This window comes from Chiloscyllium plagiosum, unplaced genomic scaffold (assembly GCF_037043375.1).
Source record: "Chiloscyllium plagiosum isolate Xiang-an unplaced genomic scaffold, Cpla_swu_hap1 HiC_scaffold_22, whole genome shotgun sequence".
Classification (NCBI taxonomy): Eukaryota; Metazoa; Chordata; class Chondrichthyes; order Orectolobiformes; family Hemiscylliidae; genus Chiloscyllium; species Chiloscyllium plagiosum.
In genome coordinates, this window is record NW_028270160.1 from 25,748,248 (window position 1) to 25,804,511 (window position 56,264).

At 41.2% G+C, this 56,264-nt stretch overlaps 1 protein-coding gene across 2 annotated transcripts; it reads right to left on the reverse strand.

Annotated features, from left to right (window-relative positions):
* Window positions 1-2,202: 2,202 nt before the first annotated feature.
* LOC122561200 (factor VII-activating protease-like) lies at window positions 2,203-52,823 on the reverse strand. 2 transcript variants are annotated; one of them, XM_043712775.2, is made up of 13 exons: window positions 52,652-52,823; window positions 52,380-52,404; window positions 36,023-36,121; window positions 31,953-32,060; window positions 23,819-23,935; window positions 22,235-22,354; window positions 21,681-21,852; window positions 17,230-17,324; window positions 13,102-13,360; window positions 7,504-7,646; window positions 6,438-6,572; window positions 6,201-6,343; window positions 2,203-2,749 (listed from the first exon to the last, which is right to left on the reverse strand). In XM_043712775.2, the coding sequence occupies exons 1-13, from the start codon at window positions 52,712-52,714 to the stop codon at window positions 2,594-2,596; spliced, it is 1,635 nt and encodes a 544-aa protein (XP_043568710.1). In that variant the 5' UTR covers window positions 52,715-52,823; the 3' UTR covers window positions 2,203-2,593. The 2 variants fall into 2 exon arrangements, with proteins under 2 accessions (XP_043568710.1, XP_043568709.1); XM_043712774.2 differs by having other exon boundaries at window positions 36,023-36,127.
* Between the last annotated feature and the right edge of the window lie 3,441 nt (window positions 52,824-56,264).

A 56,264-nucleotide genomic window follows, 5' to 3' on the forward strand; every position in this document is an offset into this window, starting at 1 on the left:
TCTTTTGAGTACAGTAATGGTAAGTGACAGTTTCGATGCCCTCTGAGTTCACTGCTGAGAAAATGTAAGAACTTTTCACGAGTCTGTTGAAAGACAATTTAGTCTCAGTAGTTGGAGTCTTGAAGCATCTAACAAAGCAATACACACAGTCAGTATCTCAACCTTCACTCATATCATCCTTTGACACCAAGTTAAACATTAATAATCCCTATTGTGCAGGGCTGACTTGTCATTTCTGATTCTCAGGCAGCAAGACAAGAGAAACATGAAAGAAATCAGAAGTGATGTGGTTATCAAAATAAATGATCAAAATTTTGGTAACTAGAAAAGATGACTATTATAATTGTGTAGCTAGATCAAATCTTAAATTACCACTGCTGACACCAAGTCACAAGTGAGCATGTGATGCCAACCAGTGCCAACATGTGCTTGGGTAGTTTGCTGCCACCATCCCCTGTCCTCATTGGTACCAAGGCATACTTGGTCTAAAGTGGAAAGAGAGAACCAACAGGTAGCTTAATGAGAAAGAACTCTTGTCTGAAACAAAGTGTAGTTTATTGTATAATAGCAATCAGGTACAAGTTATATTAGTAAGAGAGCTATTGGACAAAGAGCACTGGCAGCACTACAATAAGAGGTCTACCCTTCTCAAGATTCTAAAATATTCTGCCTTTCACTCTCCCCAAACCCCTATGGTGTCATCATTTTGAGTGGAGCTTAATGTCAATCTCTAGCATTAATCATTTCAGAACTATTACTTCATACAACATTAACTAGAGACTATTGTAGTCATCTGGATACATAAGGGGTAATACTGTAATCACAGCTGGAAATGACTTCAGCAACACTTTGGAGCTGTTTCAGACCAACATGTGCATTTCACTTACATTGATTTAATCATATAAATTCCTTTTATTTAAATAAGAAGTTATGTCTTATATAATTAATTAAAAGTATTATGGATGGGATTTTAGTCAATAGAGAAGACATAGCACAAACTGTTTTAAAAAAAAAACTGTCTACTGATTTTAACCAGATCTACAGCCTCAACTTCCTCATTGCTGTGTATCTTTACATTTATCATCATCTACGGGGAATGCACAATGAAGACATGAAGTAGATTGATCAGCGAACCACTTGAATAATTTTCATTGATAACAAATATGGAACTAAAAAACATGGATTACAATTTTGTTTTTTTAATAATTTTATGGAAAATTGAGCAACACATAGGATTAAGCTAGCAGCTGAACATTATTAAGGAACTTCTAAAAAGGATACTACAGTTAGTTCTTCTATAAAGAGATGGTTGTGTTCTTGTGCAACCCTACATTATAGAAAAATCACACTTTGCTAACACTTTAAGCATTGTTTCTAATGTAATTGCATTACAGCCAATGCACATTTTAAAAATTTGCATTGTAGAAGCAGTATCCCCAATTCTTCAATCATGGTAGAGTGAATTCGCATTGATGAAACGCGCATTATAACAGAATGTCTTCATGTCATTCAGAGGCAATGACAATCTATACTTGTAAAATCAATTTTTCAGGGCTGGAGAGGTTGTTCAACAATAGTTATGGCTTAGCACATCATTAATAACTCAGTTACACCCTATTCAACAAGCCTTGAATTTTTCAAGGGTATTTACTGTGGCCAAAGTGCATAAAAATCAAACTTCACATTAAATCACTGATTTTGTGATTATTGCATTGGCATAGACTGACAACAAAATACTTAATGGGTGAGCAGTTCATTACTGACAGAATGTCTATATTTCCATGCTATGCAATTGTGGATTCCAAAAGTTGCTGTCAATTTTAACAGCAGTCTCTCTACCATTACATCAACGTATTTCAGTTCAGAACCTGTGAAACTAAAGCTGCAAGTTGATCATTCTCAAAAATAATGGTGAGATTATACTTCATGATTGTTATATGAGTACTTAGTAAACTTTTGTTACAAAATCCACTCCCCATTATTTTGGTGGGCATGCATTGTTCACCTCAATAATTAACAGCAATGTTGAAATAGCTGAAAGGGGGATTTGTTATGAGCATTCTGTATATAAAATAACATTACAGTAGTAATTTAAACTTTTTTATGGATTCTCCTGTAGTAAATTGTTTACAAGTGTTGAATTGAGAAGCGCAAGTTGAAATTATGTTCTGTATGCTGTAGGACACAAAGAATAAATGGAAAGACAATTAATGCACTTCAGTTTATTAAAAATATAACAACCAACTTCTTTGCCCTTTCAAAATTAGCATGGAGTAAAGTGTACATTTTTCTTTTATCTCATCCTCTGTCTTATGTAAGTGGGAAGTTTTATTATTTTCACTTTTGAATTATTATCACCAATTACCTACTGAGATGCTTTTATGTCATACCTCCCTGCTTATGAACAATGTTTTGTGAGATATACAATGCATTTAATGTACTTAAGCAATAGTAAGTTTTAAACAATTAAAATCCAGGTTAAGTAACACAACCTGTAGACATTTTACTTGAGAATTATATAAGTCCTTCCTCTGAATTGTGTGGATGAATGTTAAGCACGTTGAACTTAAGTTTCACATTGTAAAATTAGTCATTAGTATATTATTCCTTGAATCCAGCTGAGGAAGTTGATGACACGGGCGTAAACACCTGGTTTATTTTTCACCCCACAGCGATCTCCCCAGCTCACTACGCCATAGATCTGGTAAAGTCCATCTTTCACACAAGTCAGTGGTCCTCCAGAATCACCCTGTAACAAAATTGACAGCATTGGGTTAAATTGTTTCATTTGTTGCTTCCTGTTTCCCCCCTCCCTCTGCTATTGTTGCCTCTGAGTCCTGCTGGGATGCAGTTCCACTGGAGCCAGCAACTATCTGCTTTCTTGCTCAAATGGCCATTTTTCCTGTATTTGTCTCGGAATTGGGTGTCAGCAGGTACAAAAAAACTTTTAATCAACCTGTCCAGCCAAAACTCTAGAGTAGGTGAGACTTGAACCTAGGCCTCCTACCTCAGAAGTAGGGACATTACACTGTGCCACAAGACCACTAGTTGAGCAAACAGCAACAATATGCTACATATCACATTGCACGGCAGCTATGTTGATGTGAATGTGAAAGGCTGAAACTTTGCATTTGTCCACTAATACGCACAGAGAGACACTGGGAAATAATTCAGGGGGCACCTTGTGTAATGGAGTCTTAAATATCAACTAGTAATGGTGAGGCAGGGAGAGTCGCTCAAGCACTTTTGCTGGGACCTCCAGCAGCAGGGGGTGATAGTGAAGGAGGGTCCTGGCACAAATACAGAGAATGTTGGAGAAATTCAGCAGGCCCAGCAGCCTCGGTGGAAAGACAATCAGAGTTAATGATTCAAGTCTTGTATAATTTGTCTTCAAAAAAGTTGTCATTCCGAAAAAAAGTCATACCAACCTTGAACCATGAGCTCTGTTTTGTTCTCAGTAGATGCTGCCAGACCTGCTGAGTTTCTCCAGTGTTTGTTGCAGAGTTGCAATATGTGCATATTGTGCCTTTATTTGAGGACACTGGTATGACAACTGGGACAGCTGAACAGACTTCCCGTGGAGGAATGGGTGGCTCAGTGGTTAGCACTGCTGCCTCACAGCACCAGGCACCCAGGTTCAATTCCGGCCTTGCACAACTATCTGTGTGGAGTTTGCACATTCTCCCCATGTCTGCGTGGGTTTCCTCAGGGTGCTCTGGTTTCCTCCCACAATCCAAAGTTGTGCAGGTTAGGTAAATTGGCCATAGTGTTCAGGGACGTATAGGTTAGGTGCATTAGTCGGTGTAAATGTAGAGTAATAGTGTAGAGCAATGGATCTGGGTGGGTTACTCTTCGGAGGGTCAGTGTGGACTTGTTGGGCCGAAGGGCCTGTTTCCACACTGTAGGGATTATATGATTCTTTGGGTGAAAGAAGCCTTACGGGATGGAGGAGACAAAGACTTTTCTCAACCAAATGTAAACCATAGGCTTGTGCCGTGTAAATACTGCCTCTTTTGTGCTAACCTAATTTTTCCTTCATGTTTGTAATAACCTGCTGTCAGTGGAATAAGAACCTTTTGTTTCATGATCAATGGACTGTCCATGTGATTAAATCTCATGTTATGTTTGAATTCTCCAACCCCATTTCCTGGCCCAGGGGCACTGAGACTTGCTTCCACACTTCAAAATCCTTTGGCTGAAAACAGATTACTCAAGGCAGATTTGGGATTTATGAATCCTTTAATCTTCCGATTGAACTACAATGCATACAGTACTGAGATAGAAAAGAAAAGAGACATCATTAAGGAGGTCAACTAAAAAGTGACAATAGCAGTGTATAGAAGAGCTGCAGTGTTCTCAGTGAAAGGAGTCTGTCTCTGAAATCAAAGACATGTATCAAATTGGTCAGAAGCAGAGACATTTATTCAACAGCTGGCTTTCTCTTCCAACATTCTCAATTTAACGTGTTTCCGAATTAGGTCTAGAATATTTGACCTTTAGAAATTAGTTTTATTAGTCATATTTGCACCAATCACCTATGGGAACTTCAACATCAGTGGGTCAATGTCAGACACAGAAGGGTGGCTAAAATTGCATCAAGGCAGCCAGAGAAGGTTTCAGAACATGCACAAAAGCCGTGTTGAATTTCGTGTTGGAGGTTAATCAACCACTAAAATTGTGCTGCTCAAGGAGGTTAGAAGGGCAGATTTGGGAGCTGAGAAAATGTCCTGTCGAAAATGAAATGAAAATAATGCTAAAAATCAAATAGAAAGAAACGTGGTCAATTGAAGTACACAACAAAGTGAGAGGAAGAGCCAAATGATGTTGTAATGTATAAAAGGAACCATACATAACCTAGAGATGGAGTTCATAAGTTAGGTTGAACCTAACAATCACACAGGTTTACTTTAATACAAATCAAATACACACGATAAACACAAAAGCATCCAAGGGAAGCAGAAGAAAGTATGAGAAAGTGTAAGAAAAAGGAAAACACAAATGTGAGTCCAGCCAGAGCCACTCAAAAAATGTTCTTTAACTATGTTAGTAGCAGAGAGAAGGTCAGAGAACAGATATGTCCATTAAAAGATAAATTAGCTAAAAGTATTAGAGATGATTAGGATGTGGAAACATATTGAATGGATTGTTCACATCAATTTTCACAAATGAGTACTGTAAGCAAATTGCAGATTGAATGAAAGGGGCCCAGCGAAGTTAGTAAAGATCCATTACAGAGAAATTGGAAGAATGAAATATCCATAAAGCCCCTGGGTGAAATAGCATATATCCTGAAATCTACAAGGAATTGAAAGCAGAAATCACAGACATTTTTTTTCCGATAATCTTTGGAGGCTCAAGTCTGTTGGGTAATTGGAAGATGGTGAATATCATTCCAGTACTCTGACAAGGAATTAGTCACAAACCTGGAGCTCCAGTTGCATTTCATCATTTAGGGTCATAACACCATGAAGATGATGATACAACAGTTATTCCTGCTAATGTCTGGATCAGAACTACTTTGGTGGCAGACTTGAACTGGGCATTCTAGGTTCCTGTTAGAAACAGGAAAGCCATATATTGCCCAGCACTCTGAACTGCCTCATATAATTTAGAACTGTCAGAATAAAGCTAGTGATGCATTGACAAGTGCTGATATTCTATTACGTTATTAAGTCTTAGAAATGTAGAAATGTAAATACAGCACGACACATATCTAGCTGATTATCATAAATAAAACTGGGATAAAAGTGTCATCCAGCACCAGAATGTGCGATGAAATTATAAATAGTTGGAACACAGTAAAACTAGGGTTTAGATACAAAGGCATTTGCCTTCAGAATGAGATCAGAAGCTGGATACACACTAGATTTGCAATACCTTCCACTTTATGGAGCAGGTACTGGTAACCAATCTATACCCTCACAGTGTGAGCAATAATTTTGCAAACATTAGTCTCTATCAAGGTGAAGATTTTATTCAAGTTTTTGTTTTCAGAATATGGCTTATTGAAAATGAAAGAATGCTAGTATGGTGGCGATGTTGAACTCTGTGCTGTCCATTCTAGAGTGTAGATTTCACATTGGGAAGCCAAGTTTCCAAGTGCTTTCATTATCAACAATGTGGAAAACATACCCCTTAATAATGAGAATTCCTTAACAATTATTAGAGCAATCATCTCAGGAATTAAGTATGAGACCAACCTGGCAACTATCTACTCCTCCTTCTAGATTTCCTGCACAGATCATGGTGTTATCAATGACACCATCATAAGATGTTGGTCTATTGCAAATTCGTTGAGAGATTAGTTTCACAGATGCATCCAATAAATATTTTGATCCGTTCCCTGAAAAGAACAAAATGCATGAGTATTAAGTTCTTATCACAGAAATTTAACTTTTCAATAAAAAAAATAAAATTAACATAATGCATTTGCTAACCTGCTTTAGTTACACCCCATCCTGAAATATAGCATTCTGAGTTGAGAGGTAACTCAACATCTGGCAAACATGCTGCTCGGACATATTTTGTTTCCTTGCTGCACTCTCCTCCAACTCTTTGTAATTTCATTAAGGCTGAAATACAAGTAATGAATTATTTTAAGATTTCCATGCATAAAGTCATAAATAACTTAGGATAGGTTTGCTCTTTTTAGCAAAAAGTCTTTCAAATGCATTACACAACATCCAGAGAAACTGGGATATTATCGTTGATCTTAATTTTGAAATTATATTTTGAAACCAAAAATTCCTTAGAGACCTTGATAGAATGGCTAAAGGGCAGATGTTTCCTCTTGTGGAGGATTCTAGAACTAGTGGATACAATTTAAGAATAAGTGGTCTCCTTTTTAAAATGAAGATAATACTTGCATCTCTGAGACTTTGTGAATTCTGTTCTCCAGAAAATAGTGAAGGTGTATCATTGAATTTATTCTAGGCAGACTTAACTGAATGTTTGATAGACAAGGGAGTCAAAGACTGTGTGTGCAAACAGAAGGTGTGATTGTGAACTTAAACCAGCTCCAAGGTTTATGTTCCTTTGTTCTGAAACAGGCAAAATGATTTTAAAGGTAGTAAATCAAAGCAGATTCATGAAAATAACCAAACAACTATTGTGGAGATCACTAATAACATCGAGAATTGTTTAGTGAACCTATCTCCCTGACTGGAACTTTGCTTTCTGAGGTAATCAACTTGGGAATTAAGTTTGTCTCAAATGGAAAATTAGAAGGAGTATATGCCTGACTTTCAAAATTTGGCAGCAGGATTACAAATTTGCAATATAACAAATTTGCAAGATAAAGCTGCTACTCATTTCTTCAAAGTGTGAGCTTCTGCACATGGTATTATCCATGGAGTTACTTTGGCATTGCATTAAACAAGTAGAGAAAGAAAACTCCATTATTTCTCTGGAAGTCTTTCTTACCAATATGGAACCAGTCAACCAGTAATCGCTGTGATTTTAAACTTGCAACTTACTAGCTGATTAAGCAAATAGTTTCCTCACCAATGTCACTGTACAAGGCATTTTCAGTTTCTTCATAGTTTGGATGCACAATTATTTGCTCAACGTTGAACTTTTGTTCATTTAGTTCTGTTTGATCTATATTGTGTTTCCCAAGTAGTACCTGATAGTGCTTGGCTTGAGTGCTACAAGTCATTGGAGTGATAAAAATAATTAGATTCTGATAAAAAGTCAACATAGTGATTAAATCCCACTGTACAGTCATATGCAGAGCTACCGATAATAAACACAGGTTTGTACTGGCAGATAATTAACAAATCTTAATGCCTTTAACAAGTAAAATGGATACTTTTAAAACAATAGTACTATTGCAATATTAAAAAGTCAATTTTTACACTTACTATCTATGTTACTTAATTTTTATATATTTTATTTCGTATCACTTTTTAAAAAAATTATTTCTTATTTATTTTAGTAGAAAATGATTTTTAATAACCATATGGAACATAACTTGGAAGTTCCAGTGTTGGACTGGGTTGACAAAGTTAAAAATCACACAATACCAGGTTACAGTCCAACAGGTTTATTTGGAAAGCACAAGCTTTTGGAGCGCTGCTCCTTCATCGGGTGATTGTGAAGATTAAGATCATGCTGACAGAATGTATAGCCAAAGGAGTCCATTTTCATGGAGATGTGCTATGGAACATAGAACATGGAACAGTACAGTACAGGCCCTTTGGCCCTCGATGCTGTGCCAACCTTTTAACCTATTCTAAGATCAGACTAACCTACATACCCTTCATTGTACTATCATCCATGTGCCTATCCAAGAATTGCTTAAACGTCCCTAATGTATTTGACTCTACCACCACTGTAGACACTCATCATCCTCTGTAGAAAGAACCTACCTCTGACATTTCCCCTAAACCTTCCTCCGATCACCTTACAATTATGCCCCCTTGGTGATAGCCATTTTGACCCTGGGAAAAGGTCTCTAGCTATCCAGTCTATCTATGCCTTTTATCATCTTGTAAACCTCCATCAAGATACCTCTCATCCTTCTTCACTCCAATAAGAAAAGCCCTAGCTCCCTCAATCTTTCTTCATAAGACATGTCCTCTAGTTCAGGTAGCATCCTGGTAAATTTCTTCTGCACCCTCAGGGCTTTATAGCGCTGCAGCATAATCTTGCAGCTCTTAAAGTAAATTCCCCCACTAATGAAAGCAAACATACCATATGGCTTCTTAACAACCCTATCAACATGGGTGGCAACTTTGAGGGATTTATGGATATGGACTGCAAGATCCCTCTATTCTTCCACACTGCCAAGAATCCTGCCTTTAACCCTGTAATCTAAATTCAAATTCAACCTTCTAAAATGAATCACTTCTAATTTTCTCTGGTTGAACTTCATCTGCCACTTCTCAGCCCAGCTGTGCATCCTGTCAATGTCCTAATGTCAGTGCAACCTACAACAGCCCTCCATACTATCCACAACTCCACCAACCTTCATGTCATTGGCAAACTTACTAACCCACTCTTCCACTTCCTCATCCAAGTCATTTGTAAAAATCACAAAGAGCAGAGGGTCGAGAACACCACTGGTGTTCCATAAATTGTAAGTTCAACAGGCCAGAGTACAGTTCAGATCATGGCTAATGGTGCAGATTTGAATCCTGTTCTGGTTGAGGTGGATCTTGACCCTGCCTGCATTTCTTGGCTCTGAGAGTGGAAGGCAACAACAAGCCCCAAGACCATAAGAAATAGGAACCAGAGTAGGTTGTTTGTCCCCTCAAGCCTGCTGTGTATTCAATAGGTTCATGTCTGATTACACATTCCTCACATCCACTTTCCACATTTTCCCTGTAACTCTTGATTTAGCTACTAGTCAAGAATCTATCTATCTCAGCCATAAATATACACAAGGACTGTGTCCCCACAGCTCTCTGTGGCAAGAAGTTCTAAAGACTCTCAACCCTCTGAGAGAAGAAATTCCTTCTCAACTCAGTCTTAAATTGGCGCCCCTTTATTCTGAGACTATGGCCTCTGGTCCTAGGCTCTCCCGTGAGGGGGAACATCCTCTCAGCATTTACCCCGTCAAGCCTCTTTATGTTTCAATGGGATCACCTATCATTCTTCTAGACTTCAGTGAGTAGAGTCCCAACCTGTTTAGCCTTTGCTCGTAAGACAATCCCTCAATACGGGAGGTCATCCTAGCAATCCTTCCCTGAACTGTCTTCAATGAAACAATGTTTTTCCTTAAGTAAGGGGACCAAAACTCTAGTGTTCTAGATATTGTCTCACCAGCACCTTATACAGTTGCAGTAAAATGTCCCTACTCTTATACTGTGACCCACTTGAAATAAGGGTCAACATTTCATTAGACTTCCTGACTACCTGCTGCGCCTGTCTGCTAGCTTTCTGTGATTTGTGCACAAGAACCCCCTTTGTGTTTTCCTCCATTTAAATAACACTCTGTTCTCCCTTACAAAACAAACAACTTTACATTTTCTTACACTATACTCCATTTGCCAACTTTTAACAAAACCATTAACAAAAAAACTGCTGAGAAAACATTTCATTATGAAGCATCAAAAGAGAATGAGCCAATGATCTGTTTCGGGGAGAGCACGTAAGGAATAACATTAACATAATATTCTATGCCTTATCCAGTCAACTGCTCACTTTTGAGCTCAGACTCATTTAATATTATCTGATAAGGTTGATAAGCAACTCGAGAGGTTAGCATTTGCAAACGTTACATAAAAAGAAGCTGAAAGTAATGCAACATACCTATTACTGCAGACTTTATTAACCAAATGAAATGAACTCATGTATGGCCTTATTCAAGCCTTGGCATTGCTGAATCAGCAAATAAAGTACCATGGCAATTTTCAGAAAACAATGTATAATAATTGTTAATGTTTAAGGAATGAATGAATACATTGCAACAGGTTTACCTTTCTATCAGGCAGAAGAATCCAACAGGAAATATGGCTCAACCGTGGTTAACAGAACAAATAATGTATTATATTAGGTCCAAAGAGAAACCAAGAAAAGTTGATAGAAAAGGGAGCTAGCCTGAGAATTGGCAGCAGTTTAGAATGAATCAAAGGATGTCCAAGACATTGATTGAGAAAGGTAGAGTATGAGAGTAGTTGAAACTTTATTGCTGTAACAGCACAGCAGGTCAGGCAGCATCCAGGGCTGCCTGACCTGCTGTGCTGTTCCAGCAATAAAGTTTCAACTTTGATCTCCAGCATCTGCAGACCTCACTTTCTCCTCGAAGAGTATGAGAGTAAACTTGCAAGCAATGTAAGAGTTTGCGAGAGTTTCTGCAAAAATTTAAACAGAACAATATTATTGAAGACAAATGTGGGACCCTTATTGTCTGAACAGAAGTAGTAATGATGAACAGGGAAAAGTGCTATAATTTATTAAAACGGGTGTGATAACAGGGCACTTAGAAAGTACCAGCAGGATTACACAAAGTCAACATGGATTTATGAAAGGGAAAACAAGTCTGATAAACCTATTGGATTATTTTAGTGATGTAACAACTAGAAACGATGAGGGAAAATCAATGAATGTGATATATTTGAATTTTCAGAAAGCATTTGGTGAAGTCCCAAATTAGAGGTTATTATGCAAAATAAAAGCACATTGGATTTAATGGTAATTTATTGACATGGATTGAGAATTGGTTGCAAATAGAAAAGCGAGAGTAGGACTAAATGGTTTATTTTGGAGTGGAAGATGGTGGTAAATTGGACAATACCAGGATTAGTGCATGGGTCACAGCTATTCACAATGTATATCAATCCCCTTATTTAGGGAAAACATTGTTTCATTGAAGGCAGTTCAGGGAAGGATTGCTAGGATGAACTCCACACAATCAAATATAATATTTTCGAGGTTGCTGATGTCACAACTAGGGCCTGTATGAGTAGTGAGGAAGACACAAAGAGACTTCAGGACAATTAAGACAAGTTGAGTTCATAGGCAAATGGATGGCAGATACTGAACAACCTAGATAAATGTGAAGTTACTGACTTTGGAAAAACAGAATGGATATTGTGAAGCTTGTGAAGGGTTCAGAAAAGATTTGCAAGGATGTTGCCAGGGTTGGAGGATTTGAGCTATAGGGAGAGGTTGAATAGGCTGGGGCTACTCTCCCTGGAGCGTCGGAGGCTGAGGGGTGACCTTATAGAGGTTTATAAAATCATGAGGGGCAGAGATAGGATAAATAGGCAAGTTTTTTTTTCCCTGGGCTGGGGGAGTCCAGAACTGGAGGGCATAGGTTGAGGGTGAGTGGGGAAAGATATGAGACCTAAGGAGCAACTTTTTAACACAGAGGGTGGTGCATGTTTGGAATGTGCTGCCAGAGGAAATGGTGGAGGCTGGTACAATTACAGCATTTAAAAGGCATCTGGATGGGTACATGAATAGGAAGGGTTTGGAGAGATATGGGCCAAGTGCTGGCAAATGGGACTAGATTAATTAGTATATTTGGTTGGCATGGACGTGTTGGACCGAAAGACGTGTTTCCTTGCTGTGCATCTCTATGATTCTATGGCAGAGTATTACTTAAATGGTGATAGATTGGAAAATGTTGATATGCACAAGGACCTTTGTGTCTTTGTACACTGATCATTAAAAGAAAGCACACATGCAACAAACAGTTAGGAAGGTAAGTAACATGTCAGCTTTCATTGCAAGAGGGTTCGAGTACTGGACAAGGACAATTTATGTAGCTGTACAGGTTGATGAGATCACAGCAGGAATATTGTGTGGAGTTTAGGCCTTTTGCCGAGGGAGAATTATACTGGATGTGGAGGTAGTGAAGGTTCACAACATTGATTCTTGCAGAGGCAGATTTGTCATTCGAAAAGAGATCGGGTCTGCATTTACTAGAGTTTAGAAGAATGAGGGATTTCATTGAAATATGAAAACTTCTGACAAGGCTGGACAGTCTGGATGTAGGGATGATGTTTCTCTGGACTGGAGGTACTAGAACAAGGAATTGTGGTCACAGAAAATGTCATTTCAGACCGAGATAAGGAGAAAGTTCTTCCCTCAGAGAGTGGTGGTCCTGTGAAGTTCAATACCACAGAGAACTTTGGATGTGAAGTCACTGAACACATTCAAGAAATAAACAGATAAATTTCTAGAAGCCAAGGGTATCAAGGGGTTCTGGGAGAGTGCGCTAGTATAGTATTGAGATAGATGATCAGCCATGATCATGTTGAATCTATTTTCTATGTCTTTTTGTTTCATAATTCAGTATCAGATAATGATTGCTTCTTCATTTCAGATAGCTTCACCAAATTTGTTCTCCTACACTTTATTACACTTTCATATTGAACAGTGACTTTCAAAATTGCTTATGCATTCACAGTTGCAGAAGTTTTCATGATGATCCAATTGTTTTTGCCTCAAACTGGAAATAAAAATTGCTAAGCCATGGTGATGGAAAGGATCGCATCCTTTGAAGTCTGGAAGTGTTCAAAAACTCTTTATTAATGCATTTTATCCAAATAATAATATTTTCAATAGTTAACCATAATCCATCTTATTTCCATCAAAATCTATCTCTTCCAGGTTAGACTAAAGTAATGTTGTTTGTTCCTAAGTTCATACCTTGCTTCTAAGCAGTGAGCTGCAGTAAGAACCCAACAGGGCGCAATTAAGGTTCCTCCACATTGGTGTCCTGCATCATAAATACTTAGTGCAATTTTTAGTTGCACAGATGCCTGCCAAGGGTGCCTGCCACGAGCTGTCTTCTGCCCACCATAGATGCGGCTTAAATTTCTTCTCAATCCTACTTTTCCACAACTTTCAAAAGAAGTCGGGATCATAGATGTTGGCTCAGCCTCTGGTTCAGGTGCTGCAGTGGTTCCTACAACAGAACACAAAATACTTTAGGTTATTGTCTAAGAGGTTCCGTTCCTATACCATACCATAACCTGAAAAATAAAAGGACATGGAATAAAAATTATTGTTTCTGTCAGCAAAGAACATCACCTGAGCAAATCACTGCGGAGAAGTTTGCATTCATTTCAAGACATTTGTCTGAAGCAGTATAATAGAATTAGAATTTGGGTGAGTTACACCAAAACTGTTAAATGTTGGATATGATCAGGAACTTTTTAGGTTGATTAATTGGTACCAAGCCTTTTTGGTGATATTAGTCTTGACTATGGTATCAGGTGAAGAAGAATGTCTATAGGGTGTACCAGGCAGATTTGGCTCAACCTTTTTAATCAGGAAGTAGTTTTATTCACATTACTTCATAGTTGGTTACATTGCGTCTAAGATACACGAGTGTCTTTTGTACTGCACCATGCTCAACTTTAGTGTAAGCACACTTAGTACTTTAGCTGATTTATGTTTCAATGTGTCTGAATTAAGGCCTACCCAAAAAAATGACTGCAAATCCCCAATTACTAAAAGGCTATTCAAACTGCATTCATTTTCTTAGCTGCACAGGAGCTGGTATTTATGCTTTCAAAAATCTTTCTTAGCATTAAAATTTTGGTTTACTGAGAAATCGTTTCTTCAAGATGGCGACAGAGCAAGGGGAGGAGCTGAGCTTGGGACTTGTCCACTTGTGTTGGCTTTCTTCCTTTTTTAAGATTCTTTTTAACTTTGCTCTTTTCTTTATCTCTTCTGTTCGTTTTCTTTTTTCTTAAGCCTGGAAGGTGTTGGGTGAAGGAGGAGGCCTCCGGCAGCAGCAGTGCCAGGACGAGCCAGCCTGAGGTCTCCCAGTGAGTGAGGAACAGGTCCAGGGCTGACTCACCCAGCCCGGGCTCACAGGCTTCCAAGGCTCCAGGTCCACAGCTAGGCCCGGGCGCCGGAAGGAGGAGAAAGGCTGTCTTGGCTCGGCATGGTGTTCTGCTAGTGTGACAATCTCATCCCAGTGTGGCAGTCTCATTCTGGCATGGAGGTCTCATTCCTGTATGGAGGCCTTCTTCATCTTTTGCACCTAGGTAGTCCAATGGCCAGGCAGGCAGCCTCGTCCAGCAGAGGCAGTTTTGACCCAGTATAGTAGGCTTCTTCGGTGGAGGCTTCTGGCCTAGTATTCCAGAGGCCAGTGAGGTGGTCACGTCTGGCTGCATCTTCAGGTTATTCCATCATTCCTTAACTGGCTTTCCCTAACCGCAGGAGCCATTAACTGAACAGTGATGAACTTTGCCTTAATTTTTTTTATTATTATGTATGACTTCTGTTACTGATCTACGTGCCATTGTGGGGTGTACACCAAGTATATTGGTAAGAGTTTTGGTATAGTCCCCTTAAAGTCATTGTCATTAGAACTGCATCCCTTTATGAACTATACTTATTTTTGAAGTTAAGAACATTAATAAAATTGCACCAAGTTACCAGTCTGAAGCACATGAAAAATAACTAAGAATGGAAAGAAAAAAATTGTGTTCTCTTATGCTGTCTGTGTTGGGTTATGGATAATTTTACACTTGTATTTATGCAAATTAACATGAACCAACAAACTTCAACCACCCATTGGATGTTCTTCTGATTGAGTCTAGTGCAGAAGCTTTACCTGACAATTTTCATGTTGTCTTTCCTGGAGGATTTTGGACCATTGGAAAGCTATGTAAGGGCTGCTTGCTATGAAGAAGGACCAAAGGAAAATTGGGGTTCTTTTCATTAAAACTGAGAAATTTAAGAGGAGAGTTTGAGAAAGGCATTCCAAACAAAGTTAAGATGATGCGGGAAGAAAGAAGCCTTAATTACTTTTTTCCAAAAACTTAAAATTTTGAAATTTAAAAATGTGAAATTTTTTAAAAACTCCACATTTTCTCCACACATTTGAGGTTAAACTGACTGCAGACAAAATCTTAGAAGGTAGAAATTCCAAGCCCCACATAGTCAGACTTTCAAAATCAGAAGCAATGGAATTTGTGAGGATTCCTCCCAGATCCAAGAATGTGAAGGCAGCTCACGCAAAGTGACTTGGTAATGGAATGGACACAAGAAAACACCAGACTACTGCTGACAATCTGTCAGTGGTTCAGGTGAAGTAGGCAAACAATTGTCCAAGAACTCAACGTATTTAAGGCACTATCTGTTTGCTTATTTATGAGGCATAGTGAAGAAATTGCAGCAATTTTGTTAGGTTCAATTATGTGATGAAGAATGTGCACAGATCTGTATGTTCTGCCTTGATGACTGGCTCAAGTATATCCTTAACGGTTTTGCTCTATGAAGTGTTTTAAACAGCGCTGTACATTAATGTAGCCAATGTCCTTTTGGTCTATATAAACATTTGGTGATCCTACAACCTTTCATATGGACATCTAGCAAAAGACCCACTAGGGAATTCTGAGTACTTCCACATGTCAGGCAGGGTCAGATCAATCTGTTTGGGGCCATGCTCTCTAACTCACCTGCACTTTTCATATGAGAGACTGTTCCATTACCATCCTTTGAAGCTCAACTGTGGAAATGCTTTAGCATGGATACCTTTCAGCTTCTGGAGTGGTTTTTCTCATTTTAATCAACTATTATTCCTGGATTGAAATCTAGAAACTCAGCTGATCCATCTCAGGGGCTAGGATAATCTCTTTTAGGAAATTGTTTTCCATGCATGGAATCCTGGACATGATTATCTCTAACAATTCCAAATCTTAGAATTTTCTTGATGAGTGTTTCCAATCCTTTGCAGCCTCACTTGGGTTTGCTTATGTCACAAGCTCACTGAGTTACCCTAAAGACAATGACATGGCTGAGGGACCTCATCATAAGTACTTCTGTGAAAGAAGATTTCCATTTAGTCCTACTCAACTCTAGCTATACACAGGTACACGTCTTCTCCCGATGCCAACTTTTGAAGTGTGGAAGACTGCAAATCCACATCCCTCATTTTCTTAGGCAGTAATGCAAAGTGTCACAATGCAGGACCATGAATAAGTACTACAGAAAAAAAAGAATGTCATACAAGATGCTTCACACCTTCAACTAGAGACATAAGGTTCATGACTTGCTATATCCCCAGAATGCACATGAGGACTGGGCTCTTCATTGGCTGACTATTTTCAGAAGGCAAGACTTCCATCTCCAAAGTCTTGATTTTAAGAGGTCTATTGGAGACCTCACTAATGCCTGATGGGAAAGTAGTTTGGTCAACCAGCCAGTTTAAAAAAAAGCAGCACCAGTCTCTTTCTGGCTCTACAATCCATGGCTCAGATCCTGTACAAAATTTGCCTCAAGTCTGTAACTTTCATGCTGCTGGTTAGCATGATTGTCATCTATTTTGGTTGTAATGACCAAATAAGACTATGCATACAGAAGTGGTCTTACATAATCGGTGATGTAGTGGTATTGTCACTAGATGTTATAAAGCTACATGGAGACTTTATGTAGACTAGCAATTCAGAATCAGGTAACATTCTGGGGACATGTATTCAAATCCTGTCATGACAGATGGTGAAATTTGAATTCGATAAAAATCTGATGATGTCCAGATAACCATTGCCATAAGATGTCCTCTATATTAAGGAAATCTGTAATTCATACCTAATCTGCCTTACATGTGATTCCAGATGCACAGCAAAGTAACTGCTCTCTGAAATGGTCAGAGAGCCAATCAGTTCACAGACAACAAATGTCATCCTTGCCATTGACACCCACCTCTCATCCAAGTATGAAATCTTTAACAAAATGGTATCCTTGAAAAGCCAGATAATGCAATATGATGATGCTGTGGTCAATCATAAACAACAGCACAAATATTTTAGCTGTACGCACCAGGGTCACATTGAGAGATTGCACAAAAGTCCCATTTCAGTTTTCCATTTGGTTCTTTAAAAAAGCACCAAGGCTTATCGTCATCATCTGGATTTCTGGTTGAAAAGAATGTTTAAAATGCAAGGTCAGATTTAGTTACTAGATATCGTTTTGAAAGTATACATCATTTCTATACATTATTGCAGCCATTTCCTTTTTTCCGTTGTTTCCTCTCAACACTAACTTGAATTTTAAAATTCCTTTTTCACTTCAGAAAAATGAGATGCATTTCAACAAGACTATATCCATTTGTTTTGTTCTCTTCTGTATAGCTGATGCTGAATGTCCTATCGACTATAAACTGGACATCTTTCTTAAAATTCTTGAGCTGAAATCCCTTTAAGAATAAAGAGCCAACTTGAAGGGGTTTGTACGACACATCCATTTGCTGAGCTATAGTGAAGCACTGAGAAGCCATGACTTAAACAGCATTTCTTACAATAATAAGCATGTCGGCCTATAATGTCACCATCAGCACAGCTCCCTGTATTATTAATACAAGTTGAACACACCCAATATACTCAGTCATAGTGTCTGGTATTATGGGTTTCGAAATGCCAGTGAGCTGCTAATGCAGCCCAATATGTTACTGGTCCTAGTATAATCCAGATTAGGGGTTGGATGGGAATCGGGCTCATCCAGGTCCAAACTCTGAACGTTTTAGAAGGAATACAGCTCCCAGTGGTGGGACTGGAAGCGGGTGCTGCCTCTGCTCATTTGTCAGGAGTTGCAATGCCCACAGTGTAAACTGGAAGTGTGTGCAGAGGACAATCGCGCTGTGGGGCAGGAGTGAATTATAGCTCTGTTGGACTATCAGAGGCATCCTTCTTAACGACAGGTTCTCCAGATGGACCCCAAAACATTCAGAGCATTTTGGGCTGAGTTAGCCTCTGTCTCCCTTGAAACCTCCCATCAGTTGTCCCCCATCCTTTGTCACTTTCATCTGGAACTTCACCTTCTTGAACCCATATTGTTATCACCCAACACACCCCTCATTCATCAAGATGCCTTCAGACAGACAAAGAGCAGCCCCATAGTTCAGTTTTACTTCCCTGCAGGTTCTCCACCAGGTCATCAGGAAACACTGGGAACTGTTCTTCCCCAGGGATGACAGCAGGAGACCCTCTTGGTTATCTCAGAGATCACATGGGGGAAGTGAGCAGTGTCAGGTCCATACATGAAGCTGGATGCAATGCCACAGAAGGATGAACCACTTCCCTGGATCAACCAGGAAATGTGATGTTGCATCAATGGCCTCTGATACCAAACAAAGAGACTTTGCAAATGGGAAGAGAAGCCAGTCTTGGAAATGTGTTCTATGATCAGTGTCACATGGTAGTAGAGACCGGACTAAGTGAGAGTTGTGTAGAATAGAGCAACTGAGTATCAGTTAAAATGTATGCATCAGGTCAAAGGAGTTAGCTGTCACTTGAAATGTTTCTAAGTCTCCAAACTCGTTTTCTTGCAGGATGAGGAAACATTCGATGTCGAGGGAGGGCAAAGAATGGAAGAGGAGTGGGTGAACTCAAAGTGATAATATTTTTGAGTAGGGATATGTTGGAGATTACAGGTGAGCAGGAAGGCTGGACTAGCCAACAGAATGAGAATGTCTTCGAGATACAGTTGAGATATTAACATATTAGAAAAATGTGCAAAGCTGACTTCCTAATAGTCTGAGCTGTTCCTTAATGTCTTTCTTGTTATTCTTTACTGCAGATTGTTGCCATGAGCACAAAATGCAAAAATTAATTGTGCAAAGATATATTTTCACTTCTGACTGAGACCTACAACACCCAGAGAATGACTGTCATCTCTCTCCCTCTTGTCCTCCACCATAACAGTTACATTACACTTACACAGGTTTCAAAAGCATTGCCCAGAGGATCAGAAGCAGATCTTGCTGCTCACTTTATAGACACATGCCAGTGGCTGAGGCAGACTGGCTCAGCCTAACCCCCTGAGAGCGGGAGGATGTTTGTGGGTGAGGCCCATGTAGAGCCCTGGGCTAATGATGGGTCTCTAGCCCTGAATCATAACATGTTTCAGTTGCAGAGGTACACAGGGATACATAGGAACATAGGGCAGTGGAGTCAGAGACTATCTAGATCAGAGCATGGACTGTGCAGAAAACTATCCATTTGTTGAATTCTGTCATGGTTCCCATCTGGTGAGTGTATGTTTTCTTATGTCGGGAGGCTGTTGACTATCATGGGGATGAAGATCTAAAATGTACGCACTTTCATTTTGCCACTCTGGCCTTGGGCTCAGCATAGCAATGTCTGAATCAGAGGAGAGTGAGGCTTGTGAACCCCTCAGAAACACAGAGCACTTCCAAGGTAAGTTGACATTTCTCATTCCCTCTTGCTGCTGATTCCAGAGCATCGAGTGGGAGAGGTCCTGGAAGATGCCCCCTACTATTCCAGAGGTCCCCCAGTAGGCCCAGGCCCCAGGGCTGCCAGACAGAGTGCATCGATCGCAGGTAGAGTGGTATCAGGTTGTCTGCTCTGGTGTTAGAGTGACACCAAGGCATAACCATTGCATGGGAAACAATGCAACATATTGAGGGGACAGACACATACACATATCTGTATAGATAAAAAAGATTGTTTACTTGATGTTGTGCACATTATTAAAATTTGATGGGACATTTTCCTTTGGAGGGCATAATGCATGGTCTTCATGTCTGGCAGTTGTTACTTGAATGAAGCGATTCAGAGATATCTCACTTGTGTAGGGAATAATGGGTGGAATTTTTAGGTATTGGTCTTTATGATTCATATTTTCAAGGCAATGCTACCTGCAGCATCTGCTGGCCTTCGACAAGTCACTTGCTAAGATCACTTAAGAGCATGGAAAGTAATTTGCTGCTCAAACAGTCCCTGCCAATGTATGCCAGCAGCAGAATGATGGCTCAGCAACATATCAGTGAGTTATGTGCCAGTATGAAGCACATAATCTCAGGGGCTGTCAACCAGCTTCATCTGATGTGATGAAGATCCACTCTCCCTGGTCTTGTTAAGGATAAAGGATGTGGTTAGTGACTTTTAGAAAGCTTCATTCATGGAATGTTGACATTGCTGGATAGGCCATTATTTATTGCTAATTGCCATCGAGAAGGTGATGCGACACTACCTTCTTGAACTTTGCAGTCCATAGGGTGTTGGTACACCACTGTGTTGTTAGAAAAGGAGTTCTAGGGCTTTGACATAGTGATAGTGAATGAATGGCAACATAGTTCCAGATCAGGATGAGGTGTGGCTTGGAGGGGAACTTACAGATGCTTGTGTTCCCATGTATCTGTCGCCCTTGTCCTTTAAAGTGATAGAATTCACAGATTTGGAAGGAGCTGTTCAAGGAGCCATCGTGAGTTCATCTTTATCCTTTGGAGCGTATATACTACTCCCATGATGAATCAGCAGTGGAAGGAGTGAATGCTAATCAAGCGGGTGTTTTGTCCTGGGTTGTGTTGAGCTTCTCGAGTGTGTTTGGAGCTGCACCAATCCAGGCAAGTGGAGAATATTCCATCATACTCCTGATTTGTGCCCTGCAGTTGGTGGACAGGTTTTGGAGAGACAGGAGGTGAATTACTTGCCACAAATTCCTCTAATATGACCTGTTCTCGTGGCTGTAGTAGTATATGGCTGGTCCAGTTCAGTTTCATGATAAGTCCCTGGATGTTGCTTGCGTGTGCAATAGTGGAAATGCCATTGAATGTCAATGGAGAAGCATTACGATCTTCTCTTGTTGGAACTGGTCATTACCTGGCACTTGTGTGATGTGCATATTACTTGTCATTTGGGAGGGGTTGCTTAACACAGTTGGCTGGATAGCCACTTTGTGATGTAGTGATGCCAACAGTATGGGTCCAATTTCTGCACCAGCTGAGGTTACCATGAAGAACTCTTCTTCTTAATCTCATGCTGCACCTGAGGTGTGGTGACCTACAAGTTATATCACTACCAGTCATCTCTCTCTAATGAGGGATCAGCCCTGGGGTCTGGTAAGATAATGGTGACTTTACTTTTACTTGTCACTTATCGGCACAAGTCTGAATATTGACCAGGACTTTTAACATATGGACATGGACTACTTCAGCATCCAAGAAGTTACAAATGGTGCTGGACATTGTGTGATCATCAGGGAACAACTCCCATTCTGATGGAGGGAGGGTCAATGATGAAGCAGATGAAGATGAATGTTTTGCAGTGATAGCCTTGGACTGAGATAATTGCCACTGGGCATTGATTGCCACTCCACCATTGATGTGCCACCAATTTTAACAACTCCAACTGATGTTGCAAAACTACGATTTTGGATCTCACCCATTAATAAATAAATGTCTCACCTTCCTTTTCTCCCACCTTTACTGTCACATTAAAGTCTACCCTATGTATTTACATAATATTTTTTACCTGCAAAATCTGTGATCTCCAATGCCAGTTTCTTCAGCTTGAGGCTGAAATATATTGATGTGTTTCTTTAGAAGCAAGTGTGAGCTCCAGTATAAACACTCCTTCCCCTGTTGTGTTACAGCAACATTGCCTCTGTAATCTTCACCATTTCCCTCATAACAGTCATTAGAATCTGTAGAATGTTGAAGCCGAGAGTTACATGCAGGTTAATGAAAATTGAGCAATATCAGATATTTACCTTGGGGATGAGAACTATCCCGGCTTAAAAGTTCATTCTATGTTTACCTGGTATTAAACCAAAGAATCATAGAAGATTATGTTACCTTCAATGAAAGGAAACATAATTATAGAATTTTAGCTGCCTTCTGAAATCATTTCAACATTGCAGAGGTTTTATTTACAACAGTTAAAGCTGACTTAATGGAAGTCTATTTGTAACAAATAATAAAAGCTAGCTCCAAATTATTGACTTAAAAGTTGTAATTAAGCATCTGAGTTGATTTTATGCATATGTATGCGGAAATAAATATAACACAAATAGAAAGCATTAATACCTGTTTCACAATATCGACCTCTGAAGGATTTTGGACAGATGCAAACAAAAGATCTTCTTGTCAGGCCCCTTCTACAAGTTCCACCATTTTTACAAGGATTTCTTGAACAGGTGTGAATTGCTAAGAGGAAGAGTTTGGGAAACATTGTTTAAACTTCATTATGTCACCAAAGAAATATTCATTTCAGACTGTCACATTTTCTTTAGGTATTATGGTTCTTTTTCTACCTTGAAACTGTTTGAATTTCAGTAAAAACAAACTAAACACTCAGAAAAAATCATTACAAGGAATAGGCCCCCACTGTGCCTGATTTTTGGAACCAATTTCCAGTCATGTTCTCTCACAACTTGCTTCCCCTGGAAGTGTGCGACCTAATGATTTGTCATCTGGAGGTATCTGTGTTATCTATTAAAAACAGCCATTAGACCCATTGAATATGCTAATCAGGGATGTAATGCCTGGTTAATTGTATGTAATAACTGCAGCTCAATGTCAGACTAAAGGTCAGATTTTCTTCAGAACTTCAAATCAACCTTATCTTTTTCACGGAGTCACATCAAGCCTGGATAAAACTCATTTACTCCCCACCCATCTTCTAAGGAAGATCGTCATTAGTTATTCTTTAGGGGACTGACAGCATGGGCTCGAGTCTCTGATTGGTAGTAGGAATCAGGAGCTCCACATGAGTTCCATTTCCCACCCTTCCTGGTTCACAGGGCTCTTCTTGCTACTACATTATCTTCAAATTTTTACTGTAGGTTTTCAGATATTGCAAAATCAAATGTAGTTGCTTGGAGCTGATATGAGTGATGGTGTTCCAATATAGGCTCATTTTGGACCCGGTCAGTTTGAGACCCAGTTCCCTCACAACCATAACTTACTTTTGTAAAAGAATAAGTTTCCTCAGGAAACTTACCAAAAAACCTGTGAGAGTTTCGTTATGTCATACCTTTTTATTTATCATCCCTATCCTTTCAAATTTCTTTTGATTCCCTGACTCTTTTATCTTCCCTGTTTATTAACCTTTTTGATGGTATTCTTTTAAGAAACATTAGAATTTTACAGTTGATGTAACATTTATTTCTGTTTCATTTTGCCTTCCTTAATTGTTTTTATTTTGACTTATGTGCGCTTTGGATAACACACGATTCTATCTCTCTTCCCTTTAAAACTTTGCAAAGATTTTCCACTGTATCTTTTCACTGATACCATTTTGGAGCACATTTATTCACGTTTCTTTCACATGCTTCAATGCAAAGGGTGATTCCATGATCCAACACTGCCAGTGAGGAGTGAAATGATCTGTGGAAGGATCACTGGATCACGGAATTTCCTGTATCAGTTTAGATTAGATTAGATTACTTTCAGTGTGGAAACAGGCCCTTCGGCCCAACAAGTCCACACTGACCCGCTGAAGCGCAACCCACCCAGACCCATTCCCCTACATTTACCCCTTCACCTAACACTTCCTCGATTGTAATGGTTTTAAAAATGCCCTTTTGACTTTGACAGATTTCTTGACCACATTTCACAAAGTACTGTAAAAGGGTACATCATATTGATAAGTAGGAATGGTTACCATACGTTTTTTACAGTCTGGTGGTTTGAATGGATAGTTGCACTTGCACTTGTAGTATGGTGGATTAAAGGTTAGAACACACTCTCCATGCTTGCATGTACTCCTCCGACAGGGATTGTTTACTGCAATTTAAAGAACATAGTTTTGCAATGTATGTAGTTGTTAGGAGTTACAAACCAGAAAGAATTTGAATTTATGTACTACCTTTCCCATCCCCATATTGCCCTACAGTTCCCAAAATAGAAACAGTGAAAAAAATCACCACTGACATAGTCATCTCTGGATTGTATTTTTTAGAATTCATTCATGGAATGTGGGCATCACAGGAGAGGCCAGCATTTAATGTCCATCCCTAATTGCCCAGAGGGCAGTTAAGAATCAACCACATTGCTGTGGGTGAAGAGTTACACATAGGCCAGGCCAGATGTGGATGGCAGTTTCCTTCTCTAAAGGCATTAATGAACCAGGTGAGTTTTTCCAACAATCGGCAATGGCTTCATGGTCATCATTAGATTCTTAATTCCAGATTTTTTTGTTGTAGATTGAATTCAAATTCCACCATCTGCTGTTGCGGGATATAAACCCAGGTCCCCAGAACATTACTCAAATCCCTGGATTTACAGACCAGCGATTATACCACTAGGCCATCGCCTCTCACTATGGAATTAGTGAAAGTCAATGTAGGAATCCATGAATATTGTAGCAACTGAGAAATGTTTCCCTACCACTTTAAAGATTGTAAAACAATTTTTAAAATTTTAAAGCTTTGAAAGCAAAGCAAATCATCGAAAACATAATTTCCTTGTTGTGGTGGGATTGTGGTAAAATAGAGTGACAAATCCAGATTGGCCAATCTTAATATGAGGATGAAAATTGCTCCACCTTTTAAGCTTTTGCACACGGACAATGTGGCAAGATTCTGACCAGGCAGTAGCAAGATGTCAGTTGATGCTCATTATTGCTGGTTAAATGCTTTGTTGTTGCGTCACTAATTCAGAGACTCTCATCTTACCAAACTCGTCAAACAAGTTCAATGTCAGGATTTAGCTTACCACCAGCTCTGAATGCTCTCTATGTTGGACATTCAGCAGCAACAATTCAAGGCACACTCCACGGGCATCAGCCACATGCAACCCTGATCCACAAATATTGGCAGCTGCCATACATTAGCCTTTAAGAACTCTCATGACCAATATCCAATCCACTTGTAGGATGTTTCCACAATTCAGTGTTGTACCTTGGGGTGCACCAGCAATTGTCATTGTAATGCTGCAGCAGCTGAGGACTCTTTGCTCACTGACATAGTGCTCACCCACTCTGAACCTAGCCAGATACTCACAGCAACCATACCTTACATTGCCTTTGCGCACTTTGCCCTTCAGCTAGAGCTACCTGCCTCGTAATACTGCTGTCTCACTGTGCCATTTAGTACACACACAAAACCTTGTCGTAGTTGTCAGCTGGCCTCAGTCGTGTTTTGCAGTTAGGTTTTGCTCAAGGGCTCCCAGCACAGTAAGTCAAAGGCAACCTCGGTACCAGTTCAGGGTCTGCTCGGGGTGGTCATGGTCAGGATCCTGTCCTCATAAGGGATGGGGAACTGAATCACCCCCCTTGATTGTTTCTGCCCTATTGTGGGCTGTTTTCCTCCTGACAGGAGATGAAAGTAGGTGATACAGCTATTACCTTTGGCACAGAGGGGGAAGTATCCCAAGTGAGTGAGTGGATATTACAGATAACATGCAGGGTTAGTGGTGTCAGGGGTCCAGGATGGGTGAGAATCAGTGTGGAAGTTGTTACAGGTAATAGTGACAGTGGTAGGACACGAGCCTAGGTGGCAGGTGGGTACAGCAGCAGAACTAGTGAGTATGAGGCATCAAAAAGAAGATGGTGCCACATACATTGTCCGAGTGGTGAAGGATATTGACCTTCCTACAGTGCTGGGCATTTCTTTAGAAAACTGAGTCAACTTTAACCCAGATGGTGACATCGGTCCAGTCAGGCATGAGGGAGGAGGGAATCCTGTGTCTCACCACTCCATTCAGCAGGACCTCTAGGAAACTGACCACAAAGTGGGGCAATAATATCCTTCAGTCCGTCATGTGTGAAGCAAATCTCAGGAACCATGCAGAGCTGCTTCGGACTGACAGTGTTTGTCCAAGTGCACCACAGGCTTCTGATGTGAGAACAAGGATCGATAATCTTTAGGTGGATGCCGCAGAGTTGATGAATGTTTGGAGGAACTGTGTGTGGTAAGATGGGGCCAGGATGAGCTCTTGATGAGCACCATAGGAGTCCGGTAGATAAAAAATGAGGCATAAAGTGTGGTGCTGGAAAAGCACAGCTGGTCAGGCAGCAACCAAGGAGCAGGAGAGTTGACGTTTTGAGCAGAAGCTCTTCATCAAGACCCTCTACAACCCTCTACAAGAAATTAATGAGGCATGTTTGGTAAGATATGGTCAGATATCTGCTAGGCCTCGTGCCAACAAACCCTCCAAAAAAATCTGACTCAACTCAGACCTAGCTTGAAAGAAAGATTCCGCCCGTAGTCTTATTTTTTTATACATGCTGAATGAAGCCTTGCAAAACAATATCTTCTAAAAACATCTGAAAGACTGTGGAGTTGCCTGCACAAGGTACAAAAGGGATTGCTGTTGACTGAGGTCAGGACGTCAAATGAAAATTGGTAAGATCAGATTTGGTTACTTGCAGCTTCAATAACATACTAGCAAGGAGCAAGTTATTGGAGATCCGGGAAAATAAACTAAATAAATAAAATAACCTTGAACATTGTTTCACAAATTTATTTTTGTATTGCATGGGGCAAAGTTTGAACTACTGCTGCCTACGTTTTTTTGTACAAAGAAAGTCAAAAAACACAAACCCAATCATCAATGTTATGCAATAAAATCAATACCATTTGTTTAAGATGTGTTGAGGAGAATCAGGAATAATGTTGTCCTCTAAATTCAAAAGTGGGAGAACTGCCTGACTTCCATTATAATTTGTGACTTTATAGCAAAATCATAGGCTCTTGCAGTTTTAAAATCGGGAACTTCTGAAAATTTGATTGATGAAGTACTACTGTTAATGAAGTAATTAGTCTTAATTTACTCTCCAATATATACTGTATACTTACAGTACAGAGTGTCTGTTGCCTAAAAGACAAACTGCTTGAATACAGTAAAGTTTCAAGGGAATGTCTGGAAACTTGTGGGACAGTAGCTCAGTGGTTAGTACTGCTGCCTCACAGCCCTAGGGTCCCAGGTTCAATTCCAGCCTCAGGCAACTGTCTGTGTGGAGCTTGCATATTCTTCCTGTGTCTGCATGGGTTTCCTCCCTCAGTCCAAAGATGTGCAGGCCAGGTGAATTGGCCCATAATGTTAGGTGCATTAGTCAGAGGGAAATGGGTCTGGGTGGGTTACTCTTTGGAGGATCACTGTGGACTTGTTGGGCCGAAGGGCCTGTTTCCACACTGTAGGGAATCTAATCTAATCTAAATATAGGAGGCTGACGATCTTCATTGTCATGTGGAGATGCTGGTGTTGGACTGGGGTGTTCATAGTTAGAAGTCCCACAACACGAGGTTATGGCCCAACAGGTATATTTGAAATCACAAGTTTTCGAAGCTCAGTCAGGTGAAATGGCCTGACGAAGGAGCAGTGTTCTGAAAGTTTGTAAGTTCAAATAAATCTTTTCTTCTATATCCTGATATCGTGTGATTTCTGACTTTGATCTTCACTGTGACAGGAAGTGCAAAGCTGTTTTGCTGATGACCCTCATTGGTTGTTGTGGTGCAAGTCACACATCTTATCCACAAATTCTGATGAAATTTTGAGATCCATGAGCAGCACATGTCCAAGGAGTTGACTCTCTGGTGGCAGATTCTATGGAGTAGTGAATCAAGCATCTTCAGTGCCTTCTGTAGTTACTTGTCTCATGTAGCTCCATAGTGATATCCCCAGTATTTGCCATGACACCCAGGAATTTGGCAGGATATTTCAATGCAGCTTTTTTAGCAATGTCTGATATTTCAATATCTTCCCCCTTTCAAACTGAGAAATGCCCGGGGTAAAGTAATGATTGACTACTAAATAAAAAAACTGAAAGAACTGCGGATGCTCTAAATCAGAAACAAAAACAGACGTTGTTGGAAAAGCTCATCAGGTCTGTGAAATCAGTTAAAGTTTTAGGCCACTGCACCCGAAATGTTAACTCTGATTTCTCTTCACAGAAACTGCCAAACCTGCCAAAAGCTGCAGCTTTTCCAGCAATTTTTAGGCTTTTGTTTCTAATTATTGATTTCATTGTCCATCTTAAGAATGGTGACAATATTTCACATGATGATATCTATAAGGCTTTAACATACAAAATGGGTGGACTACTTTTTCATTAATATTTATTAATCCACTTTTGAAAGAATCAGAATCCTCAGATCATAGGCAAATACCTTTGGACTATGTTCCTTTGTGAGCATATAGCTTATTTTCCTCAAATTGGTAAAGTGAGAAAGAAATAATGCCTATTTCATGAAGGATAATTTTAGACTCATAGAACAATACAGTTTGAAGGGTCATTCATCCAATCATTTGTAGTTTCTCCCTTCTCAAGACCATTACATTTTATCCCACTCTACCAACGATTCCCAAGTTTCTGTTTCTCTTTTCTTTTCATGTATTTGTCATACTGTTTTTAAAATTAAGATTAAATCCAATACTCTATGATTCCAAATGTTAACCATGCATCACACAAAGCTATGTTTCCTCATGTTTTGAGAATTTCGGAAAAAGGAGTGGAATCAGACTATTTGGCCCCTTAAACTTGCCCTGCCATTCAGTAAGTTCATGGCTGATGTGTTTTGATTTTGAATTCCACATTCTTATCAATTCCCAGTAATCTATGATTCTCTTGCCTAACAAAATATGTCTACCTCTGCCTTAAAATTATTCAATTACATGACTTCTGAGCTAGAGTTCCCAAGTTACAGAGTTGTCTGAGAGAGAGCAATAGTCTCCTTCTTTCCATCCTAAAAGAACAGCCCTCTATTTTAAAACAGTGCCCTAGTTCTTGACTCACCCAGAAGAGGAAGCATCCTTTCAATGTTCACCGTTAAGATCTTATGCACTTCAATCAAGTTGCCCTTCACTTTTCTAAACTCAACTGGAAATAAACCTAGCCTGACCACCTGCTCATTCCATGTAACAATTTGGTATTTCTCCTCTGAATTACTTCCAATGTACTCATATTCTTCTTCAAATAAGGAGGCCAAAGCAGCACACAGCATTCAAGACTAATGTATAACTAATGTATAACATTCACACTTTAATGTTCTATTCTGCTTTGCAATAGCAAATGTCCATTCATTAGCTTTCTGGATTACCTAGCTCTCCTAGACATAAGATAATTAATATTCTGATCTTCATTCTTCCCACCAAAGTGGCCAATTTCTAATTTTCTCACATTATACATCACCTGTTCAATTTTGGTCCACTCTCACAAGCTATTCAAATCAGTCTTCAATATCAATGCATCCTCTTCAGAACATATGTTCCTACTTATCTTTGTGTCATGTATAAATTTGGCTATCACATCTTTGATCTCCTCATCTAAAGTCATTGATATGAATTGTAAAATGTTAAAGTCCCAGCACAGAACCTTTCAAGAACCCACTTGCCACATCCTGCCAATCAAAAAAAGATCAATTTATGAATACTCTCTGTTTTCTGACATCCAACCAATCCTCTATACATATTAATATAGCACCCTCTTATACCATGAGCTTCTACTCTGTGTGATGATATTTTATGTTATATTGTGTGACATGTCTTCTGGAGATCCAAGTATAGTCCATTCACACAATCCCTAAATCCACAGCATATGTTGTTCCTTCAGAGAATTCCAATAAATTAGTTACTGATTTCCTTTTCACACAACAATGCTGACTCTTCCTGGTTACTTTGTGTGTTTCCAAGTGCCTAGTTATAATGATTGATTTTGACATCTTCCCCATGATACACATCCAGCTAACTGGCTTATAGACTTCTGTTTTTTTTGGCCTCTTTCCCTTTTTGAACAGACTTTTATATTGTTTCAGTCTAGTCTGTTGGAACCTTTCTAGAATCTAGTGAATTTTGGAAATTTAACACCAAAGCATTTGCCATCAGTTTTGGAAAATTACTGCCAATGCATTTAATTGGCACCACTTTTAAGATTCTAGGATGAAATACACCAGGACCCAGAGATTTATCAGTCTGCATCTCCAACAGTTTGTTCAGTACTGCTTTCTGTGATTATAATTTCTCAAAGCTCCTTTCTTCCTTCACTCTCCTGAATTACAATTATTCCTGGGAATTTTTTTGTATACTCTATACTGAAGACAAAAGCAAAATATTTGTTCACATCATCTGTAATTTCCTTATTATCCGCTATTAGCTCCCTTTGGCCTTCTCAGGAGCAGCAACATTCACTTGTCTTACTCTTCTTTTTTTAGTACCTATAGAAAGTATTACAATGCAATCTTACAGTGAAGCTACCAAGCTTCCCCTCATACTCTCATTTATTTCTGTTGATTAATCTTTTAAGTATTCTCTGCTTTTTTTATATTTTGCTTAATCTATTGATCTGTCACTCACTTTTGCACAATTATATTATTTTTCCTTACATTTAATACTTTCCTTAATTAATTTAGTTGACCATAGATGATAGGTCCTCCCATTGGTCCTTTCTTGGAATTTTTGAAGTTGAAATATATTTACGCTGAGTGTTCTAAAATATTCCCTTAAATATTTGCTACTGGCTTTCTACTGATTTATGTCCTAGACTAGAATACTAGTTTACTTCAACTTTCATGTCGACATTGCTTTTCTTGTTAAAGTTTAAAATATTGGTCATGGACCCTCTCTTCTCCTGTTCAAACTGGATGTAAAATTCAATCATACTGTAGTTACTACTACCTAGAGGTGTCTTTACACTGAGATCATGAATTCATCCTGATTACACAATGTCACTTTAATATAACCTATTCTCTGGTTGGTTCCAGAATGTGCTGCTTTAAGAAGCTATCTTGAAAGTGTTCCTTGAACCCTCCACCTAAACTCTTATAACCAGTATGATTTTTCCAGTTTATATGTGATTATTGTCCTCCCTTTATCACAAGTAGCCAATATTTTCTTTTCATACTTCACCCTACATTGGGTGAATGTCAACATCCGATAGACCTTTCTCACTGATGATACTTTGCCCAATTATTTCTCTTTATTTATTCACTCTATCTAAACCTGTCATAATTTCAAATGCCTTTATCAAATTTCCTCTTGTTCTTTTCTGCTCTCAGGAGTGTAATCTTAACTTCTCTATGTAACTCTAAGTGTCATCCCCAGAAATGACTTGTAAAATCTTTCTGTGCCCATTTCAAAGCTTACACATCATTCCTATAGTTTAGTGCCCAGAATATGGCATAGCAATCCAGCTGGAGACAAACTATGGTGTTATACAAGTTTAGCTTCACTTCCTGGTTTTGGTACTCTATGTTTCTACTTATAAAGCATGGGCTTTTTGCCGAAATAGCTGATATGCTAATATGTTACACTAAATGCTTTGGTGATCTGTCCTATCACCTTCAAAGATCTGTGCACAAAACCCCTCTAATCATTTATATTATAAGGCTTCTAAAAGTTGCCATTACAATTAATGAGAAAGGTATTTCTTTACATTTATACTTGGCAATATACACAGCACATGCACAATTTGTTTGCAACTTATAAAAATTGATTTGACTTCATTAAAATATATTTTAAATATAATATTCAGTATGTTAAGCATCTTCAGATATTTTGCCCTTCAGGAAGAAAGAAACAAAGAGGAAAACACCAAGGATTCATGTTACCCAATGTGATTTGAGCTACAATATAGGAAAAATACATTATTGAATGATATTCAAACCAATAGCAATAAAAATTGGAGAAAGATGAAGTATTCTGGGCTGAACCAAATCATGGATTTCATTTCAGTCAATTTATGCTTAGTCTATTATCTTAAACTTAATAGTTTTACTTTGCTTTTCTTTTTAACTTTATTGCTTGCCAAACATTAAAACTTGGCAATAAATGAATTATAAAAGACACTGTTTAGAAAGATGGTTACTTATTTGACACGTCCTTCCTGCATAAAATGGATGACAATGGCACACAAATGTTTGGCCTTTCGTTTCACAGGTACCCCCATTGTCACAAGGATTTGTTAAACAAGGATCTGGAAAAAAGGTTGAAGTAACATTGTTAGTTTTCACATGGTTTAATCGTGGAACTCAGTACATGAATTAATAATAACTTACAGTCTAAAGGCAACAATTGGGTATATATTACTTCAAAACACTAAGCAAGGCAGAGGCCAAAAGGAACATATTTCTTCAAGTTGCTACTGTTATCATCCAGAGTGATTACAATTGGATAGAAGAATTAAATCTTTTTGCTTTTTGCTCCAAATGGGGGAAGGTTTGGGGTGGGGAAGACGGCATCGGAAGTTGGGGAGACCATTGTAATTGGAAATAGCAGAGGAGGGAGCAGCATGAGGGGGAGATCATGGTTGCAGCTAGGGACGGGGAGGTGACTTGGGAAGGTAAATGTATATGGGAGATGGACAGCTTGGGAGGAGGAGAAATGCATGTGAGGTATGGAATGGGAGTTAAGGATAAGAGGATGAAGGCAGGCTTGGGACATGTGAAATGGGGGATTGGGATAGCATAGGGAAAAGGCACATGTTGGGGAATAGGATAGAATTGATCGGAGAGAAGTGTGAGGAATATGTGGACATGGTATGAGAGGGATATTAGAGGAAAGATAGAATGGCATGAGATGGGAATTTAAAGAAGTACCCATTGTAATAAGCTAAAAATCACACAACACCAGGTTATAGTCCAACAGCATTATTTGGAAGCACTGGCTTTCAGAACCCTGCTTCTTCATCAGGTGGTTGTGGAGAATAAAATTGTAAGACGCAGAATTCATAGCAAAAGATTACACAGTGATGCAACTGAAATGATATATTGAAAAAGACTTGGATTATTTGTTAAGTCTCTCATCTTTTAGAATGACAATGCTGGTTTCAGTTCTTTCACATGTAAATCCCAGAACTTTTTTCAAAGTTACATACTCAAGTGAACTTTAACAATAGGTACCACGTCAACTCAGATAATGCATTGAAGGTGTGAGGTGTGTGTCCAAATGTTCAGACTGATTCCATTTCTAAAAAAAGGGATTTACTGAATCTTACATGGATTTATGCAGTTTTTGAGCAAAAGAAAATGTAATATGAAATGTAAAATCAAATACCAGGGATGTATATTAGGGTCTATGACTGCACTGTGCTCTGGAGTTGGGTCATTCATGCCATTGGTAAGAGTGAGTTTGTTTTCATAATATGTTTAGTCTCATCCTCATCACTGGAGTGATTGATGCACCACAGTGTTTACTATACATTTCATTTTACCATACAAATCTCATTTTAAATTAGCTCCCATCACTTAGTTCTAGTGAGGTGCAGGTGGGGCCGAGGGGGCTGCTCAGCTGTTTCCTCTGGACCAGTTTGCACCAGTTGTTAAAGCAGAGAAGGTGGCAACTGACAAGAAAGAGAGTGGTATGCCAGCAGCTCACATTATCCAGCTCAGCAATTACGGGACCTGTAAGGTTTTTAACAAAGGGAACTGGAAAGACAGTTTGTAACCAATTTCTGAGAAATAGAGCAAGCATTAGGTCCCTCATTAACAGATGATAAAAAGAATGACTGCAGATGCTGGAAACCAGAGTCTAGATTAGAGTGGTGCTGGAAAAGCACAGCAGTTCAGGCAGCATCCGAGGAGCTGTAAAATCGACGTTTCAGGCAAAATCCCTTCATCAGGAATACAGGCAGAGAGTCTGAAGGGTGGAGAGATAATTGAGAGGAGGGTGGGGGTGGGGAGAAAGTAGCATTGAGTACAATAGGTGAATGGGGGAGGGGATGAAGGTGATAGGTTGGGGGAGGGTGGAATGGATAGGTGGAAAAGAAGATAGGCAGGTAGGACAAGTCATGGGGACAGTGCTGGAAGTTTGGAACTGGAGTGAGGTGGGGAAGGGGAAATGAGTAAAGTGTTGAAGTCCACATTGATGCCCTGGGGTTGAAGTGTTCCAAGGCGGAAGGTGAGGCGTTCTTCCTCTAGGTGTCTGGTGGTGAGGGAGCGGCGGTGAAGGAGGCCCAGGACCTCCATGTCCTCAGCAGAGTGGATTTGAAATGTTGGCCACAGGGCGGTGTGGTTGATTGGTGCGGGTGTCCAGGAGATGTTCCCTAAAGCGCTCTGCTAGGAGGCGCCCAGTCTCCCCAATGTAGAGGAGACTGCATCGGGAGCAACGGATGCAATAAATGATATTAGTGGATGTGCAGGTAAAACTCTGATGAATGTGGAAGGCTCCTTTAGGGCCTTGGATAGAGGTGAGGGAGGAGGTGTGGGCGCAGATTTTGCAATTCCTGCGGTGGCAAGGGAAGGTGCCAAGATGGGAGGGTGGGTTGTAATGGTTTGTACCTGGACCTGACCAGGTAGTCACGGAGGGAACGGTCTTTGTGGAAGGCAGAAAGGGGTGGGGAGCGAAATATATCCCTGGTGGTGGGGTCTGTTTGGAGGTGGCAGAAATGTTGGCGGATGATTTGGTTTATGCGAAGGTTGGTAGGGTGGAAGGTGAGCACCAGGGGCGTTCTGTCCTTGTTACGGTTGGAGAGGTGGGGTCTGAGGGCGGAGGTGCGGGATGTAGACAAGATGCGTTGGAGGGCATCTTTAACCACGTGGGAAGGGAAATTGCGGTCTCTAAAGAAGGAGGCCATTTAGTTTGTTCTGTGGTGGAACTGGTCCTCCTGGGAGCAGATACTGCGGAGGCGGAGGAATTGGGAATACAGGATGGCATTTTTGCAGGAGGTAGGGTGGGAAGAGGTGTAATCAAGATAGCTGTGGGAGTCGGTGGGTTTGTAAAAAATGTCGATGTCAAGTCGGTCATCATTAATGGAGATGGAGAGGTCCAGGAAGGGAAGGGAGGTGTCAGAGATGGTCCAGGTAAATTTAAGGTCAGGGTGGAATGTGTTGGTGAAGTTGATGAATTGCTCAACCTCCTCATGGGAGCACGAGGTGGTGCCAATGCAGTCATCAATGTAGCGGAGGAAGAGGTGGGGAGTGGTGCCAGTGTACTTATGGAAGATGGACTGTTCTACGTAGCCAGCAAAGAGACAGGCAAAGCTGGGGCCCATATGGGTGCCCATGGCTACCCCTTTGGTCTGGAGGAAGTGGGAGGATTCGAAGGAGAAATTGTTAAGAGTGAGGACCAGTTCGGCCAAATGAATGAGAGTGTTGGTAGAAGGGTACTGTTGGGGACGTCAGGAGAGGAAGAAGCGGAGGGCTTGGAGGCCCTGGTCATGGCGGATGTAGGTGTAGAGGGATTGGATATCCATGGTGAAGATGAGGCATTGGGGGCCGGGGAAACGGAAGTCTCATTAACAGATTCAAGGGCCAAAAGCACTTTAAAGATGGCCACCAAGAAGGCTCAATATCAATTTTGCATGATTTGGAGATACCGGTGTTGGACTGGGGTGTACAAAGTTAAAAATCACACAACACCAGGTTATAGTCCGACAGGTTTAATTGGAAGCACACTAGCTTTCGGAGCGATGCTCCTTCATCACCTGATGAAGGAGCGTCGCTCCGAAAGCTAGTGTGCTTCCAATTAAACCTGTTGGACTATAACCTGGTGTTGTGTGATTTTTAATATTGTATGAGGCATCTTTCTGGTATTATGGGTCAAGCACTCCAAAATGAAACATTTTTGTGATTAGAATGGCAAAATTGAGATTTATTGACTTCTTTTATATGTTAAATCTATGACTTCTTATTGAGCTTGCCAGAGTTATTACATCTTTGAAATTTCTTGAAATCGCTTCCATATCACAGGTCATGTGGTGAAAACTACAATTACAACTATATATATTCATTGTACCTTCAGAAAAACAGGAGCAGCTCTGAAGATATTCCTAGTGGTGGCCAAGTTTTATAACTTTTTAAACAATTTCAAGACAGAGTACTGATGCATTAATTGTTTACATTTGTGTGTTGCAAAATGAACAGCATTGAAATTTAAAAGCAATAATCAGATATTCTATCTTACTGCCACCATAAAAATTGTCAAAAAAATTGTAAAAACCTTCTTCCTCAGAATCATCAAATAACCAGTCATTGTTGGTTGAATTTTGGACTTCATCTTCATCATCAAAATCTGGATCATCAGGGTCAACTTCGTCATCTGTTTCTTGAGAAAACGTTTGGAATTTATTCAGTTCCATATGAAGTTGTTGAATGACATGTTCATTTAACCAGTTAAATAATATTGTGCATGAATGATGAAGTTACTGAAGAAATAGTTGAGTGTCCCTCATAGGTAGAATCAACAAGTATTTAACAGTTACATTTAGTGTTTGATTTATACTTCCAACATTTCTATGATACAGTGACAGTGTAATAAAACTGAAGAATATTTGGAAAGATTAGGGTGGCATGGTGGCTCAGTGGTCAGCACTGCTGCGTCAGAGTGCCAGGGACCCTGGTTTCAATTCCATCTTTGGGCGATTGTGTGAAGTTTGCACGTTCTCCATGTGTCTGTGTGGGTTTCCTCCTGCAGTCCAAAGATGTGCAGATTAGGTGGATTGGCCATGCTAAATTTCCTATGGTATTCAAGGAGGTGTAGGAGTGGTGGATTAACCAATGGAAATATAGAGTAGGGGTGTGGAGCTGGGTGGGATGCTCTTTGGAGGGATTGGTGTGGACTTGAAGGGCTGAATAGCCTGCTTCCACATTATAGGGATCCTGTGTTTTGGTCGATTAAGATGTGATGCTTAATGATATGTTTAATGACTGATTCTGGAATTCTTGTGCTCAGACACAGATGTTATTTTAATCCTAAATTAAATCTTATATTTCATGTCAACAAAATAACAAACATTTATCACCTCATGTTTTGTGCCAAAATATTTATCTCCATGTTTATCTGGGTGGTTTAGCATTTTCAAAGATATCTAACACAAATTCAATTGTCAACAGACTATTTCTGACTTTTGGCTTGACACTCAAATTCATCATTTCTAGCAATCCATTTGATATTCTCAATATTGGTAATCAAGTTTTCAAAGACAGAGATAAAAGAATGGACAGGCTCACACAAAAACAATGGGGGAGAACTTGGCTAAGGGCTGCAAATAGGGACAAGGTTCTGTTCTTCAAAAACAAGAGTTGGATCATCGCAGACTTTGGAACAGCTCATTTCCTAAGTAAGATTTTGAATATTTTCAGTACTACTGAAGATGCGAATGCATCCTCATTAAATTTTCTGCTGAAGTTATTGAATACCATGTTCATTTCATCATTGACAAATCATACGAATCAGGAGTACCCATCAAGCATGCCCCACCATTCAATAAGATCATGGCTGAGCTGTTTGTGGTTTGAATTCCACATTCCCGTCCACCCAACAATCTTGGATTCCCTTACCTAACAAGAATATTTCTCCTCCTGACTTAAAAATCTTCAATGACAGCAACCTGACTGTCTTCTGGAACAAAGAGTTCCAAAGTTACACAACTGTCTAAGAAAAAAGAAATCCTTATCGTTGCCTAAAAAAGAAACATCTAGTTTTTAAATACAGACTCCTAGTTCTGGCTAACATGCACTAATCCATGTTCATCTTGTCAAAATTGATTAGCATCTTAAAAGCTTCAATCATGTCATCCATCACTCTTGTAAACTCCAGTGGAAATAAATTTAGTCTGTCCAAGCTTTCTTTGTAACACAGCTTGCTTATTCCAGTTATAAATCTAGTAAACCTTATCTGAAGTGACTTTCTTAAAGAAGGAGACCAAAACTACACACAGATGTGGCTCACCAATGCCCTGATAACTGAAGCATAACATCCTTGCTTTTATGTTCAATTCCCCCTGTAATAACGGATAGCATTCCATTGGCCTTCTTAATTACTTGCTGTACCCGCACACTAAATCTTTTGTGACTCATGTTCTCGAACAGCTCGATCCCTCTGAACCCCAACCTTCTGCAGTCCTTCTCTAATTAAGTAATCCACTGATTCTTATGCTTCCTGCCAAAATGAACAACTTTTCATTTCCCACATTACTCTCCATATGCCAACTAGCTCAATCTGCCTGTGTCTGCCTGCCTCCTCCTTATGTCCTTTTCACAACATAATTTCCCACCTACCTTTGTGCCATTTGTAAATTTGGCTACCATGCTTTCGCTCACCTCATCTAAATCATTGGTATAAGTTGTAAAATGCTGAAGTACCAGCACAGAACCTGCTGAGCCTCAGTCATCAGACGCTGCCAATTAGAAAAAGATCTATTTATGGTAATCTTTGTTTCTGCCAGCCAGCCAACCTTCCATCTGTGCTGATAGGTCCTCACTACATCATAGATTCCTACTTTGAGCAATGACCTTTTATGTGGCACATTGTCAAATACCCTCTGGAAATTCAAATATAGTTCAGGGTCCCCTTTGTTCACATGCTATCCTCTTAAAAAATTCTAATAAGTTAGTTAAACATGATTTACCTTTCACTAAACCAGGTTTAGTGATTCCTGAAGAAGGGCTAATGCCCGAAACGTCGATTCTCCTGTTCCCTAGATGCTGCCTGACCTGCTGCGCTTCTCCAGCAACACATTTCCATCTCTTTCACTAAACCATTTTGGCTCATCTAATTACCTTGAGTTTTAATGTACGCACAGCAATAACCAACTTAATGATCCATTCTAATATCTTCTCCATGATAGATGTCATGCTATATAGCCTAAAGTTTCTTGTTTTCTGACTCCCACCTTGTTTGACCAGAATCTAATGAATGTTGGGAAATTAACACCAATGCATGCAACTATCTCATTGGTGACCTCTTTTAAGAGTCTAAATTAAATTTATTAGGCCTCAGAATCTTGACAGTCTACAGCTCCATTACTTTACTCAGTGTTGCTTCCCTAATGATTGTTCCTTTGACATATGGCTCATGAATGATGACACTTCTGAAGGGATGTCCAGCTCTTCCTCAATAAGTATTCAAACATTTCAGCTGATATGGAAAATTGGTGTTGCTTGCACTTACTTTCTGCATTATCCCCACTCTTTTTGATTAAGTTAAGACTAGTTAAGCTTGTGAATGATTCACACTGATCTAACCCATCTTGCATACTTCAAAATGGTATAAGCAGAATGGTTAAATATTTCCAAATATTATTGGTTTTATGCTGGTTCTTTCCTCTGAGTCATCAGCAGGGTGGGTTTAGACCATAAAATACAGCAGCAGCATTAGGCCATTTGGCCCATTGAGTCTGCTCCAGAATGTGATCATGGCTGATATGTTTCTCAATCCCATTCTCCTGCTTTTTCCCCGTGACCTTTGATTCCCTTTCTAATCAAGAACTAGCTCTGTCTTAAAGAGTCTCAATGACTTAGCCTTCACTACCTTCTGCGAAAATGACTTCCATAGATTCACCACCCTCTGGCTAAAGAAATGTCTCTTCCTCTCAGTTCGAAAGAGACTGTACTGTTGAATCCTAGCCTCTTCAACTCGAGGAATCATCTTCTCCACATTGACTCTTTGGTTTGGTATTCTGACTTAGAAGCGGACAGCACCTCTTACAGAATTGGTGTATTAGCTAAAAAAAGTGATGGAAATTTAATTTTCATGACTAAATCAGTGATATGATACCTTGAGCAATGGCTGAAGATGCGAGAGTGTGATTACCTCTGTATTCATACAATGCACTGGAAGTCTTACCAGAAGAGGTGGAAAGGAGAAACGATATTCTGTATCTGGAGGGAGATAGGGAATCCTCCAGACACATCCTTAGGAGGCAGTGGGAACAAGTGGTGGTGAAAGTAGATATTATGAATGTTGCGATAGGAACCCAAAAGGAGCACAAGATGAAGTTTAATGATTTCACAGAGATTGACAAGATACGTGATTTCATTTTCAATAGCCTCAGTTATTGCTCAATTCACTACAACAATATCACTCACCTATCATCAATCAGGACTATACCCTAATATTCATTTGCTCTCCCTCACCATCACTCACTGAGCACAGTTGCATGCCTTGCAAACAATAATACACCACTTGCTCATTCTGATAGCTAGTTGAAACTTTATTGCTGGAACAGCACAGCAGGTCAGGCAGCATCCAGGGAACAGGAGATTCGACGTTTCGGGCACAGGCCCTTCTTCAGGAATGAGCAGAGAGTGTTCAGCAGGAGAAGATAAAAGGTAGGGAGGAGGGACGTTGGAAATGTGATAGGTGGAAAGAGGTCAAGGTGAGGGTGATAGGTCGGAGTAGGATGGAGGCGGAGAGGTCAAGAAGAAGACTGCAGGTCAGGAAGGCGGTGCCGGGCTGGAGGGATTCGGCTGAGACAAGGTGGGGGGAGGGGGGATGAAGAAACTGGTGAAGTCCAAGTTCATCCCCTGTGGTTGGAGGGTTCCCAGTCGGAAGATAAGACGCTCCTCCTCCGACCGTCGCGTTGTTGTGGTTTGGCGGTGGATGAGTCCAATGACCTGCATATCCTCGGTGGAGTGGGAGGGGGAGTTGAAATGCTGTGCTACAGGATGGTTGGGTTGGTTCGTCCAGGTGGCCCAGAGGTGCTCTCTGAATCGCGCCGCAAGTAGGCGGCCTGTCTCCCCAATATAGAGGAGGCCACACCGGCTGCAGCGGATGCAGTAGATGATGTGGGTGGAGGTGCAGGTGAATCTGTGGCGGATATGGAAGTTTCCTTTGGGGCCTTGGAGAGAAGTGAGGGGGGAGGTGTGGGCGCAAGTGTTGCACCTCCTGCGGTTGCAAGGGAAGGTGCCGGGAGTGGAGGTTGGGTCGGTGGGGGGTGTGGATCTGACAAGGGAGTCGCGGAGGGAGTGGTCTCTACGGAAAGCTGATAGGGGAGGGGAGGGAAATATATCCTTGGTGCTGGGGTCTTTTGGAGGTGGCGGAAGTGACGGCGGATGATGCGCTGTACATGGAGATTGGTGGGGTGGTAGGTGAGGACCAGTGGGGTTCTGTCCTGGTGGCGGTTGGAGGGGCGGGGCTCAAGGGCGGAGGAGCGGGAAGTGGAGGAGATGCGGTGGAGGGCACCGTCGACCACGTCGGGGGGGGGAAATTGCGGTCCTTGAAGAAGGAGGCCATCTGTGTTGTACGTATTTTGAACTGGTCCTCCTGGGAGCAGATGCGGCGGAGACGAAGGAATTGGGAGAATGGGATGGCGTTTTTACAGGGGGCAGGATGGGAGGAGGTGTAGTCCAGGTAGCTGTGGGAGTCGGTTGGTTTGTAGTAGATGTCCGTGTTGATTCGGTCGCCTGAGATAGAAACAGAAAGGTCTAGGAAGGGGAGGGAGGAGTCCGAGACTGTCCAGGTGAATTTGAGGTCGGGGTGGAAGGTGTTAGTGTAGTGGATGAACTGTTCAACCTCCTCTTGGGAGCACGAGGTAGCGCCGATACAGTCATCAATGTAGCGAAGGAAAAGATGGGGGGTGGGGCCAGTGTAGTTGCGGAAGATGGATTGTTCCACATACCCTACGAAGAGGCAGGCATAGCTGGGGCCCATGCGGGTGCCCATGGCTACTCCTTTTGTTTGGAGAAAGTGGGAGGATTGGAAAGAAAAGTTGTTCAGGGTGAGGACCAGTTCGGTCAGTCGAAGGAGGGTGTCGGTGGAAGGGTACTGGGTGGTACGGCGGGAAAGGAAGATGCGGAGTGCTTTGAGTCCTTCGTGATGGGGGATGGGCCCCAGCTATGCCTGCCTCTTCGTAGGGTATGTGGAGCATGGGCCCCAGCTATGCCTGCCTCTTCGTAGGGTATGTGGAACAATCCATCTTCCGCAACTACACTGGCCCCACCCCCCATCTTTTCCTTCGCTACATTGATGACTGTATCGGCGCTACCTCGTGCTCCCACGAGGAGGTTGAACAGTTCATCCACTACACTAACACCTTCCACCCCGACCTCAAATTCACCTGGACAGTCTCGGACTCCTCCCTCCCCTTCCTAGACCTTTCTGTTTCTATCTCAGGCGACCGAATCAACACGGACATCTACTACAAACCAACCGACTCCCACAGCTACCTGGACTACACCTCCTCCCATCCTGCCCCCTGTAAAAACGCCATCCCATTCTCCCAATTCCTTCGTCTCCGCCGCATCTGCTCCCAGGAGGACCAGTTCAAAATACGTACAACACAGATGGCCTCCTTCTTCAAGGACCGCAATTTCCCCCCTGACGTGGTCGACGGTGCCCTCCACCGCATCTCCTCCACTTCCCGCTCCTCCGCCCTTGAGCCCCGCCCCTCCAACCGCCACCAGGACAGAACCCCACTGGTCCTCACCTACCACCCCACCAATCTCCATGTACAGCGCATCATCCGCCGTCACTTTCGCCACCTACAAACAGACCCCAGCACCAAGGATATATTTCCCTCCCCTCCCCTATCAGCTTTCCGTAGAGACCACTCCCTCCGCGACTCCCTTGTCAGATCCACACCCCCCACCGACCCAACCTCCACTCCCGGCACCTTCCCTTGCAACCGCAGGAGGTGCAACACTTGCGCCCACACCTCCCCCCTCACTTCTCTCCAAGGCTCCAAAGGAAACTTCCATATCCGCCACAGATTCACCTGCACCTCCACCCACATCATCTACTGCATCCGCTGCAGCCGGTGTGGCCTCCTCTATATTGGGGAGACAGGCCGCCTACTTGCGGCGCGATTCAGAGAGCACCTCTGGGCCACCCGGACGAACCAACCCAACCATCCTGTAGCACAGCATTTCAACTCCCCCTCCCACTCCACCGAGGATATGCAGGTCATTGGACTCATCCACCGCCAAACCACAACAACGCGACGGTCGGAGGAGGAGCGTCTTATCTTCCGACTGGGAACCCTCCAACCACAGGGGATGAACTTGGACTTCACCAGTTTCTTCATCCCCCCTCCCCCCACCTTGTCTCAGCCGAATCCCTCCAGCCCGGCACCGCCTTCCTGACCTGCAGTCTTCTTCTTGACCTCTCCGCCTCCATCCTACTCCGACCTATCACCCTCACCTTGACCTCTTTCCACCTATCACATTTCCAACGCCCCTCCTCCAAGTCCCTCCTCCCTACCTTTTATCTTCTCCTGCTGAACACTCTCTGCTCATTCCTGAAGAAGGGCCTGTGCCCAAAACGTCGAATCTCCTGTTCCCTGGATGCTGCCTGACCTGCTGTGCTGTTCCAGCAATAAAGTTTCAACTTTGATCTCCAGCATCTGCAGACCTCACTTTCTCCTCCATTCTGATACCCATGTGTAATAAAGCATAATGCATGATGTACACTGGCAACATTGCCTCTCTTTTGCAGGAGAAGGTGATGCATGATAGGGGGAATATGCAATGTGCTGATGAGCGATTAGTGTGGCAGTCTGTTTTATGACACACTGAGGAGAGAGGCCTGGTCATCATAGGAACAAGAATTCTGATTCTGCAGTCACTCTGTCATCCTTAAATCTCTTCTGACATAGAAACTGCTGCTGTTGTTAAGTGGGTATGATGTGTTTTCTCCTCTCCCTTCCCTAATACCCAACCTCTACTCCTTTTTCATTTCAGATACCCTAGAACTGGAACATGCCCAGGTAGTGGAGAAAAAGATGCAAGACAAGAGATACTTATGAAATCTTACACTGCACTTGTTTGCTCAGATATTGACACATTTCACAGGCTTGGATAGAGGAGATCCTGCACATTGTGGGATATTGAGCAGAAATCTGTTGCAGCCAGGGCAAAGTGAAATTAGTATAGATACCAGCTCATGGAGATCAAAGTCAGACACATATCTGTTCGTTTATAAAGGACTTAGGTGAGGACATTTATAGGTCTGCAAAAGAAGGGTGTATCCAACCATACAGATCATGGAATCAATTAATTTGTACAGCGTAGAAACAGGCCCTTTGGCCCAACAAGTCCACATCGACCCTCTGAACAGTATCCCATCCAAACCCATTCCCCTAGCCCATTACTCTACATTTACCCTAACTAACACATCCCTGAACTCCATGGGCAATTTAGCATGGCCAAGCCACCTACCCTGCATACTTTAGATTGTGGGAGGAAACCGGAACACCCGGAAGAAACCCTCGCAGACCCGGAGAGTGGGAGCAAACTCCACACAGACAGTCATCCAAGGTGGGAATCGAACCCGGGTCCCAGGCACTGTGAGGCAGCAGTGTTAACACTGCCAGAAAACCTCCCTTTAATATCAGGAATCACACATTGACTTGGGATAGGAAATTGTACAAAGCTTGAACATCATCCCTTTCAAGATGTAATAGATGGCCACGTTCATCAGGGTGAAGTGTCTGATGGTCAATGCCTCAGCCTGCATTGATACACAAGCAGTAATGGTCTGAACTAAGGCTGGGCACTCAGATTGTTGCTACACAGTCTATTTGCAGTCATCATGGCTCTGGACTCTAAAACTGAAAGGAATTTTCAGGGTCTCACAACAGTCCATTGCTCTGCTCTTCAGCTGATTACTCAGGTTGCTGAGGCCACACCCAGGTTGAGGGGCAGAGACTGCCTACAGAACAAGCCTGTCGTTCTTTCTCAGGGCTTTTAGATTCCTGCATTCACTCTTCTCTTCCTATTCCTCCATTTTGTTGTTCTCCCATTTCTCAATGTTCATTTGACGTATGGTTGATGAGGGATTGCTCTTTCATAATGAGCAGGTTGTGTACTATAGAACACACTACCACAAATCTTGATAGTTACTTAGTGGAATACTGCAAGATTCCTCTAAAGCACTCTGGGCAGAAGGAGTATTTTTAAAGGATGGCAAAGGTGTTCTCTATAATGTTTGTTGTGATTGCCTGTCTCTCATTGGATATCTACTCTGTCTGTGTATGTGGGTTCTCGAGTAGTGATTAACGTCATGATTGGATAAATTTGTTGTCTGGTAGATAGCCTTTGATTTTTTTGCACTGGATCAAGTACAACTAGAACAGTGAATTGCTGCAGGATGAAATAATCATGACTAGCACCAAGACAATAGATGTTCACCTGTTTACTGACCAGCAAATTGAGACCCTGGAAACCCTTTCAGTTCTGAAGAATGGATGAATTTGTATGAGGCATAATGCAGGGTAAAGTTTACATGGTCAGTGTCTTCCCTCCATTAAAGGGAAGCTTGCATTCACAGCAAAGTCTAATGCTCACACACCTGCTTGCATCTGACATGTGGGAATGAGTACTAATTGCCTTTCTGTTTAGAGTGTCTCAATTATCTCTCATACTCAACAGTCTACTGCAAACCATGAGATGTTGCTGAAATCTTCAGTTTGAAAAGGGTCAAATGTATAAAAATTTACAGCCACAGGCAAGACAGTCTTTGTTCCATTTTGAGGTTGTAGTTGTGGCTAAAGCAGTCAATAGATTTCAACCAAAAGCATTTTAATGAAACAACATCGCATGCATTAGATCTACCTAAAGTTCAGGTAAGTGTGTTGTTTCCTAAGAATCTTAGGTGATTATGATCCTCTGTTGAGTTTCCTCTCCTCCTTCCTCCTCCTCCCTCTTCTGGCAGCTTGTCAAACTCTGTGTGATCTCTCCTCATGCACCCAGTCCTGTCAAGAGGGGGGGGCCTATTAGCTCACCTGAGGCACAAATGTCTAAGCCGCTGAGAAAGGACTTTAACTTCAGCCAGATCACTCCTTGAAACTTTAGACAAGTAAATAAAAGAGTCAAAAATCCATGCAATTTCATCAGCAGTTGGAAGAAATAACTCAGTGAGTTCCCTGTAAAAATAGAAATTGCTGGAAAAGCTCGGCAGGTCTAGCAGCACCTGTGGAGATACATCAGAGTTAACGTTTCGTGTCGAGTAACCTTTCTGCATAATTGATAGTAGCTAGGAAAATGCTGGTTTATATGCAGAAGATGGGCTGGGGATAAGGAGTAAATGATAGGTGGGGATCGAGGCCAAAGAGAGAGAAGAACAGTCAGACAGAGAAAGGAGTTGATAATGATTTGGTGAGGAGAGTGAATCACTGTTAATGGAGACTGTTAGTGACTAACAATGGGCTGTGTATATTAGCAGACTATGTGATAACAAGGCCAGGTGTGTGTGGGTTGGGGTAAGGACATGAAAGAGTTCATGCCCTAAAATTATTGAACTCCATATTGAGTCCGGAGGGCTGCAGGGTTCCCAAGTGGAAAATGAGGTGCTGTTCTTCCAGCTTGTGCTGAATTTCACTGGAGTACTGCAGCAAGCCTGAGACAGAGATGTTGGCCAGAGAACAGGATGATGTGTTAAAGTGGCAAGCAACTGGAAGCTCTGAGCCTTTTTTTGCAAACAGAATGGAAGTGTTCTGCAAAGCGGTCACCCAGTCTACGCTTTGTTTCCCCAGTGTAGAGGAGATCACATTGTGAGCAGCGACTGCAGTAGACTAGATTGTGTGGAGTGCAGGGAAAGTGCTGCTTCACCTGGAAGGTGTGTTTGGGCCCTTAAATACTGAGGAGACAGGAAGTAAACAGACAAGTGTTACACCTTTGGTGGTTGCAGTAGAGGATGCCATGAGGCTGTGGGAGGTGTTGGGAGTGAAGGAATAGTGGACCAGGGTGTCCCAGAGGGAACGATCCCAGCGGAAGGTGGATAAGGGAGGGGAGGGGAATATATATCTGGTCGTGGCATCTTGGTGGTGGTAGAATTGGTGGCTGATGATCCCCTGGATATAGATGCTAGTGGGATGGTAGGTAAGGACAAGGGGAACTCTATCGCTGTTGTGGGAGGGAAGAGAGGGGGTGAGAGCCACATTGTCGGAACATATGTAATGGAGACAGAGGAATTGGGACAATGAGATAGAGTCTTTATGGGAAGCAGGGTGTGAGGAAGTTGCCTGCAAGTATTGAATGTCCATTGTTTTGGGGTGGTGGACCATTAAGGAGCTATGGTTGGGTGTGAAGTGTTGGAGCGGTATTGCAGGGAGCTGCCTTAGTGCTATCAAATCAAGTTCAGTTCTATTTGGTGAAGAGAAGGACTTGTTTAGAGGAGACTTTTTTGAAAATGACAGCACAGCAACAGGTCAAAGCTGTATATTTGACCTGTAGGAAACCAATTAGTACTTAAAAATCTGGTGCTGTTGAGTTCTATTTTGCTCCATTAGGTCTTACAGCATTCACATTTTACTTGTAAATGCTTGAAGAGATATTGAAATAAGATTCTCTCCAGAAAGTTATATTGAAATGGAGAAAGTGACATCTGAAAGACTAAGATGCATAGAGTGGAGAGTGAGAAATTAAGAATTGGAATCCCTACAGTGTGGAAATAGGCCCTTCGGCCCAACAAGTCACACTGACCCTCCGAAGAGCAACCCACCCAGACCCATTCCCCTAACCTATGTTTATCCCTGACTAATAACTAACACTATGGGAAATTTAGCATGACCAATTCCCTAACCTGCACATCTTTGGATTGTGGGTGGAAACCAGAGCACCCAGAGGAAACCCATGCTGTCATGGGGAGAATGTGCAAACTGCACACAGACAGTCACCTGAGGCTGGAATTGAACCCAGGTCCCTAGCACTGTATAGCAGCAGTGCTAACCACTGAGCCACTGTGCCGCCCAGGGAGTGAAATAAAAAGAAGACAGAGAAAGAGAAAGCTGAAGAATAGAAAAGAATTATTAAAAGTATTGTTCTCAACCTCTTAAGTTCATTCAGGAAATTGCTCCAACCTTATTGTTGTTATATGTAATATATGGGCAATGATGAGTTGACATCTAACTTATAGTTCCACATTCAAAACCTTGAAAAACATTCCTGACGGATAACTATTCTCACAATTCTAGTGTGCCATGCATTTCACTGGTTGCGAGGCTGATTTTAACCAAGTCAGAATGCCACACTTACTGAACTGATTCTCCAGGTGGAATTCCTTTGGCCTGTCCTGGTGTTGCACCGCATTATTTAGTGGTAAAATTGATCCATCAGAGAAAATAACTTACAAATCAGTGTGGTATTTTGAATGGAGATAATAACTGAGCACATTTTACAAAAAATTGGCACCTGTACAAAATCACCTTAAGTGAATCATCCCAAGCCCTGAACAATGTAGGCTGTGGTGAGGAATTTGGGGGAATCATGTGAGAAGTTGAGGGAGGCCTTTCTCAATGCCAAACGTGAAAGCTCTCATTTTCCAACTCGGTTCCGGATTTCGGGAGAAGATTTGGTGAGAGGTATATTAATGGGGATTATTGCCCATTATCACTTACATCACTCAGGTTCCCATTCTACCATCCACTGGATAGAAACTAGATATCAAGAGTCCCTGACATAAATACAGTGGACATCTACTGACTGTAGCCCACTACTCTCAAGATAGCCATGACCAATGTCTCAGGTGGCACACCTTGGGCAATGGCTGCATGCACTCAACATCCACAGATGCTGGCATCCAACATACCCCTGATTCGCTTAAAGTACGTGTTCTGCAGTGTAGTGTTGTACTTTGGGATACACTGAGACCTTTCACTGCAATGCTAATACAAGGATAATTTGTGGACAGGGAAGGGCACCCAGCTCACAGACTGAAACAGGCTACTTCTTAAGGCTGCATGCTCACTCTCTTAGCATTCACTCATTTAGCACTTGTCTGCGTTCTCCCAGCAGTCCTGCTTTGCCTCCTCTTGTTTATTTGCGCTTTGTTCTTTGAGACAGAGCTTAAAGGCTTACAGCACTGTTCTATTGCATTGCAGACTAGAGCAAAATGAAAGACAGGCAGTTTGCAATGCTTATCAGCAGTAGTCAGTCAGGTTGGAGGACATGTTGCACTGTGGCACCATGCTATATCAGTCTTACCTCTACTGTGTATTTGGCGACAACATTGCCTATGCTTCAAACAAATGGCCATGTTTCAATATCTAAAGGCAATAGCTCTCAGTCAAGTCAAGGGAAATACCATCCAGTCAGGGGCTTTCCAGCAGAATAAAACAAGCTTAGCCCACAAAAGTCAGTCAAGGAGCTTGGGCACTGTCTTTCAGCCACTTGGGAGGTGGTCGGGGTTAAGTAGGAGGTGCGCAGCTAAATGTCAGGCAACACACCTCCCTCCCACCTCTCTGGGGCTACTCTGCCCTATTGTGTATTGTTTGATTTTGCAATGAGAGAAAGGGAGGGATTGAGTAAAATGGAAGTGGTGACACAGTTTTTAGAGCTGTTTCAGGTGGAGGATTAGATTAGATTAGATTCCTTACAGTGTGGAAACAGGCCCTTCAGCCTTACCAGTCCACATCGACCCTCAGAAGAGTCACCCACCCAAACCCATTCCCTCTGACTAATGCACCTAACACTATGGACAATTTAGCATGGCCAATTCACCTGACCTGCAATACTTTGTGATGTGGGAGGAAACCGGAGTACCTGGAGGAAACCCATGCAGACACGGGGAGAATATGCAAACTCCACACAGACAGTCGCCTGAGGCTGGAATTCAACCTGGGACCCTGGTACTGTGGGGCAGCAGTGCTAACCACTGAGCCACCGTGGATGGATAGTGATACTCCCAAGAACATTGAGTACAGGAGTTAGGCCCTTTTGGAATATTGCATGCAGTTCTGGTCTTCTTCCTATCAGAAGTATGTTGTGAAACTTGAAAGGGTTAAGAAAGGATTTACAAGGATGTTGCCAGGTTGGAGGATTTGAGCCATAGGGAGAGGCTGAATAGGCTTCGGCTGTTTTCCCTGGGGCGTCGGATGCTGAGGGTTGACCTTATAGAGGTTTATAAAATCATCATAGGCATGGATAGGTTAAATAGACAAGGTCTTTTCCCTGGGATGGGGGAGTCCAGAACTAGAGGGTATAGGTTTAGGGTGAGAGGGGAAAGATATAAAAGGGACCTAAGGGGCAAAGTTTTCATACAGAGGGCAGTGCGTAGGGTCTGTTTCTGTGCTGTACATCTCAATGACCCTGACTCTAAGTGAGTGATGCAGGACTAGTGGTGTGGGAGTTGAGGGGTAGGAGCAAGTAAAGGAAGTCATTGCATGTAATAGTCTGGGTTGTGGAACATGAGCCTTAGTGGGAGGTGGGTGCAGTAGTTGGGATAGAGTGAGTATGAGGTACTGCAGGCGACTGACACTGCATTAACCCAGGTGCCAACTCAGACCAGGGTGGCTGGGTCTGGTGTCATGCCCTCCTCTGCTGGTCCTGTGGGAGGAGGATGTCTCCTTCTCTGTCCAGCAGGATTTCCATTTCCATATCTGTGAAGTGGAGTGCCAATCTCCCCTTGTGTGCCATGTTGGGTGTGAATGTCATGGACCTGCAGGACAGCTCTGGACTGATGGAGCCTGACCTGGTGCACAATGGTGGAAGTGCCAGGGGTCCTGGGAGATCTGGCAGTTGCAAGTAATTCTGGCCCTAATAAGTGGGAGAATCAAGCTAGCATTGGACAACAGGCACACCATAGGGATGTGTCAGATAGTTAATGAGATGAATTTCAAACAATAGATGAGTAAACTTTTTAGGAGTTGTAAAGAGAAACCATTCATGAAACTCAGTGAAGTGACACTTTGTCAAAATATGATATGTTTCAGCCCCTTATGCCAAAATATGAATTAAGACAAGGGATGTATATTCAAGAAGCATTAGTTACCTTCGAAGCAGGTAACATGCTGAGTCTGTGCAGGTTGTCTGAAAGTCCTGTTCTGTCTATCCAACCCTTTCTCCATAGCCCTTCAAATTCTTCCTTTACATGTAAATACCCACTTTACTAAAGGGTGGGATTGATAACTTAGAGCAACATAACTTGCCTCGTGTAGATTGTGCGTTTTAATGGAGGAGGTGCTAAGAGGGTCTGAGTGATTCTGACTTTCCCCACAGTGATTAACTGAGGAAGAGCTATGTTACCTGCTACACAGTGGCATGAAGTCCATCAAATAACTGGACAATTCTGCTAAAGGCCGTTAAAATTATGGAAGGCCTTGCCTCTGTGCCATTGGTTCCTTCCTAGTTATTATATCACTCAGGTTGCAATCTGAATTCAAATGAGATTGTTCACCAGTGCCAACTTTTGGAGAGCTAAAGATACATTAAGTTTGAGATGATTCTGAGATAGTAATATGACAGAGCAATTCAGTTTTAATTACATTTCCACATTTCCCAACTTCAACGATATTGCAGAGCATATTCCAACAGTGAGCTTTTTGAAAAGAAAATAATTCCAATCCCACAATGTTTAAATTATCTGTAATTAGATGGATATAATCCAGCATGTCAAGACCGAATTTTCAAAACTTGTCACAATGGTTTAATCTCCATTCTCCTGGCTTTGTTCAGGAAAGGCGATGAGATCTTGAAATGGATTCCAGGTGACCAGACCTAATTTTTACCTACAGGGTTTCCTAACTCCTGACAGTCTCATTAGTAGAACAGTACTACAATAAGGCCAACTCATTAAATAGAGTCATTACTGAAAGGAAAATTCAAACAGCAAAGGTCTCTTCTGCCATAATTTCTTACTGTACTCCAAAGGAGGAACTGCTAAGATTTACATTGATGCTGAAACTTTCTGAGGTAACAAATTTCTACATGAGCTGGTGTCATGAATCATATTTCCGATTTTTGTAAATGCATGTAGAATACACATACAAATTAGCATAGAGAAAATTCTTTCTCAAGATTTAACTATAAGTAAGAATTTAGAGATGATTTTCTGAGGAGTGACTCTGTGTGGGCCATCACTGGACAGAATGAACCTGAACCCCTGTAGCAGTCCTATCTTTGACAGTTACTCGCATTCACAGCAGGATAAATGCCTTACAAATTTATCCCAATGGAGCAATTACAAAAACAGTTATCAGTATTTTCCCACATAGTGACAATACAAAAGAATCCTTCACTGAACTGCCACTTTTGTTTGGAACAAGACTATTAACTTAAAATCATCCTCAATGGATTAATCACAAACAACAAAACTCATTTTTTCAAACACAATAGATGAATGATACCAATTAAATCAAACCTTTCTCATGTATCTGGCACTACATCTGATCTCTTATAAGTTAAATAGAAGACCTGTCATAACTGCCCATTGTCTGTTGATCTTTGCTACTCAAACTTGTAACAACTTGTTCCTCTTCCCAACTTGCTAAATAAGCCTATTTAACTGAAACAGAGATAAATAAAAACCAAAGAGTATTCTGTAAAGATGCAAACAATTACAATGACAAATTAGAACAAATAAAGTCAAAACTGCAAACAGCTTTAAAAAAATTCTTTTGACTAAATGTAATCAACTGAACCTTGTTATCTTTTTCATTATAATATGCAAATGCTGTTGCTTGAATATTTCATCACACAAAATATTCTCCTGCAATTTTACATCTGCCCTCTATTTAATTAGTGTATATATTCTGCTGAACTCTGGTAAGTGCTGTATCTTCCTATGTAAATGTCATACTATCATTTACAATCTCCATTTCACAATTTTAATCCTTTCACAGATAAAATTTTTTTTTACTTACCACCGTAATACCAATCCGTTGATTTCTGTACAGAAAAAGCATGTATTAGAAAACAATAGCAGAATCAAATGGCTCCCTATACGTTGTACAAAATGAACAGCAAAACTTTAATAAAAGTTGGAAAATGTGTTACCTAAAACTAATCATGTACTTTAGAATCTACTTCTCTGAATAAAAATATATCACACTCTTTAATAAAAAGTTAAGCATAAACACAGCACATAACCATTTTAAATTTGGCTTTATAGATGAAAAAAAATTATCCTACTTACTGTTAATGGTAGAATTGCATGCCAGATCACACAAGTATAAACCAAAGCCAAAGCCCTTGCCATACTGACAGATATAATGGTTAGAACCTGGGCTGTTTGCTGTTTGCCAGCAATGAAACCTTAATTATATGGTAAAAAAAAGTATATTTACCAGAAGTCAATTTACTGGTGTATAGGCAGAGAGGAAAATGCTAATGATACATTGAATGTTGATTAATGTTTAACAGTTAACGACCCTGCACAGATAATTTCTAGTTTTTGTCCCTTTTCACAATCTGGTCAATATTCAGCAAGCTTGGTGCAGATAAGATAAACCAAGGTCTAGTTTTGTAGAATTACAATATTTCTTTAAAAATTTGTTTGCTTTATTTGTGGACATTTTTCCAAATCATCCACTTTTTAAAATCAGTTTTGCACCACTGTTAAAGTAGCAGTCAAAAGAACTATAACTTCAATGCCTGAAAAAGAAGACATCAAAGAAATGTTTATTGTCACACCGATTGCAACAATTTACGGTAATAATGGAGATCCAATAAAATTCTAAATGAAAGTCTTCAACAAGAAAATAATGTTATTTCAAAATATTTCCCATTTCCTATTTAATCACATGCCTTAGCTTCCATCATGCCCACAACACCAAGACAGTCCTCGCCTGCATCGCAAATGACAACATTTGTGGCAATGATTTTAATGTATTGTCTCTCCTTGTCACCTTCAACAGTTGAACATGTCAGTATTTTCCAAAGTACTTCTTCTTGATACACTTTATTTAAATCTCGTTTGTATCTGATGCAGGCTGAATTCTACAGTGTATATTTTGATATCCTGCTTGATCCTGAATTGAGCTTCAAACCTAGCACAGGTAGACCTAGGTACCTTATTCAAGCTCTGCATTATCTCTTGTCTCTGCCTTTAGTTCATTTCCCTACCAACAAGGTTTTGTCACCTCCGAGCTCAATTATTCCTATCTTCTCACTAACCTTTCAAAGTTCACCCTCATTCTAATCTCATACTCATGCAAAACTGTCAGCTCATCCTTCATTTGAAAAATTCTATTTCCAATAGGAATTCCAGGCCTGTGTGGGAATTGCTCAGGAAGTTCTGATGGGCAACTCCATTGCTTCCCATGATCTTCTATGAAAGTCTCAGACTGTGAGACAGCTTAGGAGACTTGGGATTGATTACCTGTACTCATCTGGGCGGTTACCAATTGTAAAAGCTGGTCTAACATGTAGGTAATTCCATAATGTCTTCTGCCCAGGTAACCACCCAATTATCACGTCTGACCATTGACATGCCCTCTGACATGCCCCGACATCCCAACCGCTTTCTTGACTCACTAAAACTCTCCCTGACCAACACTGACCACTCAACTAACCCCACAACCCGAACTGACTGTCCCCGTCTGCCTGATTACTCCACAATCTAACTGGCTCTCTGGTGATCTGACTAACCTGACTACCCCTTGCCACATCCCCTTCCCCAACAACTGAACTATCCCAAACCTGAACTGACTACCATACCCAACAATACACCAACCCAGCCCAACCTCCTGATGCTCCCCACCTCAAGACCACTGATTACACCTCAACCTAACCTGATTACCTCCTTGACTTGACCTGTTCCAACCTGACCAGCTACTGCCTATGCACCTGGTTACTACCAAGCTAAGTACCCACTCGCCAACTGATCGTCTCATCCAATTGCCCTCCTCATCCACCTACCCGTCACCTACTCATCTGTCCACTCATTCATTCACTAATATTCATCAAAGGACTGGACCATAAATACAAACCAGAACATGGTGATTTGTGGTGCATGAACAGAGTGTGTCCTGAGTCACCATGACTCCAGTTGCTGGAGTTTAAGGGGAGGTGCTGTTCTGTGGATGTCTTTAACAGCTGGGATGGGAAGACGCTGGGCTGTAATTCAGGTCAGGAAGATCTTTGTAGATAGCAGCTAGAGCTGCAGCATTGTCACTGCATGGGACGTTAGGCCATGATTATTTATATTGAAAAGATAAGATTGGAAGAAGATATTAATGTTTAAATTGTTGCTAAAGCTAGGTCAGTTTTCTTTGTCAGAGGTGCACTTCATTGTAATAAGAGATACTTCTTTTTTTAGTGTCAGAATGAGCAGTGTGTAATGGACTTAATGGCATTTCACTTGTCATACTTGGCGGTGTCTGGTATTAACTCTAGAATGGTATGATTATTTTATGAATGATATACAGTATGAATGGCATTATGATTATGCCATTGGACTGAACTTGCAATTCAGAGCTCTGGATTAATGATCTGGAGACATGGGTCCAAATTCCACTGTGACCTCTGGGGAATTTACATTTGGTTAATAAATAAATCTGGAATAAACAAGCAGTATCTGTGATGTAACTATGCAATTACCGCATTGCTGTAAAATCCCATTAGGTTCATGCCTGTTCATTATGATCAAAATCAACAAATCATATGTCACTCCAGAAATCCACTTTGAAAGGATCTAGCAAGAATTTCCGGGGCAATTAGTGATGAGCAACAAAAACATGCCTTACAAGTGACACTTGTAGTTTTTCTTTTCCAGATGATCACTGCTGATACATCATGGTAGTTAAGATTAGAGTGGTGCTGGAAAGGCCCAGCAGATCAGGCAGCATCTGAGGAGCAGGAAAATTGACATTTCGGGCAGGAGCCCTTACTTGTGGCACGGTGGTAATGTTTAGATTAGATTACTTACAGTGTGGAAACAGGCCCTTCGGCCCAACAAGTCCACACCGACCCTCTGAAGAGCAACCCACCCAGACCCATTCCCCTACATTTACCCCTTCACCTATCATTACGGGCAATTTAGCATGGCCAATTCATCTAACCTGCACATCTTTAGACTGTGGGAGGAAACCGGAGCATCCAGAGGAAACCCACGCAGACAAGGGAAGAATGTGCAAACTCCACACAGACAGTTGCCTGAGGCGGGAATTGAACCCAGGTTTCTGGCACTGTGAAGCAGCAGTGCTAACCACTGTGCCACCATGCTGCCCATGTTCTTACCTCTAAGCCAGAAGGTCCCACCTATCCTGGTGGTGTGTCATAACATATCTACATCAAATAAATTGCCAATTCATTGCCAGTATATGGTACTGTTTGAAGTTGTACTCTGTGACCAAGCCCACTCTGGCTTTACTTTGTTTTGGCTTGTCTTGTTCACAGTAGTACAGAATTCACTACTGTAGGATATCTACAGAAGAAGGACTTTTATTAAATAGCAAGGTTTATTTCATGATAGTAAGATGTACAACTACATTTGGTCAGGCATTTTAACTAGGACCTTAGGAAGACTGGTACATTACAGAACTGGCTCAAATGTGGAAGACAGAGGGTGGTGGTGGAGAGTTGTTTTTCAGACTGGAGGCCTGTGACCAGTGGAGTGCCACAAGGATTGGTGCTGGGTCCACTACTTTTCATCATTTATATAAATGATTTGGATCTGAGCACAAGAGGTACAGTTAGTAAGTTTGCAGATGACACCAAAATTGGATGTGTAGTGGACAGCGAAGAAAGTTATCTCAGATTACAACCGGATCTTGACCGGATGGGCCAATGGTCTGACAAATAGCAGA

What these genes read in the sequence shown, in the direction of transcription:
- LOC122561200 (XM_043712774.2), bottom strand. Translation starts at nt 52,714, where the DNA reads ATGGCAAGGGCTTTGGCTTTGGTTTATACTTGTGTGATCTGGCATGCA. An exon ending in GGAGATCACAGATTTTGCAG is followed by an intron (nt 17,325 to 21,680) that starts GTAAAAAATATT and finishes CTTTTCAACCAG; the next exon opens with AAATCCAGATGATGACGATA. An exon ending in TGCCTTGTACAGTGACATTG is followed by an intron (nt 6,573 to 7,503) that starts GTGAGGAAACTA and finishes CTTGTATTTCAG; the next exon opens with CCTTAATGAAATTACAAAGA.